Genomic DNA, 60,948 nt, shown 5'->3' with positions numbered 1-60,948 from the left:
TAATGCTCATCATCATCCAAAATAATACATATTCTGATTATTTTGTCTACCCCCATGTAGGCCCCTTGCCTGCTTTGTCCACCACCATCTTTCCAGGGCACAGAGTAGGTGGTCAATACTTGCTCAATGGATGAATAATGCCTGAGACCTTCCTGTTCCAAGGTTGGTCTTGTACTCCAAGATGCACAGAGCAAGGGGCAGGGTGGGCAGGTGGAGGTGTGGGAATGCAGGGATGGCTAGAAATGAGGTGCCCATTGCCCTCCGGGATTGGGGCCAGAGGGCTACCTTGCAACGGGGCGCAGATAGACCTGCAAAATTCACCACGCCATCCCTCCTAGAAACGCATTTGCCAGACAGGCCTTCACTTTTCCTTAAGTTTCCTTCTTCTCATTTTAGCAGTGTAATGTTTGCTTCCTGGTCCCACCTTGTCAAACTGTGCCATAGAGAGAGGTTTACAGAGCAATTGAAGAATATGAAAAAAAAAAAAAAAAGAAGAATATGTCATTCGTGACTGCCTCCTATAAAACAGTTCCTTTTCCTATTCGGAAAGCCGAGCATACAAAACTGGGTCGGCACAGTTTTTTTTTTTTTAAAGATTTATTTATTTATTTTATTTATGAATGATAGACATAGAGAGAGAGAGAGGCAGAGACACAGGAGGAGGGAGAAGCAGGCTCCATGCAGGGAGCCCGACGTGGGACTCGATCCCGGGGCTCCAGGATCACACCTTGTGCCAAAGGCAGGCGCTAAACCGCTGAGCCACCCAGGGATCCGCCTGGCAGTTTGTAACGACGCAAAAGCAAACGGGAGAACTGAGGCAAAAGCATGCTCGTAAGCTCAGTAAGAGTGGTGAAAAAACGTCCGGCAAGTCCTTTGCGGAGTGGTGGCTGCGGTGCCTGCCTTGGCTAGGTTGGGAGATGCAGCCGCGGCCTTGGTCCCTCCCCCCCGGGGCGCGCTCCTGCGGGGCGTGTCTTTCTCTGGTCCCGCCCCCGAGGCCAAGGCCCCGCCCCGAGCCCAGGCCCCGCCCCCGAGGCCAAGGCCCCCGCCCCCGGGCCTAGGGCTCTGACCCCGAGGCCAAGGCCCCGCCCCGAGCCCAGGCCCCGCCCCCGAGGCCAAGGCCCCGCCCCCGAGCCTAGGTCTCCGTCCCCGAGGCCAAGGCCCCGCCCCCGAGCCTAGGTCTCCGTCCCCGAGGCCAAGGCCCCGCCCCCGAGCCCAGGCCCCGCCCCCGAGCCCAAGGCCCCGCCCCCGAGCCTAGGGCTCAGACCCGGAGGCCAAGGCCCCGCTTCGAGCCCAGGCCCCGCCCCCCGCCCCCCGGCCCCGCCCCCGCGGCCGGCGAATGAGCAGGCGCGCGGCGCGGGCTCCGGGGGCGGCGACGCGAGGCCCGGCGGCGGCGGGTGGCGGTGCCAGCAGCTCGCGGCGTTGGCGGCCGACCCCGGTCGCGCGGCGGCGGGAGGAGCCCCGGGCCGAGGCCGCCCCGGGAGTGCTGTCAGGCGGCACCAACATGGCTGCGGGCCTGCGAGCTGCGGGCGCCTGGCTCCGCGAGCGGCGTAAGTGAGGCGGTGGCGGCCGCGGCCGCGCCCGCGGGGATCCCTGGACGAGGTGGCGCAGCGGGCAGCCCGTGCCCCCGCCGCCCCCGCGGTCCCCCCCGCCGCCCCCCCGGCCCCCCGGCCCCCCGGCCCCCCGCCCCGCCGCGGCCTGGGGCTTCCGGGAGCGCCTCCGCGCGGCGGGGCAGGGGCGGGAGAGGGGCCGCGCGGGTCCCCGGGGCGCTCGGGGCGGCGGGGCCGCGGGGCGGCGGGGCCTGGGCCGTGCCCGAGTTCCTCAGCGCTGAGTCTTCCCCGCAGAGCCCGCGGGGTCGTCGGCGCCGCCGGGAGCGTGGCGGGAGGGCAGGGGGGTCAGCAGGGGTGTCAGCACCCCCCGCCGAGGTCCGCAGCCCGGGCGCCCGGGCCCCGCCCACCTCGGCCCTCGGCCCTCGGCCCTCGGCCCTCGGCTGCCGCTGCCCGGCGGTCTGCGCGGCGTCTTAGGGATTTTCGGAGAAGAAGGAAGATTCAGTGGCCACCCGCGGGCTGGTTTGTCTCATTGATTGATGCACTGGATACCCAACAGGCCTGCTTGCTTGCTTTATTTAAAAGATCTTATTTATTTATTCATATAGACACAGAGAGAGGCAGAGACACGGGCAGAGGGAGACGCAGGCTCCACGCAGGGAGCCCGACGCGGGACTCGATCCCGGGTCCCCAGCATCACACCCTGGACTGAAGGCGGCGCCAAACCGCTGAGCCACCGGGCTGCCCTCTTTTATTTATTTGAGACAGAGAGAGAGAGAGAGAGAGAGAGAGAGAGAGAAAGGGAGAAGCCGCCTCCCTGCTGGGCAAGGGAGCCCCCCGCCCTCCGCCCTCCCCCACCCAGCGCGATCCCGCCCTGAGATCAGGACCTGAGTCACCCACGTGCCCCACCCAACCCGTGTCTGGTGCACATTTTGAGTGTAGGGTGTGCCCAGGATGAGCCCAGGAGAGTTTGGGGGAGAAATAACCTAGTTGAGGGCGGCCTGGGTGGCTCAGTTAGTTGAGCGTCTGCCCTGGCTGGGGTCGTTATCCCAGGGCTCTGGGGTCGAGCCCCCCATTGGGGGGAATCTGCTTCTCCCTCTCCCTCTCCCTCTGCCTGCCGCTCTCCCTGCTTATGCTCTCTCTCTGTCAAATAAATAATTGAAATCTTAAAAAAAAAAAAAAAAAAAAAGAAATACCTGGTTGGGACACTAACTCTGCAGCATTTTTAACTGTGATCCCTTGAACAAGGCACTCACCTGCTTTGAGCTTTGGTAAAGGTAAAAGGAGAAAGGTTAATACTTCACAGGCTTGCCATGAAGGTTAGCTGGATACAGGTAAAGCACAGTGCCTGTCATCGAGGAGAAATATTGAGACCCTCAAAGTGTTTATTTTTATTATGTAGAAAGCTGGGGCATACCTAGATGCTTAATTAATGCATCTGAATGGTGATGGGACACAGATTTGGCTTTTTTTTTTTTTTTTTAAGATTTTATATATTCATGAGAGACCCAGAGAGAGGGGCAGAGACACAGGCAGAGGGAGAAGCAGGCTCCATGCAGGGAGCCTGATGTAGGACTCGATCCCAGGACCCTGGGATCACAGCATAACCCGAAGGCAGACGCTCTACCACTGAGCCACCCAGGCATCCCTAAGTGGGCAACTTCTTATTTTTCTAAGAAGTTCTTATTTTTCTGCCTAATTCATTATTTTGGCACCTACTGAGAGAATCTGCTTTGAATTTCCATGTCTTATTGCAGGTGCCTATGGTTTTATTTTATTTATTATTATTTTATTTATTACAAAGGTGCCTTTGTGAGGAAAATAATAAGGACCCAGTTTATTTTTTTATTTTTTATTTTTTTTAAAGATTTATTTTTATTTTTTATTTTTTTAAAGTTTATTTATTTATTTATTTATTTATTCATTCATTCATTCATTCATTCATTCATTCATTCACAAGAGACAGAGAGGCAGAGACACAGGCAGAGGGAGAAGCAGGCTCCATGCAGGAAGCCTGATGTGGGACTCGATCCCAGGTCTCCGGTTTCACACCCTGAGCTGATGGCAGACGCTCAACCACTGAGCCACCAGGCATCCCAGGACCCAGTTTATACCGCGGGTCAGATTACTAAGGGTTTTGGAAGCTAGAGGCATTATCTTCTAAGAAGACAAAGTGCCGTGCCAATAATGGGGCTGAAAGATGAATTGAATTAGTGTTTTCTTTCTTTGGCCTTTTCTTTCTGTGGCAAAGTCTGACAGGTTCTATATTTGAGGTCATAGAACAATTTGAGAAACTTTAAAAGATTTGTTGTCCAGGTTATAAATAAGTAAGCGGAAGGATTCAGAAACCATAGCAAAAGTGGCTTTGAAGTCCAGTTGAATTATGGACTCTGATTTTAAGATGTGGTTATAATACTCTAATCATCTTGTTGGGAAGAAGGAATTAACATCTGGGTTAAGAAAAATTGAGTAGTAGTTTTGGAAATGAATTCTGAGAGTAAAAGTGCAAAGTTTTACACTATATTTTTAGCATATTACAGAATCAATAAGAAGCTCCTTGGGGTGGGCCCCATACTATGTATGCTACATATTTTTTTAAATTAGAAAATTGGTAGATCAATGAATTGTTTTTTCTTTTTGCCTTTTCTTTCCAAATCTTCTACACTAAGCATATATCTCTTTCATAATTAGAAAAAAATTTCTGGAATAATAAAGAAGAGTATCCGTGTTTTAAATTAAGGACAATAGAACATCTTCGTGCCATGCCAGGAAATAATTATTTTTTTCAAGCCTCCTCTCTACAAGCGTTTACTAATAGTCACACTGTAGGATTTTATTTCTGTTAATTTAGAAAATGGTACGTATTTTTATAAGTACCTTTTGAAATAAGCCTCAGCTCTTATGTGATAGAAAAGGGCTCTGTTATGTATTTAAGTACTAGTGTGCCTTGCCTTATACCCTCCCTGCCTCACTTCTAAGCATCCAAAATATTAAATGATTTGATTTTAGAGAAACAGTTGTTACCCATGCACTTAAGTTACAGATATACTTTTGAATGCTTTACCTTTTGAGTTTGTCCAGGAGTTACAAAGTTTTGCTTTCTTTACATTCTCTTCTGCATTCTCCTCATTTTACCGCCTTTGTGGTTTGTAGGCCTTCCAAAGGTAGGCTAGAAGTTCATTTCATAGTTAGGACTAGAGTACCTGGTCTTGGGTCATAGGTGGGCAAGTCCCTGCTATTGAGTGTTCTTATGTCTTGTTTAACCACATGCAGTGTGCCAGGCATTGTTCTTGGGGCTGGACATAGATTTAAACATTTTTCCTAATCTTTACGACAGCCCTTAGGGTTGGCCTTGTCACCATTTTACAGATGAGAAAAGTGAGGCTTGGAGTAGTTCTTTGAGTTGCCCATGTATAGCCTGTTTGGTTGTATCCAGGATCTCCACTCGATCTCTCTGGCTCTGGAACATGTACACTCTATGCCACACAGTGCTGTGTGTGCCTTTGGATTTCTTCTCTCTCTCTCTTTTTTTTTAAAGGTTTTATTTATTTATTCATAAGAGACACAGAGAGAGAGACACAGGCAGAGGGAGAAGCAGGCTCCCTGCGGGGAGCCCAATGTGGGACCCCATCCTGGGACTTCGGGATCACGCCCTGAGCTGAAGGCAGATACCCAACCGCTGAGCCACCCAGGTGTCCCTCTTTTTTTTTTTCTTCTTTAAATATTTTATTTATTTATTTGAGAGAGAGACAGAGAGCATGAGCTGGGGGAGAGGCAGAGGGAGAAGCAGACTCCAGCTGAGTGAGAAGCCCAGGATCCTGACATCAACACCTGAGCCAAAGTCAGATGCTTAATCAACTGAGCCACCCAAAGGCCCCTACCTTTGGATTTCTCTTAAGCTGTGAGCAGAGTATATTCAAGAGCCTCAGTTGGCCCTCTGAATAAGTACTTTAAACTCCTTTAGCTACATGTGTACTAATCGTTTGGTCAGAAACTACTCTTTGTTTCTCTGGGAACTTCAGATCATTAGGGGAGAGGAGTGGTATAGAGAAGTTCTTGAGAGGTGGGTGTGTGAGCCCTAAGTCCTGAGCACAGAGGACCCATTATTAGCAGCGTTGCCCTGAGAATTTGTCCAACCACAGAGGATTTTGTAAGTGTAGGGCATGGCAATAGTTCAGCAACTTGAAAAGTTACCAGCTCCCAGATTGGACTAGGGAATACTAACGTACTAGTTGACGACTCTAGTCAACTCACCCCGATTCCCTTTTACCACTCCCTTTTTGAGAATCACAGGAGGAAATCTTATTACCAGCAGTCAAATCATGTAATGCCCGAATTCTATTCTGATGCCCCATGGAGTCCAGTATAATCTCATTCATATAAGGCATTGCAGACATTTGGGCATGACTGAGAACCTGGTTAAATCCCATGCAGTTCAGAATTGAACTTGTCTAAAATAAGGGGATATGAGTTGGTTTGATACTTCATTTGAGTGGAATTGAACTTCCTTATGTCAATCTTTGCACTTCCACTTTGAGCTAATAAGGACTATTCAGCACAAGTTCACGTAATTGGCTCTGTTGGGAATGTGCACAATATGGATAGTTAGAAATCTAAGGGGCCTGGAGATACCATTCTCCTATATCATGTAGACAGAGTAGGTGAAAAAGAATCGGACCAGGTGTAGTCCCTGTGCTCTAGACACTTACAAATGAAACCACTGCCAGCACTAATCTTATGTGGCAGGTGCTGTGCAGAGTGCATCACTGGTCTTATCTGTTGTGATCATCACATGGATCCTGATAGTGAGGTGTCATCATTTTACTGGGAAACTAAAGCTCAGAGTATAGCCTGGCCCCAGTCACGTTACTAGAGAGTGGCAGAGCTGGATCCAGTCGGATCTGCTGATCCACAGCCCTGGTTCGTTCCCAGGACTCCTCTGAGTCATATGTGGAAGGGGTCTGACCTCGAGCTGGTTTCAAAGCAGCTGGTTTAAGAACGGGGACGGGAGGGCATGTGTACCTTGTGGGGCCCAGCAGGCACCACTGTCCCTCATTGCCATCTTGAGTACCTGCATAAGTTCAGTTTAATTTCACTGAATGTGGTTTAAGGATGACTATTCTTCATGCTGCAGCTAAGGATGGCCACGGACTCCCCAGTTCAGGAGGGTTCTCCAGGCCCACACCTAACTCGGAGGGGCCAGGACAAGATGCACATGGAGAGCCACGTACCATATGTGGGGATAGCAAGCTGACGACCTGTGAGATGTGTTTTATTCTCCACTACTAGCAACTAGACCTTCCTCACCACCTGGCAGGGTGCACTTCAGGGTTCTTACGGAAACGTCACGGCCTGGGGAGGGTTGCCCCTGGCCTGTAGGCTTCCCTGCTTCTCTTTCCACTGCCGGCTCCACCCTGTGTAGTGAAGGGTCTTGCATGTACACCAGAGTGGATGCTCCAGTCTGTGTGTTTAGGCTCTGTTCTTGCCCCTGCAAACAGCTTCTCCTCTGGTCAAGAATTGCTAGTGCTGATGGCACAGTCAGACCTCAGGAGGCTAGATCTAGGAGGGAGGCCTGTGCAGACCCTGGCAGTGGGTATGGGGCTCTGGGGACAGGCAGTTCTGGTGTTCTGGGTCCTGGGAGACCGGTCAGGAATGTGGGTCGTGGACTCCGGGGTCTGTGAATCCTTGGCTGTGCAGACTGCATACTCCATGGGGGGAGCTGCAGCAGGAGGAGGGCCAGATGGGCCCTCTAAAGTAGAGCTCTCACCCTTCGTCAGGGTCCAAGGGCATTGCTGGGGTTCTCAGGACAGGTGCTTTTTGGGAGAAGGCTTATACACAGATGAGGTGTATGCAACTGCCAGTCCCAAGTCAGTGGCTCTCAGCCTGTCCTGCAGGCTTGTCGCCTTTCATATGAGCAGCATGCTGCTGCCAGTAACTTCCAGAAAGGTGCAGTGATTCCCATGAGGGATCTTGTTGAAATCTGCCAAGGCCAAGTGAGGTGTGTTTCTAAAAAGGCTGGTGCGGGTCCTGAGAAATCACCCTAGGGGGCGCCCCCCCCCCCCCAGTCTTAAGTGCTTTTACCCACATGCAGAGAAATGCTGGGAAAAATCACCTGTGCTACAGCATCTCTTTAAATTTGAAATCCAGGACCGATACCCCGAGGACCTCTTCCAAAGAAATTACTTCCCAGCTAGATTTTCATGCTGCTACTTTAATTTTGTCACAGTGATGCATGGCGGCTCAAGGGCCCACCAGCCATGGAGGTGCCAGTCGATCGGAGCCACGGCGGCGGCTGCCACAGAAACAGCCCAACGTGCCAGAAGCCTGAAACCTCAAGTTCAACCGGGGAAGAGGTATGAATCTAATTTTAGGTACTAATAAGAACTTCATTGTTGATGCAAACACAATGAGAGAGTGGATACAAGCTGCCTTAGGAGGAAAGCTGCCCGGGAATGCCAGTAGATAAGGAGTGGGGTGTTATATTCTTGGCTTTCTTTCAATAGCTAGAAGACTACAGATTTCACACACACACACACACACACACACACACACACTCATATACACTCCTAAAATTTTAAAATTTTTTTTGGAAGTTTATACAGATTTAAAAATTTTTTTTAAAAAAACTTTTTTTTTTTTTTTTTCTGGCTTTATTGAGGTGTGATTGACAAATGAAAATCCCACAAGGCTTTTGTTAAAGGACGCATAGCTCAGAACAGTCTGCAGATCATGTAGCAATTTAGTTCTGGAATATGTCATGGAACACAAATTGTACGTTTGCTGGAAATGTACTTAAGAACCTAACATAATTACACCTGTGAAATGTATGTCCTGTATAACTAATCTACCAAGAATTTATGTAGTAAACTCCACCCATTGTTTTTCACTGTTAACACAGTGAACGTAATTAGAAATGACGTAATATGATTTGTGATTTGTTAAAGAAATGAAAACCTGCTTCATTCATACTTTGCCCCTGCTGTTTACTGGTGGATGTCAGCAGGCATGGTGTTGTTGTTGGGTGTCCCCTTCCATAACAGGAGCCCCGGCGCTCCTTAAGTCTTCCTTGGTTCAGAAGCAACACAAGATTCTAAAAGGCGGTCATTTAGATGAGTACACAGCAGTAGCACTCTTTAGCACTAGCAGAGCAGAAGAAGAAAGGTAGCTGTGAACTCTTAACTCCTTGGCCTTTCTTCTAGACCAGAAGTTCCATGGAAGCGATACAGCTATGAAAATAAATAGTCTTATTTCGTGTTTATTATTTTTTTATTGTGTGATCCTGGGTACGTTGATTGAATACTGGGTAAACCGAGGTTTTGGAAGGGATAGAGCCTTAGGGGTGGGGCCACAGATCATCTCTTTTCAACTCTCTGGCCTCCTAAATGATCGAATCTGGTGAGGAAAACAGAAAGCACAGTTGCTGTCTCTGTCCTGCTGACATGGACACACCATTTCCCCCATACCTCCTTGGTCCCTTTTGTCTCACTTCAGCCATGATACAAAATACAAAGTACTTTAAGTACTTAGGGTTTAGCGTGAATATTTGGTATAACCTGAAGAACTGGATGCAGTGTGGCATCCTGGAAGAAACATTATTTCATTACTGTTTTATGCCAGTAGCAGCAGCCTTATAAATAGCCTTAATATTAAAATCATTAAAATTAAATAAAAATCTAAAAAATACATAAATTCCATTAAGTAACTTCACATCACATTTACCCAAAAGAAATGAGTTCATTTTAGGAACTATAGACAGGCAAAAAAAAAATAATAATAAAAAAAAAATCACTGATTGAGAATCTTACCACCTAGTATTTTTGTCTCTATAACTATTGATATTTATTCAGTGTATGTTTACCAAAATGTGACAATCCTGCACATACTGTTTTTATAATTTCTTTTTAAATTTAATAAATATCCACCATGTAAATATAGATGTTCACCATTATTTTAATAGCTTGAGTATTTTATTTAATTTCTTACTTTTTGTTTTTTAAAGATTATATTTATTTGAGACAGATTGCAGAAAGGGTTGGGGAGAAACGGAGAAGCAGACTCCCCACTGAGCAGGGAGCCCGACATGGGGCTCGATCCCAGGACCCTGAGATCATGACCTGAGCCGAAGGCAGATGCTTAACCAACTGGGCCACCCAGGCGCCTCTTAAGAGTATTAAGAGTATTTTATTGGATCATAATTTATCCATTCCCACGTTACACGGCACTTATTTCTGGTGTTGAAATAATAGAAATGATGAATGTTTCTGTGTATCATTCTGGTGCCAGACGTTATGAAGGCCTGTGCTGCTTAGTGCTCAGATGAGAGTGGACGAGACAGTGCACTAACCCTCCACTAGACCAGGGGTCAGCAGGCTTGTCTGCAAAGGGCTCCATAGTGGGCCATTCAGTCTCTTTGCTGCCATTTAACTCTGCTGTTATAATGTGAGAGTGGCCCATAGAGAATCTGTGAAATAATGGGTGGAGCTGCCAATAAAACTTTATTTACCAAAACAGGGTGATTTGACTCACCGGCTGTAGTTTGCCAAACCCTGTCTAGAAGCAGCACAGATCCTCAGGCTGATTACATCTTGGAGGTTTCACGAAGAGGTAGATTTTTTTTCTTTATCTTTATGTATCTTTATGCTGACTCTATACAGTGTAACAGAATGAAGCTGTTTGCTTATTAATTGATGATCTTAAGTTTATGAATAATTAGTAGTTAAAAGGAAAAGCCTCATATTTGGAGAGTCCCAGAATATAAAAATGGCAAAATGTTGAAACCATTTCAAGTGAGAAATTTTAAATATGTTATGCTATTTACACTTCTACATTCAAACAAAGGGAACTTGACATTCAGAGCTTGGTCTCAGGTGGGCTCTATCTGGAGAGGAGGAGAGACAGAGACTGGCTAAAGCTTTACACTTCACATTCTCGAATAGAGGGTGTCAGACTCGGACAGCTAATGCGCCATTCATCATGCACAACACAGTTTTGAATTAAGTGCATGTGTATTTAGGTATTTTCAAATTGTGTGCATCTCTTTCATGTGTAAGATCAGCATGGTTTACAAAACATGGGTTTGCAGGGCAGAGTAACATCCAATTTAAAGCCACTCTTGTTTGGAGCTCAGGTGTCATAGATGAAAAACAGTTCTAAATCTCGTTTGCACATTGATACCCTCTGTGGCTTAGGTAAGTCTCTTAGCTTGGGGTTTCTTAACCAGTAATCTATTAACTGGCAGCAGTCCATGGAAAAATGCGCTTAATTTATTGTGAGTCACAGATTTTGAGGGTGAGAGACAGGATCCCAGAACACTGGTGGTCTAAGTAGAAAGATTAAGGGAGTATTACAATTTTGCAATATAATGAATCTGGAATTTTCAGGTATCAAGAAAAGAAAACTGAATACCAGCTTTTAAATTCATTGCTAGGGCTTTTAGTCAGAGGAAGTGGAAAAGTTGTAGGACAAGGACATATAGTTGCTTGGTTTAGTAAAAGGGAGATTAAACCCCCATCCGTGGTTCTCAGTAGAGGGAGGGGGTATCTTCCCCTCAGACTCCCCAGATGTATTTGGCAATGTCCAGAGACATTTTTGGTTGTCACAACTCAGGGTGAGTTGTGTGCTGTTGCCATCTAGCAAGTAGAGGCCAGGATGCTACTGCAACCCTGCAGTGCACCACACAGCCCTCCACAGCAAAGGATCAGCCAGCCCAAAATTTCAGTAGTGCCGAGGGAGAGAAATGCCGGTCTAAGACAATGATGTGAAAAGGGAACTTGGTTCATCCTTATAATGGGGTCTGCGTTGGAAGCCCTCACTTCACTGGGATGCAACATTCCCTTTACCCCAGGAATTGGTTTTTATTTTGAGAGTTAGGCTGAGAATTCAGATTTCTTCCTCATTCACCTGTACTGTATTTGCTCAAGGAAACAGTTTTTAAGCCTGTATAAATTTGACACACTCTGCTGCCTCACATTATACCAAATGTTGTTAGCGTTTGTTTAAAAATTGCAATTAAAATGTCATTGTGATCGCATTGGCTTTAGATTAGGAACGGTCTTCCAAACAAGAGCCATCTGGGCAGGATCGGCTCAGTCACTGCAGCAGTTGGAGGTGGTCTTGATGTAAGACGGTTAGAAAGTGGGGCCTCTCGGTATTTGTAATGATGGTGTTTTATTTTTTTGTATTTGAGAATCTACTTGAGAGAGAGAGAGCATAAGTTGAGGGGGAAGGGCAGAGGGAGAGGGAGAAGCAGGCTTCCCAGCTGAGCAGGGAGCCCCAATGTGGGACTCGATCCCAAGACCCTGGGATCATGACCTGAACCGAAGGCAGACACTTAACTGGCTGAGCCACCCAGGCGCCCCAATAATGGTGTTTTAAATTGACCTCAGGCTGATTATTTTTCAGCTGCTTCATCAAGAATGAATAAAGAGTACATCCATCCATACATACAGTGGAATATTATTCAGCCATAAAAGGAAAGTAGTACTGATTCATGCTATCACATGGATGAACCTTGGAAATTTTATGCTAAGTGAAAGAAGCCAGACACAAAGGGTCACGTTTGTGATTCTATTTCTACGAATAGCAGATCCATAGACCCAGAAAGCAGATTAGTGGTTGCCAGGAGTGAGCAGAAGGGAGAAAGGGGAATGACTCTAGTGTGTGGGAATGTTCTTTCAGGGCAATGAAGATGCTTAGGAACTAGATAGTTGTCATGGACACATAATTTTGTGCATATGTTAGGAACCACTGAATTGTTTAAAGTAGCAGATTTTATGGCATGTAAATTATATCTAAATTCTTACAAATACAAAAAAAAAAAAAAAAAAAGCATGAATGGAAGAAACACTCCTTGTCCTTTAGTGTGTGCCCCCCCCCCACCTGCCCCGCCACAGACATTTTCACTGCCGTCACAGGGCTGCTGTTCATGGGAGCACACAGGCCTCCAGTTTTCCAGGGTCTCATCTCTGGCTGTGACCTCATCGTTCCAGGCCTCCAGTCTTGAGCTTCTGGTAGGCAAGGAAGCATGAGGGAGGCTCTTGGCCCCACTCTGGCTCTACCTTGCACCCGGAAGGTGTTGAGGAATGGAAGACTCATCTTGGCCTGGCTCTCCTTAGCCTGCAGGCTCCAGAGTCACTCTGGATGTTAGAGGTTTATGGTTTGCGCAGTCCTTTTGTTTATTTAACTTCCCCCAAACTGCTTGTTTTTTTTGTTTTTGTTTTTGTTTTGTTTTGTTTTGTTTTTTTGCTTCTTCTTGCTGGTTCAGTGCTTGATTCTTCAGCCTGGGACCTATCTGAATAAGTTAGAGCAATTTCTTGCAGGAGACCCCTAAGCAGTGGCTCTAGATGGAGGATGGAGAGGTGAGTGCCAAGTGAGAAGTGTACTTTATTATACCAGGAGACACTGAAGAAGGAGTAAAGGCAGGCTCTGGAGAAGGAAGCAGAGTAGTAAGAAATAATTTGTCAGTAAAAATTTAGTTTAATAATTAACTAAAGAGAAGGGAGCAAATGAAAGAATTAGACGCGGGCTAGTATTATACTCTGGAAGTTTAAACTTTGGGAAACCCACGGCTTCTTGGTGTGTGATAGAAAGTATATGTTCTGGATCATGCTAAATAACTAAGCACACTATTTAATTCTCAGAACAACCTTTTGAGATAGTTGGTGGACTCAGTTTTATAGATGAGGAAACCAAAGTTTGGAAACACCGAGTAATTTGTGTATTCATAAGGCATTGACATGAACAGTTGCTCCAGCCTCTGGACAATTATAGATTCACACCTTGGCTCTCAGTCCCTAAAGAAGGAGATCTTTGTTCAGGCCTGACGATTTAATGGAGCCCAGAGAAGACCAGCATCATGGATGGTGCCAGGGGACTGAGGTCAGAGTCAGAGCTGGGACTGTACAGAATCAGAAGCCTGATGCTTTCCCAGATAGGTAGCCCTGTGATGCCAGCAAGCAGCTGTGTAGGTTTGTACCTTTGCTTTGAACAGATTGGATGTGAGTTTGCTAGCTGAACCAAGACTGTAACCTGGAGGAGAAAGAAAGTTACAAATCAACCATTGCTTTTTATTTTCTGTAGGAAGCCGAAAACGGGAATATTAATGCTAAACATGGGAGGTCCTGAAACCGTGGGAGATGTTCACGACTTCCTTCTGAGGCTCTTCTTGGACCGAGACCTCATGACACTTCCTATTCAGGAGTAAGACACGTATAAACACCTGCGCTTATTCCTAACTTGTGCCTCGCATCTTGCCTGAACCTCAGTCCTTTGGTTTCAATAACTAAATGGTTTTAGTGCATATCTGATAGTGGTTAGAGCAGCATTATTATTTTTCATTAGGTATAAGAAGGATGTGATAATGAAAGAATTGTGGGGGAGAGAGAAAGCAAGTTGGGGGGTTTCTTTTTTTGCGGGGGGGGGGGGGTTCTCTTTGAGCCCTTTCCTTCCCAGAGCTCTGGGAAGGCAAATTGCAGTTGCCTTGACACAGCTGAAGTCCCTTTAAAGATTGTTACACATATATTTGTACTTGGCACTCAGCAGCTGATTAATACTCAGGGAAACATTGGTTACGATTCATTTGTACTGTAAATATGGACTGTGGCTCTTTCCTTTTATCCTTCCCTCCCTCCTTCCTTCTCTTCTAAAATAGGTTCTTATAATGAAAAATTTATACATGCTTATGATAAAAAGTGCAGATATCAGAAAAAATGTTCTGTAAAAATCAAGTGTCCCACTTTTTGGGCTCCAGTACTCACCTGGGAGGTTACAGATGTAACCAGAAACAGAGAAATCTGTAATTGTACACATGTATTTCTGGTTGCATTCAGAAATAGTTTCATGCATGTGCAAGCATATATGTATCTTTATCTATAGAGGTGGTATATATGCACATATGTATATACTTCCCTCTCCTTTTCAACACAAATGTGAATATGTACATTATTTAACACTTTGTTGTTGTTTTCTTTTTAAACTTAACAATGTGTCTTGGAGATTATTCCATAGCAGATAAGATAGATCTGGTTTATTATTTTTTTCCCTGACTATATAGAATTGCATTGTCTGGTCAAACCTTAATTTATTTAACCAGTGGCTCACTGGTAGACATATAGATTGTTTACATGTTATAATGAACACTCATGTGGTTTGTGTACATCTCTGCTCACATATGCAAATATATCTGTGATTAATAAGCATTTTCTTAAAGTAAGAGGGATATATGCTTGCTAATTTCTTCTATATCCTAGTTCCTATAGGTGTAGGATCAGGAAGTGTTACAATAGTGACTACTACACCTCTAGGATCTGTGCATGGGTGTTTAGTGTCCTGAATCTTCAGGGTGTGTTGCTAGAATAACATGGGGGGCAGCAGTGGCTTTAGTTTTCTCTCTCTAATCGAGGCCAAAACAGTTAGCTGTTGTCACTCAAAGCTACTGTTTTTAAAGGCTTGATCTTGGTAGGCTTTTCTTACAGTTTTGCTCATCTTTTCTATTGAGTAGTTTCTGAGGTTGCTAAAGTGGAATAAAATCCACTTAACCTACCTGTTAAATGATTTAGCAAGCTGGCACCAATCATCGCCAAACGCCGAACCCCCAAAATTCAGGAGCAGTACCGCAGGATTGGAGGCGGGTCTCCCATCAAGATGTGGACCTCCAAGCAAGGAGAAGGCATGGTGAAGCTGCTGGATGAGTTGTCCCCACACACAGGTACAGTGCTTCTTAATCAGCATCTCTCTTGGCTTGTTCTTTCCTATCTTCCTCTTTCAAGGGAGATAGGAAGTCCCAACACAGATGCAGTTCTGAGTACCCCCCGCCCTTGATCTGTGGGGGTTCCTATATGATGCATGGTCTCTTAACTCTGTTCTTGATGCATTATCCTTTGTCCTTGGCCATGTGGTCTGTTACTTTCTTATGTTACAGATGAAAGAGCTAGAGATTTGGAACATTAGTTTCAAGAGGAAGCTTGAGGTGTGTGTTAAACTGAGCTAAATTATAAAGAAGAGGCCACATACCATGAATAAAAGATGCAGATCACATTGTCCCAGAAAGAAATCTTTGGGAAATGGATTGGGGGTGCTGTTAGTGCCTTTTCTTTCTGTGTGGAAAGCTAATTAGAGAACACAGCAGAATTAGCTAGCTGTCCCGGCAGCCATTGGGTGGTGAACAACTTTCAGCAACTGTTCTCTGCGGTCAGCAATACTGGCTAGTGTGCAGCCATAAAGAGGATCGTGTGCAGCTGGTAACTGTCCTCTGAGAACCTCTAATGCAGAATAATAATGTGGATTATATGCAGAATAATGTGCAGAATTGAGCACTAACTACACGAATGAATTGTAAGTGCTGTATTTAACTGTGTTCAAGACACGTTCAAGATTGCAGGACACACCCTTATTCTTACATGTGCTAAGATAAGAAACTCTGCCAGGTAATTTTAAGACGGTAGACGTGGACCAATATAAGAAATGTTAAACCCAGAAATGTGCATGTGAGGCACATGAAATACATTCATTGCAAATGCATTTTGGGGCTTCAGAGTCAGGAGAGGAGTGTGACACGGCAGGCACCCAGGGCAGTAGCCCCTGCAGGCAGGACCAAAAGCATTTCACTCCTTTCTGAGAAAATACCATTGAGTGTCACCTCAAGCTGTTCTCAGAAGCCACTGTTTCCTGTCTCATACAGGCACAAAGGCTCTGGCTCAGCTCATCTCACTTGGAAAATTGTTCAGTCATGCTTCTGAATATTGGGTTAGCTTCCTGCCTTTGCCTGTGGCTCAAGGACATTTCTTACACAGTTCAGGCACTCGTACCACAATATATCTTGAAAATGTTAGGGGGGGAAACTTGGCCGTGCCCTACTCACACCTGCTTGAGAGAGGACAAACCGTCTAGTCATTCACAGTTTATCATGATAAAAGGTTTAGTGTGAATCAGATCTCCAGTTGCTGTCTTCAGTGAAAAAGGGAGGTGGCAAGATGCCATTTTTTTTCTGTTGACATTGGTATTACAATACCCATCACCATCAATGATCCCAGCAGAGGGCCACCTGGGTGGCTCATTTGGTGAAAAGTCTGCCTTGGGCTCAGGTCATGATCCCAGGGTCCTGGGATCGGGCTCCCTGCCCAGCGGGGAGTCTGCTTCTCCCCCCTGCTCGTGCTCTCTCTTGCTCTCTCTCTCTCAAAAAAATAAATAAAATCTTAAAAAAAAAAAAAAAAGAAAAGAAAAGAAAAAGGATCTCAGCAGAGGTTAGACTTTGAAAAAGGAATACAGATGGAGGGCATCCTTCCCACCTCCCCTCTCTCCATGGTGAGGATGCTGGGTTGTCTGCATCAGACAGGCCAGCTATGGCCTCAGCCTCCTGGGTTGGCCTGGAGAGTCCCATGGAATGAACTAGATTTAAATCCCTTACTATCAACCATTTGATTATTTTAATCTGTGGCCATCTAATACAAAGGAAGTTACATCATCTAGATTCCCTGCTTTGAGGGACCAAAGAATAGTAATATCCATTAAATGTTTTCATAGTCCAAATTAGAAGTGATTTTTTTTTGTTTTTTTTTGGAAGTGATTTTTAAAAAATCAGTTAATAAGCATTCTATCTTATAGAGACTTATGAAAAAACGAAGTCTATTATTCTTCAGTATAACTTTGGGGATAAGTTTAGGGTATCCCCAAAGCACCATCAGCTCAGTGGTTTGCCTGTCTAGTCACTAAATCATTACTATTGATTATTGAGAAGTAGTCTCAATTTAAACAAAATATCAACTTTCCTCCTTTCTCACTCCATTCACTGGCCCATTTGATCCCTCACATACCTATTCTTTCATGCATTAATTCCCACTTCCATCCAGCCAACCACCAGGTATTTATAAGCACTGACCACAGGTCAGGTACAGTATAGTGACGAGGGCTAAGTAGTGAATAAGTCACACCCTTACCTTCATGGATTGGAGTTTCCTGAAGGCAGGCAGTAAATAGTCTTAGGGGCTACATTTAGTTTCTCTGCATCTGGGAAGCTTGTCCTGGGCCTGGTCTTGGGAGGGCTTTGGTACTGATGACCTATCACTGTCCTCTGTGGCCACATTTGGGACTCTCTGAGCAGGCAAATTGAATCATTGCTACCCTGCTTGGTAGATGGCCACCTCTCGGTTTTGGCAGACCTGCTCTGGTGGGTATGGCATGGGTGCTTGATAAAGGCCAAGACTGTCCACTCATTCATTCCTCAGTGGTGCATTGAGTGGCCTGCACTGTTCGATACTGCTTTTCAAAGTCAAAAGACATGGTTTCTACTTACGAGAAGCTTCCAGTCCAGTGGGACCTGCTTTTGCAGCCTAGTCTGCTTATGGGGCAGAAAGGAAATCTTTTAAGACTTACTGGAGAGATGCTATACAAAATGAGTATGAGGACCAGTGATCACACAGAATGCCGATGGAGGAAAAATAAAATAGCCTCAAGGTTTGGAAAGTGTTTTGGGGGAGCTTTGTGCTGCAAACCAAGATTTTCAGGTGTGGCTCTGTGGCTCTGCCAGGGGCTCGTCCCATTACCTAGAAAAAGGTTCCTTGTCCTCCTGCTAGTTAACGCTTCACAGAATGGGCCTGAAGCCCAGCCTTGAAGATCCAGGTGCCACACCCTCTTCGTGTGGCTTTTTCTTCCTGCTTTCTCAGTCCCTCCCTCCATTCTTTTCTTTATCCTTCTTCCCTTCTCATACTTTCACCCCAAACCATAAAGTGTACTTTTAGACTATTTGTCTATTTCTTTTGGGAAAAAGTTCCCTTTAGGCAGAAGAGTATGATGATTACAAACAGAAATGTTCCAAACTCTCATTTTGTAGGGACGTAGTTGTTGCTTAGTAGCTCATATAGAAATTTCAGCTTGCACTGGCTTTGTGTAGAATCGACTATTAACTTGTCTGGTCAGTTTTACGAGGGAATATACCTTGGAATTGGTTTCATATGGCCACACCCCATTACAGGAATTGAGGGAATACAGAAGGAAATGGATGAGTCATTTCATGAAAGTCTCAATCTAAAATGCATTTAAAAAATGATTGTTTAATTATGTTGACCAACAGCTTTTCAGGAAGCTGTAAGTGCGTGCCACTCCATCGAGTAACTCAGTTGTTCTTTATAGGAGGCAGAGTGGGGAGGACCTGGGCTCTGTTCAGATGGAGCTGGTCTCCCCAGTCCTGGTTGTAGGACTTCAGGCAGATGAGTTACTACACTAAGCCTCATCTTGAAAATGGGGGTGATAACAGAACCCCACTTCTAGGATCATTGTGAATAATACAGAAGATAATCACAAAAAGCATCAGCCTGGTGCATGGTACATGATAAAAATTCAGTAAATGTTAGAGTTTATTATTACTCACCGTTGGCCTAGGGCTCACGATGTGATGCACCTCAAAAAGCATATGCTATATACTTCACACCTTTCCCTCAGAGTCATGTACAAATCAGACATTTGAGCTGTCATACAAGCTAAATGAATGAGCTAGCAACTCATGAAGTTTCTCTGCGCAAAAATCCAACTCTGAGTTCTTTTTTTCTTCTTTTCCTGGTTGCCACTGAAGACTCTTGGCTGGGCTGCGGGGGCTGCAAGGGTAGACTAGGCGAGGCTGCGACTTGTGTGTTTTGCTGTCCTCCCGGCAGAGGTGCTGCCTGCCGGCTGTGGTATGGGTTAACATCAGCACGCTCCTGCCGGTGACAGCCACCTGCGGTGTGACACCCCAACCCTACAGGACGGGGACGGTGAGCGGCCTCCAGGGAAACGTTTGCGAGGCCGGATCGGAGACCGGAGACCGAGCACTTCGCCATTCTCCTGCAGTCTGTTTATGCGGGCCACCTTTAATCAAACAGTTTACCAAGTCTTATCTGTTCCTTCCAGAGTGTTTTACCCTCCCTCACTTCAAAGTGAGGTCACCACCCAGCCTTTATCTGCAGGGGCAGCCACTCTACCTCTCTTGTCTGCAGTGTTTGAGGAACTCCCAGGCCCCAGGCATTTAGGCTGCAACTTTTCAAAGGTGAAAAGAAAATGCCAGAAGCTGGTTGGCTTGCAGCTTTGGAGGACCTTCCCATAGCCATCTAGTGGAAGAATTGTCTCAGAATAGATTAGAAGAGAAATTCCTCTTCAGCCTGGGTCCCCTGGAGCTCCTGAGGCAGGGACTTGGTAGTATGACAATTGACAGTTTTCAGATGACCCTCGAAATCTTCAGTCGGTCAATCGTTTGGAATTTGCTTACTGCATCATGCCCTTTGGTCCACTTTAACTGCAGTTCATCATTTTACGCAGAAGAATGTAAAATTGATGGTCGAGGAGGAACAGAGTGCTGAAAATGACTTCCCACGTGCCTCTTCCTTACTCTTTTCGGGGTCCCCAACTAGAGAGTATCAGAGCAGCCCATCCTTCCCACACACACGCTCCTCTGTCCTTGCCCTGGTCCGCACCCGTCCTTGGGAATATGTGCGCTGACTGCCCATCCCCTATGTCCCGTCCCTGAAGAACGTTCCATACAGATGTACAACCGGTAAACACGTCACCTTTTCCTTCCCTTCCACCGAAATGTTTCTCATGGCTGTCTTGTGTCTGTACTTAGTGGCAGCCCCTGCTAAGGCCCCAGCAGCTGCATCATCTTGGTTCTGCTCTGACTTATTGATGTAGCGGGTTCTCAACGTCATTCATCCCTGAGTGGGAGTCAGGCTTCTCCTACGAAATGACAGGAAACTTTCAGTTTTATGATTTTAGAAATGCTTAAGAAGTTGTGTTGTGGTGCATGCTTTTAAGATCCAGGACAAACAGGTGAAGGACAAAGGAGGGATAGGAGAAGAGGTGTGTAGGGAACACACGGGGAGAGAAGACAAGGGCATACGCCGACTTGGGTTGTTACTTCCGATCTGAAGTGGTGCTTCCAATTCAATTCAAGCGTGCTTGCTTGCTTTCTCTCTTTCCTTTTTATAAACATTTTATTTCGATCCTGGAGACCCGGGATCGAATCCCACGTCAGGCTCCTGGTGCATGGAGCCTGCTTCTTCCTCTGCCTGTGTCTCTGCCTCTCTCTCTCTCTCTGTGACTATAATAAATAAATTAAAAAAAAATTAAAAAAAAAAAAGATCGTGGGATCCCTGGGTGGCGCAGTGGTTTGGCGCCTGCCTTTGGCCCAGGGCGCGATCCTGGAGACCCGGGATCGAATCCCACGTCAGGCTCCCGGTGCATGGAGCCTGCTTCTCCCTCTGCCTGTGTCTCTGCCTCTCTCTCTCTCTCTGTGACTATAATAAATAAATAAAAAAAAATTAAAAATAATAAACATTTTATTTATTTATTCATGAGAGATTCACAGAGAGAGGCAGAGACACAGGAAGAGGGAGAAGCAGGGAGCCTGATGTGGGACTCGATCCCAGCACCCTGGATCACGCCCTGAGCCAAAGGCAGATGCACAACCACTGAGCCACCCAGGTGTCCTTCAAGCTTATTGGGTTTCTTTCATCTATTAAATGAGGAGAATCATTTCAGTCGATGGTTATCGATGGATAACCATCGATGGTTGTTGAGTATCCCAGAGCTTATGCTGGTGACTTGGGGTCTGAGGGAACAGGAGGGAACCCCGGTAGTTGGGGGGCCAGGAGGGGGCATGGGCTGAGGAGTGGTGAGACCCACGTGACATTTCAGCTCAACTGTCTGCTAGGTGTGACTTTGGGCAGGTTCATTAGCCTTTGAGGGTTTCAGTTTCTTTACTTGAAAAATGGGATTTATTTTTTTTTAAGATTTTATTTATTTCTTTGAAAGAGAGAGAACAAGCAGGGAGGAGGGGCAGAAGGAGAGAGAGAGAGAGTGAGAAGACTCCCTGATGGGCAGCCCCAGTGGCTCAGCAGTTTAGCGCCGCCTTCAGCTTAGGGCATGATCCTGGGGACCCAAAATCAAGTCCCACGTCGGGCTCCCTGTATGGAGCCTGCTTCTCCCTCTGCCTCTCTCTCTCTCTCTGTGTGTCTCATGAATCAATAAATAAAATCTTAAAAAAAAAAAAAAAGACTCCCTGATGAGCGGGGAGCTGAATGTGGGACTCGATCCCAGAACCCTGGGATCATGACCTGAGCAAACCACCCAGGTGCTCCAAAATGGGAACGAAAGAAGAAATACAAGCAAAGTGTCCACTGTGGTATCTGGTACGTTAGAGGAGGTTGCACTTCAAGAATAATTGCTAGTTCTTTCCTTCCTTCCTTTGAGTCTCTCTTATCTCAGCCAAGGGCAGAGAATACGGAACAGAAGTTTAAGTTTTAAAAACCACTGTGCTTAGCAAATGTGTGTGTGTGGGTGGGGGGAGGATTGTGGGGGGAGGTCGATCTCGGAAAATAGTGGTTAAATGTCCATGCACTGACTGGATAAGATCCGAGGAATATTCTAAACTTAACCCACATTATCAGCCTCACAGGAAATTGGGTTAACTGTTCTTTGTTCTCAGCTTTGCCTTATGTTTGGTGACTCTGAGAGATCTATATAAAGATTAATACTTTCTCCTTTCCACACATGCTTCCTAATAGCCCCTCACAAATACTATATCGGATTCCGGTACGTCCATCCTTTAACAGAAGAAGCGATTGAAGACATGGAGAGAGATGGGATCGAAAGGGCCATCGCTTTCACGCAGTATCCGCAGTACAGCTGCTCCACCACAGGTGAGGCTTCACCTTGACAGTGGGGGTGAGGGTGGGAGGAATGCCTGGCCCCGGCCGCAGTCACCAGGGAACCTGAGTGTGGAAGGACAGGATAAATCATCTTCAATTTGAATGGCAAATCCAGCCTCGCTGCTTTAAACATGAGGGTTCAGGTCAGTCTATTTGTAATCTCATGGTTCATCTGTCCCTTGAGTTATGGGCCAGTCGGCCACAAATTACAAATGGTGGGTGGAAGGTGGTTGTCGCTAGTGCTCGGTACCTTAATGTAGTTGTGTGATGGATCCGTGATGAACCTGAAGCCTCGTCCTATGTTTGCGTAATAAACCTTATTTTTATGGCAACCGTAACATTCTTAGTAATGTAGCAAAGGTGATAGCTGTTTCCGCTTGGAAAGCAGAGGTGCCCAGGTAGCATGAGAAGTATTGGTATGTTTTTTTGTGATGCTTCATTTATGGGCTGGCTTACTGGTTAAACCAAAAGTCAGCTGGAGGTTCCCTTTGTAAACTTCTCTCAGTGTTCTAGATTTTGGAAGATTATTACTGTGTTGTTCCTATAGATTTAACTGGAGCAGGAGAATAATCATGTTTGCCCTCTCTATGTCATTGGTAATAGGTAAAGCTTCTACTGTTGCCCACAAACATTTCATTGTGTTCTATTTCAGGGATTGGAGTCAGCACATTTTGACTTCCAAATTGCTTTTGGATGTTAGGGCATATTATTTCTATAATTATCAAGAGAAATAAAAGGCTGTTGGAGGAAATGTTCAAACCCTGTTGTGTGCCTTAAATGCTTGTTCAGAGCTCCTATGAAAATGCCTGAGTTCTCAGACATCTCAAGAGTTTGAGTTGTGACTTCCTTTGGAAATGGGTCTCTGTAACTCAAGATGTCTGCTAATGTTATTGGGAAAGAAATCGGATTTTATAAGTTTTTAAGCATACTTTTGCTTGCTTTAAAAAATACTTCTCAAATGTCGGGGTACATCAGGATGGCTCAGTTGGCTGAGTGTCTGACTCTTGATTTCAGCTCAGGTCATGGTCTCAGGGTCATGGGATTGAGCCCTGTGTCTCTGTGCTCAGCATGGAGTCTGCTTGTCCCTCTCCTGCTGCTGCTGCCCCCTCCTACCCCCGTACTCTCTTTCTCTCTCAAATAAATAAATAAAATCTTAAAGATACCTCAAATGTAGATGTCCATTGTCAACATTAGACAAGTTAAGAAGATGATTATTGGTATGACAGAAGATTGACTAGATTTCATTTCACAACTGACTCTACCAGTGGGTTTCAGGTGTCCTTGTCTGTGTGGCTTTTCCCTGGTACATCTCACGTGAAAGGGCGGGTACATCTTCACTCAAGGATGCAAAAGCCTTTGGAAAGCACATTCTTTCTTTGAGGCCACGAGAGTGTTGTTTCCCTGCTGTACCATTTGGGCATACTTTGTTGTGGTAGAGCCGGTATATCCTGTGTATCAATAACACGCAATTTTTTTTTTAACACGTAATTTTTTAGTTCTATTTTCCCCTTAATTACTGTTTCTGGTAGTTTATCAGATGTTTCTAAGTGACCCAGAAGAACTAACGTGGCTTCCAGAAGTCCTTCTGTGGCTTCAGAAGTCCTGAAGATGGTAATTGCCTGTACAGTGTGGCTTGCAGTATGAATATGCGTGTGACTGTGTGATTTCTGGAGAGATTGTTGTCAAACCCACAGTGGACTCCATTTGGACTTACCTGACTCATCGTATTCCAGAATGGAACTTATTTATCCTTTTGAAAATTAAGTTTTAGGCTAAGTATACATTTGATTTAACTATGGGCTGTATCTGGGCTCGTATTTTAATCCGGGGACATATCAGATAAGCAGTCCTCATCGATACAGAAACCAGTGGATTGGTGTTGGGAAGCAGGGAAATATTTTGGAACATTTGCCCTATGTTAAGATTGAGGAAGAGGCTCTGAGTTAGGCTTAGTTGCATAGGATTAGCCTTGGCCCAGATGCCAGCTCCCCTAGGCAGGAAGAAGTTGCATTTGGTTGGCATCATCTGCCTACCTTCAATCTGAATTTTCGTGATTTTGACCTCCTGGTTAAAAATAAAAGTTTTGTTAGATTACTTATAAGAATTTGTTACCCATTTAACTTATTCTGGGGAACGATGATAACCTTGTAGAAGCAGATAAAAATAGAGAATGCTCATGCAGACCTAAATAAACTAGTCTTCTTATCAACAAGTCATTTAAAAACATGGTTATAAAGCTTTTATTGTAAGGGAGAAAATATGCACCTCATACTATTAAATAAAAATATCCCAAGGACTTAGGATACAAAATTGCACCCATGCTAAAATTACAACTTTGTGAAACAAAGCAGCCATACAGGAAAATAATAGGAAAGAGCTATGCTAGAGTTGAATGGTGGCTGTAATAGCATCCTGGATCATGGCCAGTTTCTTTTTTCCTTTCTTCCCCACCCTCTACATTTTCTGCTGGGGTTGATTACCTTCATAATGGGGGAAAAAATTAACCTGCTTTCAGATGTTAGACGAGGTTCCTGCAAATCACTGCAGCTTATATTTCATAAATCCTCTGCCATCGTGTTTCTCACTAGAAATGGCCTCACTAGTCTTTGAAAGGCCATTGCAATTGATTGCTTTTTAGTGATCTTCATTTGCAGGGTAGTTAAATCCATCTGCATTTTAGAGCGTTGAAATGATTGTAATTAGACCGATTGAGTACGGAAGCAGTTACCTATTTCGCACTTACTGCCTTTACTAGTCTGTTTTTCATTTTCATTATAATCAACACACATCTACTAAGTGATCCCCTGTATATTTCAGGGAGCAGCTTGAATGCCATTTACAGATACTATAGCAAGGTGGGAAAGAAGCCTGCGATGAAGTGGAGCACCATTGACAGGTGGCCCACACACCCCCTCCTCATTCAGGTAAGCTAGCGGCTGCTGGCAGGCTCTGTTGGCCCAACGTCTGGAGTGGGTCAGCTTCTAGTCCCTGCCTAGTTGGTGCTGGCCTTCCGTGCCTGACCCTCCTCTTCGCTTAAACTGTGTGCTGAGATTTGAAAAAAGGAAAGGTATTAGAGACTCAACTTGTTATGGCAAGAGAAAATACATTTAAAGGTGAAAGTGAGAGTCTTTCCTTTCTTTGGATTAACACTGCTAGTTACAAAGTATAGCAGAATTATATCTTGAGTTTTGTGTTTCCCGATATCCAGGATGGGAAAGGTTACACAGCGTGTTTCCATTACTTTACATTTATGTAATGAATGACTGACGAATCCTGTATTTTCTGAATCCTTCAGGATGGACAAAAGGTTTAAAAAATGTTACAGGTTCTGAATCTACGTGTTCTGACATGAAAATAGATTTAACGTTTCAGTTGAGAAAGCCACATTAGAAGAAATTTCAGATTTTCCCCATATTATACTTATAATATTTCCATTAAGAGATGCTTGATTTTTGGAGAATCCGTTAAAACTACAATTCAAAAGCCAATAGCTTTGGATGGGTGTCACATAAGACTCTTTTGCCATTTCTACATGAGAGTAGGATTGGTAATTGCCCTAAAATATACACATATAGTGTTGTTCTGCCAGAGGGGGCTCCTAGTTGAGGTAGGGGACATAGGACGTGATTTAGGACTCATCCAGTTTATGTTTCATTCTGTGGACATTCTCTGGCAAAATACCAATTGGAACATTTTTTTTTTTTTTTTTAAGCCTGGAGTCACTTAGAGCCTCTGACCACTAGGTGGGGCTAGACATCGTTAAACGCAGACTCTCCCCCTCACCCCTCCCCGGGGCAGGCGGTGCTCCTTAGGCACAGGGGTGATGGGGCGGGGGTGGGGGGGTGGATTAACACTTGGGTGGAAACACAGGCTTCAGTGAAAATGACAAGGAGGTGCCTTCCCTTAGGGCTCTGCCCTCTGGGCCCCGCTCCCCTTAGCTGTGCTGCCGTTAACCCTGCAGGAGCCCCAGCGTGCCCCCACTGCTCTGCTCAGGGCGGCCTGGGCCCGGGAGCCTGGGGCTTCAGGTCAGCACTGACATGTGGTAGCAGGGAACCGAGGGATCTGCACAGCATCTGCCTGCCCTGATCCAGTGAGTAATTAGATTTGCATTAAAATTCAGCCCTTTGAAAAGGGGGGAAGCAGAAAGATGGAAAGGTCTCTTAACTGAGGAAGTCTCCGTTCACAAAATGAAAGGGCATTTTAGAGGCATTTATCTGCCCTTCTAGATGGCGTGATTGAAGGCTCTGAGAGCCGCCTGCCCCTTTCATTCCGCACAGAGATTGCACACAGAAAATACCGCAGACCGATTGTGGATGATCTAAGTAGCACTTCTACTCGCCTGTGACTCCTCAGTTTTGACGGCGGCTTAGCGTCTGCCGTAAGCCGTAGCAAATTGTGTTTCTGCTCGCACTTTTGTTGAGATGAGAAAAGGAAAAATGCTAAAATTCTCTGGAAACAAACGTTTACGGATAGGCTTTACTCTTCACATCATGTAGCTGACGTGAGGAGGTTTGCTATCTAGCAGAAATTTAAAGAGAGACAAGTCAAACCCTAAACAGAAACTAAAAACACAGTTGAAAACGAACACCAAAAATATCATTTTACTGCGCCTTTTCTCCTGGTTACAGGTGGTAGTTGCTCGAAACCGTTATTTTACTACCGTCCACCCAAGTACTGCTACTTCTTGAGCTGCCGGGGTAATTGGAGTAAACGTAGGCTCCAGGCTCCTCTGTGAACTTGATAGCAGGCCTCCTTAGCCACTCTCCTGTCCGACCAAATGCAGCCCTCCCTGAGCATCCTTAGTTTCCAAGCACTGCACAGACCGCCAGAAAATACTGGTTTTGTTTATGTCTAATCTTACCACATTTACTCTGAAGATGAATTAGAAATTTTGGAAAGGAAACTCTCTAGGCACGGTCTTGTACCTTAGTGCATTTATTCACCAAATTTTGAGGGTTTGGAAACAATAATATCTCAGTGCTGATTAGGGAATTATTTGCTCTTCTTATAGTATCAACCACTGATGTATCAAAATCCCAAGAAGCGCAGATGTATGTGGTTCTGGTAAATCATCCTTTATGATTCGTTAAAAAGCCTTCTTATTTGGGAATAAGTTTAAACATGCAGAAAAGTTGCAAGACTGAGAATTGTATAGGAACTCGACTGCCTAGATTCACATATTATTTGCATTTATTCCACTCGGGGTGTGTGTAGATGTCTGTGTGTATACATTTTTTTTTTTGCTGAACCTTTTGAGAATAACTTCTACCTACAAAATCACCCTTAACACCTAAATAGCAGGGATCTTCTCTGCCTTGACCATGGTACAATATTCAACTTCAGTAAATTTAACATGGATACTTAAATTCATCTAATCTACATTCATATTCCAATTGTGTCAATTGACCCATTAATGTCCTTTGTAGCATTTGCTTTCTGAGTTAAGTGACGAAGAATGATTAAAGTGTAAGATGAAAGAAAGCCTCTTCAGATCGGGTATTTCAGCACCTATTGATGTAAATCGGAAAGAGCCAACTAGACGGAGGGAATTAACTGGTCTGGTGGACAGAGCTTTGGAGGTGGAGGCAGGGCCTGCCTGGCAGCCCAGGTCCCGCAGATGTGACTGAATGGGCCCCCACGTCGGCCGCTCATCCCCCCTCTGTGAATTTAATGAGAGTGGTACAACCTCTCATCTGTTGTGATGAAGGTTGTTATGAAGACTCAGGGAGGATACTGGGCTCAGAAGGAAAAGGTCGTAAAAATAGAATAGTATTTTCTTATTCCTCTACTATTTGTGTCTAATGTGTTTTAACGTGATAGGCCTGAAAGCCAAACTGAGGAAGATTTAGAAAGAGCCTGTAAGCTGTTTTCCTGCTAACCGAGCAAATGAGAGGTCTTAAAACAACTTCTCCTTCCCATCTGTGTCTTCTTTCCATCTGGAAGTGTGCCCTGTTCCTCCCGAGGGGAAGCAGATCCAGAGCGTTCATTTTCAGCGAGCCATTAGCGAGCTTTAGAAGTTTCCCATCAAATTCCCTAGGCCCCTGAAACCGTTATGAGCCATTTTGATGATGAACCAAAGCAAGAAGAGACTGTACTGTTTGCAGGTTTTTTTTGTTGTTGTTGTTGTTTTGTTTTTTAAAGAGAGTTCCAAGTTTTTGAGGGTTGCCAGGAGATTTTTTTCACAGCTCTCATTTTAAAAATATTTTCATTTCCTTCTATTTCTTTCTTCCCACCTCCTTCTAATCCTCCTTTCTTGCCATTCCCGCAGTGCTTTGCAGACCACATAGTGAAAGAGCTGGACCACTTTCCACTTGAGAAGAGAAGTGAGGTGGTCATTCTGTTTTCTGCTCACTCGCTGCCGATGTCTGTAAGTAAGAGCATTTTGTCGGATGACCTAGTGGTAGAGGATTTCTGAATGTGCCAATGGGAACCAGCTTCTAGAGTGCCCTGAGCCCAGTGCAAGGACGAGGTCTAACATCTCCGACTTATGTACGTGCTAATTTAACTAGACTCATTTCTTGAAACCTAATAAGAGTTCAAATAATAATACTGTGAATAAATATTGTCTTAATAAACCCCTTTAAAATAACTTGAAGGTGTGTTCACATACAGGAGTTTTCAGGAAGTGGGACAGGGAAAGGAAGGCTGCCTTTGGCTGCCCCGTTGAAGGAGCTCACCTGCTGTTTCGGTCCACGCCTGGCACTGAAGGGCCTCCTATCGCACCAGGTCACCTCCTGTCCCTCTCCTTGTCAAGACCAAACAGGGGCTGTTTGAATTCCAGGAAATGATTACAGTGTTTAATTTCCTAGGCCTTGAGCCCACATTTTAATTTAGCAAGGGGCTGTGGAGTGTGACCTGGGTGCTCCTGCGTTCTTCCCGTGACACTGGGTGTTCACTAAAATACCACCTCCGAGCCGTAGCTTGCTGCACATTTGCCAACGAGAATGATCGGGCTGTGCGGTACATGAGGTGCTTGGAGTCAGCGGCCAGGTTCAGCAGCTCAGAACTATCCCTGGGCCTAAAAACCTTGCTTTCAAAGCCAGAGAGGTGGAGAATTACGCCTTCGGAGGTGTCAGGAAGGGTTTGACTCCAGAATTAATGGAGTTAACCTGCATGGCTGGGGCCACTCTTCTCCTCCTCCTCCACCTCCTCCTGGGTCTTTACTGCCACCTGCTGGTCACCGGGGTCGAGCCCTTACAGCTTCTCTGCTCAGCCACCGCCACCCAGCAGGTGCTGCGTCAGCCATCAGCCTTAGGCGGTAGGCAGCCCCGGAGACGGGTCCCTCTCTGCTGGAAGCCTGCCGAGTTTATTTTAACAAGTTCGTATTCTCGTATCGTGTTCGTATCGTGCACATCCTCTTCACATGTCCATCCTGCTGCTCCGCCCGCATCCTTTTCATAGCTGTCCTAGGTGTGATGAGGCCGTGTCTGAAGTGCCAGAAGGGAAGCTCTTGAACTGGGAGATGAGGAAACACATTTTTGCACATGAACGATTCCAGGTGCTGCCTTCCCTTCCCTCCCCACCCGCCGCACTTCCTTTCTTCCCCGCAGGGACCCAGCATGCCACTGCCAGGTTTCTTTGCCATGCAGGGGCCATGCGGGGCCGAGAAGGGCCGGGAAGACAACTGTTCTTTTTTTCTTTTTTTAATAATAAATTTATTTTTTATTGGTGTTCAATTTGGCAACATACAGAATAACACCCAGTGCTCATCCCATAAAGTGCCCCCCTCAGTGCCCGTAACCCATTCACTGCCCCCCTACCCTCCTCCCCTTCCACCACCCCTAGTTCATTTCTCAGAGTTAGGAGTCTTCATGTTCTGTCTCCCTTTCTGATATTTCCTACCCATTTCTTCTCCCTTCCCTTCTATTCCCTTTCACTATTATTTATATTCCCCAAATGAATGAGAACATATAATGTTTGTCCTTCTCTGGTGGAACTGGATGGTATTATGCTGAGTGAAATAAGTCAATTGGAGAAGGGAAGACAACTGTTCTAACAGGCTTTTCTTTCCCCTGCACTTGCTTCTAGTGACTTTTTCCTCCTTCGTAACTTTTTTTTTTTAAGATTTTATTTATTCATGAGAGACACACAGAGAGAGGCACAGACACAGGCAGAGGGAGAAGCAGGCTTCCTGCAGGGAGCTGGATGTGGGACTTGATCCCGGGACCCCAGGATCACGCCCCAAGCTGCAGACGCTCAACCACTGAGCCACCCAGGTGCCCCTTAGTGACTTTTTAAAGATTTATTATTTGGAAGTAATTTTAGACTTTAGGCAAAGTTGTAAAAATAGTACAGAGAGTTTATATATATATAATATATACCCTTCCCTTAGCTTCTCCACGCTGACCTCTCTGTAACTGTAGTACAGTGACCCAGAGCAGGAGGCTAACAGCGTGCAGTGCTGTGAGCCTAAGGCCAGGCTTTATTAGATTTCACCACTTCTTCCACAATTTTCCTTTTTTGTCTGGGATCCAGTCCAGTGTCCCACGTATCTTCTCAGTCTCCCTCAATCTGTGATGGTTCTCATGCTTTCCTTGTTGTCAGTGACCTTGAGGTTTTTGAAGAGTGATTTAGTGGACTGTCTGCTATTTTGTAGCAGGCTCCTCCATGGAAATTTGTTGATTAGGTTAGGTTTGCCACGATTAGGTTGAGGTTTTGTAGTACTTTGGAGGCACAACCCAGGGTGATCCGTCCGTCTCAGTACATGATTTTGGGGTGCATGATGACAACATGTTCTCTGCTGGGGACGTGATCCTTGGTCATTTGTCTAAGGTGGTATCTGCTGGATTTGTATATTGTAAAGTTACCATTTTTCTCTTCGTAATTTAAAATATCTTAGGTGATGGACGCCTGGGTGGCTCAGTGGTTGAGTGCCTACCTTTGGTTCAGGTCATGATCCCTGGGGTCTTGGGATTGAGTCCCATGTTGGGCTCCCCATGGGGAGCCTGCTTCTCTCTCTACCTGTGTCTCTACCTTTGTCTCTGTGTCTCTCATGAATAAATAAATAAAATCCTTAAAAAAAATAAAATATCTTAGGTGAGATACTTTGAGACTATGCAAATGTCTTGTTCCTAGACTTGTGCCCACTAATTTTAGTATATACGCCTTCAGTATATCTCACCGGTAGAAATTATTTCTGTGTGGTTCTAATGGCGACTTTATATTTCCCTCATTCATTCTATATTTAGGTTTCTAATGGTTTTTTAAACTAACTTTTAGTAATATCATAAAATAGTTTATCAATATTTCACTTCAGCAATAATTATTGAGCACTGTTGTATCTACTATATTCTAAGCACTGTTCCCTCCTCTGTCATATGGGAATGAACAACATAGACAGAAGTCTTTGCCCCAAAGAGTGGGGGTGGGAAACAGATAATGAACACACTACAGGAGAAGATAGTATGGTGTGTTAGGAGGCCACAAGTGGTATGAGAAGCAATAAAGCAGTGTGAGAAGTTGGGGAGTCAGTACACAGCTAAATGTTAAAGCAGTGAAAATAAAATTCCTGTTGAACATTTTTACGAGTATCAACAAGCTGTTGGATCAGGAGCAGTCATCAGACATTCACTGTGCACAGAGCACTCACCTTGTAGTCCGTTGCTGTGGGGCCCGTGGGGGGAGGACAGGGATCAGGAGTCACAGGTGGTATTCTTGAGGAGCCTCAAGTCTGAACCCACATGCTGCTTCTCCCCTCCATCTTACTCCACCAGCATTTGCCCCTGTGTTGAGCTGGCTCCATGGACTCGGCAGGTCCGTGCGCCATCCATACAATATTCCCAATTCCTGCCTTCCCTATTTCAGGTGGGGGAACCGAGAGACCCCTCCTCCCTCATTAGATATTGTCAATCTCCCATGAATAACATAGACGTAGAATTTGACATATTCATAGGTACTTAGAGGTGAGTGAGTGCGTTGTTCTCCTTTGGCCTGTGAGGAAACAGATCCAAGCAAGTTAGGTGATTGAGCTCAGATTGTATCATCATTAGTGTAGAATACAGAAGGGGGGACTCCGGTCCCCGGCTCATGCCACCTCACTGCGCAGTCTGAGGCTCTTGGAACCCTTTGCAGTGTTGGTGACTGAACACCTGTGTGTCTCTGCTGCAGGTGGTCAACAGAGGGGACCCCTATCCTCAGGAGGTGGGTGCCACTGTGCAGAGAGTCATGGATAAGCTGGGTTACTCCAACCCTTACCGGCTGGTTTGGCAGTCTAAGGTAGGTGGCTTCTGCTCGTTTGCCAGCAGTCAGAAATTCTGAGCACATTTATTTTAGGACTTTGTTATAAGATGATAGATTTGGCTCTTTCATATACGCAGAATGTTCTATAACCTGGTGGCTCACCATGAGCAGAAAGAACTCTGCAAGCAGGTAAAATGGGGGGGGAAGTCAAGTGACTAGTTGAATGTCATTGACTCAATGTATTATTTTTAGTTGTAATGACAGAAATGATCTTTTCTTTATATTATGCCAACTTCTAGAAGGATTCAAGCTTAATATAGAAATACCAAGGCCCAGTAGAGCAGATGTAAAGCGTGGTCCTCCCTCCCACCGGGAGGCGTGTGTGTGTCCAGGGCAGTGGGCTGTGGTGTGCCGGAGGCTCAGGGGGAGAAGTGGGTCCCCGTGTGCATTCCATCCTGCTTTCCCACAGGTTGGTCCGATGCCCTGGCTGGGGCCTCAGACAGACGAGACTATCAAAGGGCTTTGTGAGAGGGGGAGGAAGAACATCCTTTTGGTTCCAATAGCATTTACCAGCGATCACATTGAAACCCTGTATGAACTGGACATCGAGTACTCTCAAGTTCTAGCTAACGAGGTGAGTGTGATTATTAGTCCCGCTAATAAACTGTGATTTGTTTTGAGAGGAAACTTGCTCTGCAAGGATGTAATCATATCATTCAAAAACACTGTTCAGTGGTTAGCAGCGGGGGATGCTGTGGGGATGAGTGAAGCAGGTAGAGGGGATTAAGGGTACGACCTGTCTTGATGAGCCCTGAATAATAGGCAGAATTGTGGGGTCACTATATTGTACATCTGAAACTGATATAACACAGTATGTTAACAATACTGGAATTAAATATTTTGAAAGGATTAAAAACAATATATCGTTCGATATATATGTTTGCATGTAACATGGCCTCATTGTTCTGAATAATGCTTAACCTGAGTTAATCCGAGCACATCAGGTTAATTCCATGTCAGCAGGAAGCACTTTTGTGCCTTTGTGAAACCAGATGCCCAGGCATCACCTCAAGCAACATCATTTTGTCTAGTTTGAGTTCCTGTACTACATGGAAGTGATAAAAACAACAACAACAACAACAAAACCCTGTGCTTTCTTAAGAAAAAATAATTGTACTTTCCACCAATTTGGAGGAAAAGAACTGTATTGTGCTATCATTCCTTTTCTTGGCCCAATAGTGCCCTTTATTTGGGGCTTTTACACAGTTTCTTGCTGGCTTTTGAGGCGTAGAAGAGTCATTGTCATGAAAGAGAAGACCGTAGAATCAACACTGAAGCAGTGTGTGTTGTAATTCCCTTGACCTGCTTCATACACTCACTCAATTAGCTGCGGTGTTGTGATCAATCTGATTATCGAAATAGCAAATACCATCCTTAGTGTCTTGTAATGTAAGATGGATGTGAATTATCATTCACAGTGGAGAAAAACTTACTGTTCACCCTTCTTATGGCTTCGGAGGGCCGGCCTGAAACTCGAATCCAGTGTATAGCATTGTTACCCTGGGAATCTTGGGACCCAAGAGCCCATCTGCCCCCATCCTCTGCCAGAACTCCCGATCCTGGTCACCCCCATGCGTGATTGATGGAGGCCTGGCCTCAAAAGATGCTTCACCCTCTCCGGGACTGGGTGGCAGGTGCAGGGCAGGGTGAGAGTGGGTCGGGGAGAGCTTTAGCCAGCACCCAAGCCCACAGGTTTTTGTTTATGCAAGCTGGTCATCAATCAAACGGTGAGGAAGTTAGAGGGTGCCTAAATTACTTGTCAGTAATTCTGATACAGAATTTATGGCACAGTTGTGATCGGCTAAAGTGAGGTTCCAGGGTTGTCCGTGGATTTCATGTAATGGTGCCTTCCAAAGCCTACCCTGACTCTGGCTGCGCATGAGCTTCCTAAAAAGACTTCACATGCAGATATAGTTCATACCAGTGCGTTTGGAAAATAAGGTTTTGTTTGTATTGAACAATAATTCACACTCATTAATATCACTAAACTGAGTTTATTCCTTAGTAATCAAATGGGTTAATGGTGACTAATAAATTAGTCCACAGAGAGAATAAAGAAGACTACACAGTTACAGTTTACTTCATTGTTTCGATGGGAGAATATGTTTAAAGTAGTTTGAATTTTTTCCCAAGATGAAGTTACTGCTTTTCGAAAATAAAAATACTAAAGAGCTCAGACAATTCAGAGAAGGATCACATAGAGAGTAGAGCTCACTTGGAATCTTACCCCTGAGACGGGCCGGGGTGGCTCAGTCGGTTGCATGGCTGACTCTCGATTTCGGCTCAGGTCCTGATGTCAGGGTCATGAGATCGAGCCCGGTGTCCGGCTGTGTGCTGGGCATGGAGCCTGCTTAGGATTCTCTCTTCTTTGCCCTCTCCTCCTCCCCTGCCTCCCACTCTCTCTGTCTTTCAAAAAAAAAGAATCTTACCCCTGAGAGATAGTTAAGATTTTGATAAAAATAAGTCCCCCTTTTTCTCTAAATGTATGTGTGTACCTTAATAAAAATGGTATTCTTCTACATGTTTAACAAAAATGGCATTTTATTCATATTATTTTATAACCTGTTCTCCCTTAAAAATATTTTATGGCTCTAAATCAATAAATGTAATTAGATGTACATAATTATTTTTAACGAATCCTTGATCAGTATATGTTTAAGCTGTCTCCAACTTTTTACTTTCCTGAACTGCTTTGTAATAAGCATCATCTTCTTTTCCTTTTTCCAGTTGTTTTCTTAGGGAAAATTCCTAGAAATGGAATTTAAATATTGGTAGAGATTTTACTGGATTGCCCTACAGAGTTGTATCCTTTAACTCTCCCGCCTGCCGTGTTCAGGAACATTGCCAGCATTGCTTGTCCTGCTGTCACTGACTTCTGCCTGGAGTTTTAGAATACAGTTTTTTTTTTTCTTTTGTTTTAAAGATTTGTTTATTTATTTATTTGAGAGTCAGTGTGCAGGGGGGTGGGGGCGGAGGCAGAAGGAGAGAGAATTAAATTTTTTTTTAAATTTAAATTCAATTTGCCAACATACAGTATAACACCCAGTGTTCATCCCGTCAAGAAGGAGAGAGAATCTTAAGCAGATTCCACAGTCAGCGTGGAGCCTCACACGGGGCTCGGTCTCACAACCCTGAGATCATGACCTGAGCTGAAATTGGGAGTTGGTCGCGTAACCAAGTGAGCCACCCAGGCACCCCGCATACAGTTTCTTTTCAGGTTGAGAACTCTGTGTTTGCTGAATCTCCCCATTTTCCCCATGCCAATTAAAGCTAACTTAAAAGATGAATCTAAAAGCCACAGCATTTCAGAAAGGGAAAGAGAAGATCTTAACTATCTGAGTGAACAATAATTAGGTGCTCCTTAATTATTTGGGGAATAATCAACTGCGTATTAGCAAAGGTGATAGTAAAACAGTCCTCAGGCTTTATTTTGGATTTTTCTACGTACGAATATATTTAAAAACCCCACTCTGCATTGGATCCCATCTAGGTTCAATATACATGAAATGAATCTACCTCTTTTTGGCAGTTGGAATCAAAACAGGCATAAAGATTTATTTAATTAAGGCAACATTGTGCTTAGGTAGAGTCTGTAAAAGTGTGCATTAGAAGGGTGGACTTAAAAAAAAGAATCATAAGCAGATTTGAATTACTTGAGAGTTCTGTCAAATACAGCCTCAAAAACGACTTGGAAACTGAAAACCTATGGGAAGATAACAGGGTGGGGGGAAGGAAGAGAAATTGAGAGCAATTTTATGATAACGGAGGTGAAAATCTACATCCGTGTCTGAGCCCAGGACGGTTTTCATTTCTGAGTCATCTGGGAACACTTTGGAAATCAGACTTTAAGCTGGGTATGTATCTAAGTTCATTTATTTATTTTGTCATAGCGGTTTCTTTAAAAAAAAAAAAAAAAGGAAACTAAAACATGGATGTGTTTTTCCTTCTTTTTTCTCATCTGATTCAGTGTGGAGTTGAAAACATCAGAAGAGCAGAGTCTCTTAATGGAAATCCATTGTTCTCCAAGGTATCTATAGTGTTACAACCACTTTAGTAGAACATATCGGAGAGAAATCCTCTGAGAAACTCTTACAGAATATTGGTTTTCTCACATATTAGAACATTTTGAGTTCCAATTAATTACAAAAATAAAATCGAATTCCTTATACTCTTGCTCCTTTTTCCTTTAGATAGCCCCAATTTTCTGATTCCTCCCACCTCTGACTATGTCTAATTTAAGGCCTGCCTTTCCGGGGCAAGCCTTAGCAGGTGGGGTAAGAAGATGTTCTTCTCTAAAATCTCTATTTTAACTTTCCTCTAAGCTGGGGATCCTGAGCAAATGAAGATATTAGAGACTCCAGTTCAAAGCAATCATAATTCAGATGAAAAGCTGCCCTCCGCCACCATGGTTATTGGGGCCAGTGGGAGGGGGAAACGCATGGGGAGACCGCAGACTTTTTGCTTCTGAGGAATCTCCGCTTCTTGTCGCCCGTCTTCCAGGCCCTGGCTGATCTGGTGCTCTCACACATCCAGTCAAACGAGCTGTGCTCCAAGCAGTTGACTCTGAGCTGTCCGCTCTGTGTAAATCCTGTCTGCAGGGAGACTAAATCCTTCTTCACCAGCCAGCAGCTGTGACCCCCGGCCGAGGACCCCGCGGGATTAGGCAAATGCCCAACCCCCAGATGCCCCTGTTGTAGAGGAGCTGTATTTAGGGGCCAAGGAAGACAGTTACATCGGGATCTGCACAGCCTTTGGGCACAAATTGTGTGATTTCTTGAGGAAAAGACTCTGAAATCCTTACTAGGGTTTTCTGTTTTTCTATACCAATGCAGTAAGCATTTGTATGCCCCCTCTGCATGTAAAGGTACCAGTTGGGAATGTCCACTGTGTTATTTAAAAAAGGAGCTTTAAAAATTTCTCTTAATAGATGCACCCATATTTTAAATAGAGATTTTGGTTTTATTGCCCAAAAAACCTGCCAGGGTATAGAGAGTCCCCTCTCTGGGCTGTCAGTGTGAATGCGATCTGTTTACAATCTTGTGCATAGAGCTGTCCTTGTTTTTGAAGGGAACATAGTTAAGTAAAGGAAATATAATTTGAAAGGGAACTGTTACCCGACCTTTCCCTCGGCCCACGGGTTCCAGAATGCCAATGAGGTGGTGTGGTTGCCTGTAGTGGCTGCTTTTGCCAGTGATGTCACCGTTAGGTGGCCATTTGGGTACTCACATGTGAGCCTCACTTTCTTCACCCTAAAACCAATCAGGTGCAGACTCCAAAAGTGGACTGAGAGTCTCCAGGCACACAAGGCTGATAAACATGTAGAAACCCAGCATTTGCCATCCATGCCTTGGTGAGGATCTTGGGTCTCACTGCTTCCTGTCTGCAAGGCCAGTGATCCCAGGATGTGCTGACATTAGGCTTCATCTTTAAAGCTCACCCCAGGACCTGAGTGAACCTTGCCATGGAGCATCTTCTTTATTTTGGTTGAATGTCTTCTTTCTGCCTATTTGTGTGAAGCCTTATTTTTATAAAGTCAGCTACGTTTTGTAATCTTGAATTCTTTCTTATAGTTTTTATCAGAAAATTATATAGCCCTCCTATTGGAAGTTTGAAAAATAGAGAAAAGAGAAATAACCACTCTAATGCAACAGCTACTAATCATATTATTATATCTCATGGCAGTCTTTTCCTGTGGATATTTTTAATGCCATTGTAACCTTGAATTTGTGAGTGAAGGGTTGCTCTAAAAATGTAGAAATAATGTGAGATCAGAATCTGATCTCCTATACTTGGATTTAAATGGATTAAAAAAATCTCTGATGGATCCGTAATGAATTTGTAATGATTACCTTCTCTTTCCTCTAGGCTCTAAAACTTTGTTCTTCAAAAGAGCGTGTCTTTGATGTTTGTAAAGCCAGTTCATAAAGTGGAAGTATTAGAGGAGCCATAGATCTCCTATATTTGGGATTTACTATATTAATAAATATTATCACATCGTTAAGATTTTAACCATTTGATTCATGCTCTCTGTGAAGTGAATACTAATGCAAGTCAATTAATAATCAAAATTATTAAATAGGGGGAATTTACTTTGGAGTGCAAGAAAAGAAACAGGCCATCTGTTTTAGTTAATAATTTTCCCACGCTGATAACAGCTCTGAAATTTGAGTAAGGTGTGCATTTTTTTCCAAATTGGTCTTCCTATTCGTAGATTGTATTTCCGGAGAGAGGTACAAGGCATAGGTAGTGGGCTGTTTCCATCAGCTTCGGGGGGATTAGATTTAAGCAGTAGATTGAGTGACTGTCCCACAGTGAAGTGAATGCTCTGGGTTAGTGGGATGGCCCCGGAGGGCAGCATGTGCTTGCAGCCGTTCTCCATGTGTCCTCATGTCTGCTGCCACTGCTTCACGGTACAACACATGTTATGATGCAGATGTTACAGAAAACTCCAATTCAAGAGCTCTTGCTAGGATATCTGAAACCCCTCGTTTGCTAAGGAAGCTTCTGACTCAACAGTGAGTGGGCTGCCTGGAAGAAATCCGTGATTCTGAGCAGGACCAGACCTGCCCTTGTAGTGAGAGGCAAAGGGGGTGGTACTGGGATCCCCGCTCATGGCATGTGTTGTTCTGGGGAGGGTCACCTGTGACTTATTAACCAAAGATGGGTAAGGGTCACACTCGAGGGCTCGAGGGGGGCAGGTGGTATGAGACCGGTGATGCTACTTGTCCACTTTGAAATCCAAGCGTTTGCCCTGGTGATTAGCCAGTGTGCTGCTGGCAGTGCCTTCGAGCTGCACCTACCGACACCCTGGCTTTAACTGAGGAATCAGCTATAGAGGAGACTGGCCGGCGTGTGACAAGGAGGCAGTGCAGCCTGCCAGGGGTCCTTAGAGGGCCCAGCACCCTGCAGGTATAGCCCAGGAGGAAGGAATGCTCCTCAAGAATCTGCATTCTTGAACGACTTAGCTTTTCTTTTTTTTTTTTTTTTTTAAGATTTTATTTATTTATTCACGAGAGGCACAGAGAGAGAGGCAGAGACACAGGCAGAAGGAGAAGCAGGCTCCATGTAGGGAGCCCGACGCGGGACTCGATCCCAGGACCTTGGGATCACGACCTGAGCAGAAGGCAGACGCTCAACCACTGAGCCGCCCAGGCGTCCCACCCCACGACTTACCTTTTTTAAAGCTAACAGAAGTGTTTGCACTCAAGACTTTTTCTGCTTCAGGAGACATGGAACTCCTTGTTAAAAGCCCTTCACGTGCCCATCAGTCACTTTTTGGTGCTGACCCACGGTGAGCCCTCCTGACATCCGCTGGTACCCCAGAGTACACATCCTTGCTCAGGAAGCCCATGAAGAGAATGTTACATTTCTCTAGGATTCCGTTAAGTTTTTCTTTATGACTGAAATCCTATAGACAATGATGACTATGTAGATAGGAAAAGAAAGTGGATTTCCTGCTCCAAGTTGCCCAAATTAAGCCTGTCAGAAGGTGCATTCTCTCCACCACCCTAGAGTTGTATTAGGTAATTTACAGATTCAAGCTGATCTTGAAAATAGATGGTTTTCCTCTTAATTTCTCTTTGAGAAAAATACACTGATTTGGTAGGATGAGTTTCTTAGAATAGAGTTGTTGCATTTTTCCCCCCTTGGCTCATCTGTTCTCATCAATTGGGTATTTAATCCAAGAAACTCTAAGGTGTGTAAGAGAGGCCATATGCTCCATCAGATGCCACCGTGTTTATCCAAAATACGTTATTAAACCATGAGGGTGAGCCACACCACCGAGTAGGGGCAGTGGTAAGACCTGCACCTGTCCCAGAATATAGGGAACCGCATGGGTCTACAGTCCTAGAACTCCGCTGTGCTCATTCCTCCGTTCTGGGGGTGGGAGGGCCTGGGGGGAAGGGGCCAGCTTGCATGGCTGTAGCTGGCGGGCAGCAATGAAAGCTGGCGGCCGTAGCAAGAACGCACGTCGGTGTGCGCAGGCGTGGGTGCAGGTGCATTACGCCGGGGGCCTCGGGACATGTGTTGAGTACCTTGTCTTTAGGCTCTAGCCTAGCCTGAGAAACCCCTTCAAGGTCAAGATCCTGAAGATGGCAAAGGAACAAGCTTCCCACCACTAGGTGGAAATGGGAAATTGGTTGAGCTGTCACAAGCTGGAAAAGAAAATTCTGAACGGCTGCTAAAACTAGGGCCCCAAATTATAAAACCATTCAGATTCTCAGTCTCAGTAGCAATATGGGGACTCCTCAGAGGAAAACAAGAGCTGACCATTCCTTTGCTTATTTCTAAAAATTATAAAATTAAAAACATGTTGTCAGGGTCATGCCCCAGAAAGGCTTTGTAAATATTCTCAGAAGTTTTGTCCTAATTGCCTAATAATTGAGATTCTTTTGTAACAAGTCCCTTCCGCAGCGTCCCAGTCCAGGTGGCTTTTTGCACCACGCTTCATTTTATAGAAACTAGTGTCATAAGGTTTCAGAGCGCATACATCAAATGGGTTGAATCTGAATCAAGAAACCTGCATTATGCTTGAATCGCTGCCAATTAAAATATTTAATCATGTTGTACTATATTTAACCAAAATGGGTAAGGGTCACACTCGAGGGGAGCACGTTAAAATATTTAATCATGATGAGTTCCTGGTTAATTCGAATAGTGGCACCTGAAAACTTTTGATTGTTTTGTTTTGTTGCTAGATTTTTTCTGGCCGGACAGCTGTGTGGTATGACCGTCGTCCGATCTTTGCCTTAAAAGTTCTGCCTCTTTTCAGAATCCCCCTTACTTTGGAAAGGATAAAGCGTGCCGACCTATAGGCACCCACCTGAGTCGTGGGGACAGGTGGGTGCTCGAAAAAAAATAAGGTGATATCGTATTTGCTGCGTGGCCCTAATATGACCAGCAGTAGTGGGCCGTGCGGTGCTCCCTGCGTAACAAGAGTCTTCAGAGAGGCCTGGGGTGGGGGGTAGGTGCCCTCTGGGGAACACAGTCGTAACCTAGGGTCCCCAGGGAGGAAGAAAGCCTTTTGCTTTTGCTGTGGGAATCTTATTAAGCCTCTCTACCCGGGGAAGGATGTGGAAAACAAATGTAGCCAGTGATAATCCATTTCTTACGACACACTTTGATGGTACTGGCTTAGTTGTTTTTAGCTGAAATCATTAGCTTCCATTTTTAGTATAACAAACTACCGGCTAAATTAGTCTACAGTAAGCCATTAAGATGGATGTCGGAATTAAAAACATTTTTGGAAAAAAGCCTGGTTGGAGCCTTTGTTCTAAGCCCTTGGGCAGGAATCAGGTCCTGTTTCTGGTTGCCGGACAGCTGTCACTCCGACGTGCCTGGTGCACACTCCGCCTGCCGCTCCCGGTGTGGGAACACACGGGTCAGCCTTTCTCCTTGCAGTACCCCTGTGGGTCAAAGCTTGCCTGGCAGGTTAAGAAGCAATAGATTTTGGGGCACCTGGATGAGTCGGTGGTTGAGCATCTGCCTTCGGCTCAGGGCGTGATCCCAGGGTCCTGGAATCAAATCCTGCATCGGGCTTCCTGCATGGAGCCTGCTTCTCCCTCTGCCTGGGTCTCTGCCTCTCTCTCTGAGTCTCTCATGAATAAGTAAATAAAATCTTAAAAAAAAAAAAAAGCAATAGATTTTACCCTGAGAATTTGTGAAGTCTGTATTTTTACCTTTCTATGGTAGATAGTGTAGATAGTGTATATACAGTATATAGTGTACAAAGTATAAAGTGTATATACACACACACACACAGAATTGACTGCACAACCATATAAACAGGGGTGTGCAGGCCGATTGTTAAAATGTCAGGTTGTTAAACAGCAGTTGTTAAAAATTCTAGATCTTATATTATTTTTTTTCTTAAATCATATTAAAAACAAAAGTACCAAATATTCAAAATTAATCACTTCTCAATTCTTTTGCTACATTTTATTATTTGTGGTCACGATCGTTTACGTTTATCGTGCCCATATCGTGGAAATGCTGTATAGGATGAGTTACCGCACCTCTCTTTCCAAGCTGGTTCACTGACGTCATGGTAGGCTTACAATTGGCTGTGATGGGGCTGTTTCCACTGTGGAAGTCAGCAAACACTATAAATTAGGACTTGACTGTGAAATCAGCAAATACTATAAATTAGGTCTTGACTGTTTTGCTGATTATTTTCTAGACCTGAGAAAGTGATGAAAAAATATCAGTGATGCGGATGAAAAGTCACACTGTGAATAGCCCCAAAACTTGAAATACCCTTCCACTGTTTAAAAACTGTTACCCGATTTACCTAAGTGAGGTTTCGACATACACAGAAGTTGTTTGACGTGTGTTACACATTAACAAAAAAGTCGACATTCATGCCAGAACTCTACCTGTGGACCCATTGCAACCAGGGGCTGGCTGCAGAGGCAGGAGCTTGGTAAGAATCAACAAAACGCTTTCTTGAGGAGCAACTGGTGCGATGGACCCTACAGTGAAGAGTGGCTGGTGGTCCATCACTACTGGGACGAAGCGTGTCTGACATCGGCGCACTGCTAACGTTGACAGTGAACGTACGCTCACACGCAGACGCGTAGGTGATTGTTCCACAGGCCTGCTTGGCGACCGTTTACCAAAACACTAGTGCCCGGAAAGGAACTTTTTGGGGGCGATGGGAATGACCCCCGTGGACTGCATACTTGTCCTCTGACACACGGCCCTTAGACGGTCCCCTCCGTCGCTGTCTGTTTGGAGTGGAGGCCGCCCATGGTGAGTAGGAATTTTAAGCTTTGTCGTAGGCTTTCTAGTGGTGTCCAACACAATTCCCCGAGCCCACCAGCATCCCTGGAGAGTGGACGCGTGGCTCTCCCAGGCAGTTGCAGTCGGGGGCGGGAGGGGTCTCAAGAGGAGGGCTTGGATCCGCGGCTGCCCTCCCCGGCCCCCAGGAGCTGTCACCAGTGAGGGCCACGCACAGCACTTGGGACTTGTTCAGGGAACGTGAACTGCTCTGTCTTAAGATCGGCAGTGGCGCTGGGGCGCCCGGGTGGCTCAGTGGTTGAGTGTCTGCCTTGGGGTCCCGGGATCGAGTCCCACATTGGACTCCCTAGGGGGAGCCTGCTTCTCCCTCTGCTTCTCTGTCTGTGTCTCTCATGAATAAATGAATAAAATCTAAAAAACGAAACAAAACAGCGTTCACGTCCTGCTTGGTGTCTGCCCGTGCAGTCGTGTTGGGAGCAGGGGTGGGGAGGCGGACCTTCGCTGCTACAGATGGATTCCAATTTCTGAGACCCTCCAGCGGTCTCAGTGGGCCGGAGGTGTTGCCCTCCCAGCTCCCTGGGGAGGAGGAAGACGCCCTGACTTCCGGCGTGCTCAGCTTCAGGCTGTACAGACTCCCACCGCGGCCCGTCCCAAGCCACCTTTGCGATGTCACCGATGGCAGACTTGGCAAGAGATGCCAGTAACTGGCTTTCCTAAGGGGGTAGGAGGCAGCTCGTCCTGGCCAGAGAGTCTGCTTCCCAGGTGTTCTGGAATGTTCCTTGGCCCCTGAGCTGAGCAGAATGCTGGAGGACCCGAGCCCCGGCAGGGGAGGGGTCGGGGAAGCCAAAGGAGGCACGAGGCAGGTTGCGTGGAGAGCCCCAGACGCAGCAGGCGGAGCGGCACTGCCCGCGGTGGACAGGCCTGGAGCGGCCGAGGCCCTGCTCTGCCCGAGCGCGTGCTGCCTGCCTGCGGGCGAGGGGACGTGCCCGCTGCTTCTTACCGTTGTCTTTCACGTGTGTGTGTGTGTGTGTGTGTGTGTGTGTGTGTGTGTGTGTTTGAAAATCTCTGGAGTTCCAGAACTTCTCGGCCCACCTGGAAGTGTTGCTGTGAGCGTCAGCCGAGACCGTGCGGCCAAACCACATTGCAGGCTGGAGGGGGCTTTGCAGGGTGGGCGACGACTAAACTATTGAGGCTCTACGACGTTGGATGTAGTACCTCGGTCGTGATTTTTAAAAATATTTCTCCTGTTAGAAATCCTAAAAAATGAGAAAGCAAGAGAAATACAACAAAGAAAAAAATCACCCATAATCTTAGGCCACTTTGATGAATTTTATCATGCACTTTACGCACGTACATTTTACACACTGTGATTTCTTAGAAATATTCCCACTGTTCCTCCTCTTTGACCGTTTACCGAATTCTATCTCCTAGACGTATTTTATGGGTCAGTACGCATTCTCTCGCAACGCGGTGTCAAGTGGCCACACGGAATTATATTGTATGGGCTATAACATAGTTCTTTTACCACGTCTCCATTACTGCAACTCTATCTTATTTTCATTTTTGCTTATTTTTGATCAACATCCTTATAGATAAAATCTTTGGGTGTCTCCTCAGTGACTTCCACGGGAAGAATTCCTAGATGCGAGCATTCTGAGTCTGGGGATATTTTCTGCAGATTTTTTAAGAAAGGGTTCAATGAGATCACATGCACAGTGTATTTAGTAGAGCGCAATGCTCAGCGTGTGTGCGTGTGTGTGCGTGTGTGCGTGTGTGTGTGAAAGGCCCCCTAAACGCCAGCTACCATTGTGTCATTTATTTGATTAGCAGACTGTCGCTGTACTGCTCTCAGTGGCGACTTTATTCTAGGAGGTGCAAGTTTACCGTGCTGTTGTTCAGGGGCATCATGAAGAGAGCGTGATGTTATTCCAGAAGTTCAGAGCGCTCCCAGAGCCTCCAGGAATCAGGGATCAATTCTCCAGTCTTCCCTTTGATGTTCTTTGTTGCATTTGCTTTTGGTCACTTGCCCTGAGAAGGTCACGAGGAGAGGGAGAAGAGACAGGCTGGAAAGCTGTCAATCCTTACTCATCGATAACTTTTTTTTTATCCTTTTTTTAAGATTTTATTTATTTATTTATTTATTTATTTATTTATTTATTTATTTATTTATTTATATTTGAGACACAGAGAGAGAGAGAGAGAGAGAGAGAGAGAGAGAGAGGCAGAGACACAGGCAGAGGGAGAAACAGGCTCCGTGCAGGGAGCCCGATTCAGGACTCGATCCCGGGACCCCAGGATCAGGCCCTGGGCTGAAGGCAGGCGCCAAACCACTGAGCCACCGGGGCTGCCCACTCATCAATAACTTTGCCAAGAGTTTGAATGTTGAGAGAAAAGTCTAGTCTCGGGCTAAAACAACCTGGGGGCTTGTGGGGTGGGCTTCACTTACCCTCTCCGGGTCCGCAGGTGCCCGAGCATTGCCTGCGTGTGACCCGCACGGCCCAGGCCCCGCATGGCTCTGAGCTGAGCTCCCGGGGGGGGGGGGGGGGGCAGAACTGGCCATCAAAGCTGGGCAGGCCTCCAGCTCAGGTATGGGCCACACGGACACAATTGTCCCTTTAGGAGAGGTCGGCGGGTGGGGGGTGTTCCTTCCTGCTTCTACGGTCCTGGAGATTTTCACGTCCATCCCGGCCCACTGCGGGTCTGGGCCAAGGCCAAGTTGCCCATCAATATTTTAAAGTAGCGGTGTTATGAAATTTATGGAAGACGCACAAAGGACAATTCCCTGAAGTGACAAGCCCGCTGAGAGGGGATGTTGGCTAAAAGGAGATTTTGCTTTGAAACAGCGTGCGATCAGGTGCCACACTGGGGAAACCCTTTATACGAACGGGCTCCGAGCGTGGGGGCGAGGCAAAGCTGACCTGGTTTCAAATCCCACCTACAACTGTTAATTTATTTGGTTATCTATTAACAGTCTCCTGGCAGCTTACTTTTATGTTTAAAATTAAGTGCTTGATTGATTATTTTCTAGAACAGTGATGGGATGTTGTTCTATACTTAAGCCAATCCATTAGTGGGCTCTCTCATTACTGATCTCTTTTTCTTTCCTTTCTTGGTTCATTGTGTGTGTGTGGATGTGGGTGTGGGTGCGCACGCGTGCGTGTGCGAGTGCCTGTGTGTGCACCGAAGGCTGGGAGGGTCGGGGTGGGAAGGAAGGGGGTCTCCGTTCTGAAAGTGGAAGGAAGTGGGGCTTTTCTATGTTCCCCAAACTACATGTCCACAAGGATTTTGCAGCATCCAAGGCGAGGTGGTTCACTCTGGGCGTGAGTCACAGGTAGGAGTAGAGTCCCAGAGGAATTTTTTATCATGGGAATCTCATTTTTTTTTCTTTTGCGTGGGGTGGGGGATATCTCATTTTATCAAAACCCTTGACGTAAGCTTCTATTTGAAAAAAACCTCTACTCTCATTTTGTCTGCTTGGGAGGCATCTTTAAATATTTCCGTATTTCTTAAGATTTGCTTCCAAGGACTGGAAGTCTATCACTTTTTTAAAAAATAGGTTTATTAAATATATACATGCAAAAAAAATAAGCTTTGCAAGGCAGATCCTCAGGGCTCGTGTGTTTGGGCAGGTTTCTCAGGGTCCAGTTGCTTACTGCTCCCCTCTCCCCCCCCATTGGGGTGGCCAGGTATGGCCTCAGGTGGCCTGACACCCAGGCCGGTCGCGTCTGGCTGCCCAGAACAGCACCAGCAAAGCAGGATCTGGCCTGCGTTCTATCCGAAACAGGTTGGGAATCACCTGAAAGAAAGTCTGAAGGGGCGACAATCAAATGAGCCTCATATCCAAGGGCACAGTGGCAGGGGTCAACTGTGCCATCTCTTCTCACCCACCCTCGTTTGGGGTAGGTGGTGCTCCCAGTATCCAGGTGAGCAGCCCAGGTGCAGGGAGGGCTGCTTCCGTCCAGCAGCGGGGACCAGAGCTGTGTCACCGGAAGTGCGGGCCTCTGCCCTTGGCCCCATGACCTGAGTGTTCAGCAGGAACAGGCGGGCCATCAGCACTGCAGACCACGTTTCATGTAAGAGGCGTGATCCTAAAATTTGCACGGGTAGGGGAGTTTTGTAAATCTAGTGACACTTCTCAGGTGTTTGGGAGGGATTGGAATCTGAAGGAACCCTTGCGGGGAGTAAGGAACCTTTCTCCAACACCCGCCCCCCCTTTGGCTCCCTTGGAATCTAGGGTCTTGACTCAGGCCAGGAGGCGTCTGGGGGCAGTTGCCAAGTCTTACCCAGAGAAAGAAACTGGGTGCCGTCAAGCAAAAAGTGCATGGAGTGAGAGTCCAAAAAGCCATTCCGAATATAAAGGAAGGGAAAAGAAATGTTGGGAAATATCAGGAAGGGAGACAGAACATAAAGACTCCTAACTCGGGGAAATGAACTAGGGGTGGTGGAAGGGGAGGAGGGCGGGTGTTGGAGGGGAATGGGTGACGGGCACTGAGGTGAACACTTGACGGGATGAGCACTGGGTGTTTTTCTGTATGTTGGTAAATTGAACACCAATAAAAATTAATTAAAAAAAAAAAAACACAAAAAGCCATTCCTGGCAGTTTACAATGTAAAGGGCCTGAGGACAGTGCATTGGGCCTGGGCTGGGGTTGGCGCTGATTTACCAAAGGGCCTTCTAGCTCTCACGCTCCCTGGAAGGACGATTTCCTGCGGACAGAACTTTCTGCTGTGGCCTCTGACGTGGCAGCCCTGCCGACAGGAACGCCGTCTTCCTTCCTTGGGGCTGAGTTCCCCGTAACAAAGTACTACTGACTGAGTGGCTTTAAAAAAATTCCAGAAGGGAGCCCTTTCCAGTTCCAAAGGCCAGAAATGCAAAGTCCGGGCGTGGGCAGGGCTGCGCTCTCTCCGAAGGCTCTGGGTGACCCCTGCCTGGCCTCTCCCAGCTTCCCACGGGTCCAGGTGCCCCTGGCTTGTGCCTGCATCACTTCAGCCGCTGCCTCGCCTTCACGTGGCCTTCTCCGGTGTCTTCTGTCTTTTACAAGGAAGCTTGTGGTTGGATTTAGGGCTCACCCAGATGATCCAGGATGCTCTCATCTTGAGATCCTGAGTTGAATCTGCAAAGACTCTTTCCTCCAAATCGGTCACATCGCAGGTTCCGGGGGTTAGGACACAGACATGTCTTTCCGGGGGACACCATTCAACGCCCCCCATGCCCCCTTCTTGCCAGTCCCAGAAAGCACTCCCCCACACTCCTTAGGATCTGCTGGGTTCACATCTCCCCCTTATGAGGCAGCGTTGCATGGTCAGAGCAAGGAAAGGGGGTCTCAGGGCTGAGGTGGGTGGTGACAAGCACAGGCCTGGAATCCAACAGAACCTGGAACCCAATCCTGGTGCCCCGGGTACCAGGTGTAAGACCTGGGCAAGCAGCCAAAGCTCTCAGGACTCTGGTTCCTCATGTCTGAGACCAGGAGAGTGACGTCCTCGTAGAGGCGAGCCGATGTGGCATGTGACAAGCACATGCTCTGGACCAGAGTGACCACTTGCTAACATGGCATCACTATGGACTGGGAATAGAGAGACCTGACTTCCAGACTGTTCCCAGCTAGCCACGTGGCCTCCTGTGGGCTCCCATGGGACGGGTAAGGTGCCCGAGCGTCTATAGACTGTATGGAAAGGCGGTGATCCAACGAAGTCACCCCCGGCCTTTGCAGCCACAGCAGCCTGGGGCCCTCAGTCGGGCAGACCCTGTCCAGAAGTCTGAGGTTTGGGCAACTCAGCGTGCACCAGCTCTCATCCAACTGTGTCCGACACTCCTTGGGCCGGACTTCCAGAATAGCCTGGAGGCCTTTGCAGCACACTTAACGATAGTACTGACTGCTGAGCTATCACTTGGAAAACGGTTTCAGTGGGTTGTAGTTCTCTTCTCCTGAAGAGGAAATAATTCATGGAAGCCCTGAGGGAAAGGATAGGGTTACAGTCTGCTCTCTTGTGCCCAGCTAAGAATGTCCAGAACCAGAGAAATGGTGACAGAAATCGCGCTGTCCCAGCACATGGGCAGGGCCCGTGCTGAGCAGGCCGCTGGAAAGAGCATGATCTGAACTCACGGAGGAAGAAATGGAAGCTCAGGGAGAGCGAGTGGCCTGGGTGAGGTCTTCCAACTGTAAGACCAGGCCTCTTCCTTTCTAGACTTCTTTCTGGGATTCTTATTTTGTCTGGTGTTGCTTTTGGGTTCCAGTGTTTGGGACACATCTGTGCTACCGTTGAGATATAATCAAAAATATATTCCCTCCTCCCAGGGAAATTCCAATCTGATGCAAAGGTAGAAGCGAAGGAGGAGCCTGGAGGAGACAGTGGAGAGAACTCCTTCCAAGTGGAAGACCTGTGATGGGAATCTGGGTGCTTCTGTCTACGTCTTCAGTTTTGCTGTGGAAGAGGACACGCATTTTATTTGCAAACCAAGTCTTTGTTTAAATATTTTATTTATTTATCTGACACACAGAGAGAGAGAGAACACAACCAGGGGAGCAGCAGAGGCAGAGGGAGAAGCAGACTCCCCGCTGAGCAGGGAGCCCGACGTGGGGCTCGATCCCAGGACCCTGAGATCATGACTTGAGCCGAAGGCAGACGCTTAACCGACTGAGCCCCCCAGGCGCCCCTCAAATCTTTAAAGGGTAAGGCACATCTATTTCCTTTTGCCCCGAGGTCTGGTCTCTAAGCACAACCTTCACTCATACAGACTCACTTGGCAAAGTCCTACAGATCCGTTTCCCAGTGTCTGCATCTTACCCGCCAAGCTAGATACGGCACATGTAGGGACTTATTTTTTAGAGAAGTAAGACTTCAAGAGTCGTGAAAAACAGGAGGCCCTCCTGCTCAACAGCCTAACTATATGGATAGAATTTCTCGTCAATTAAAAAAGGGTCTGACCTTTGCCCGGGGGCATGTGTGCCAGGGATTAGGCACCACCGAAGGACACTGTGTGTAGGACGGGAGGTGACAGCTGTTCTACAGAACGTGACAAGTCCTCATCTTTCCTAACGGCTGCCTGCTTTGCTGACTTTGAGACTGCTTCTGAGGATGGTTCTGGTGGCCAAGGAGAAGGCTCTTAGCCTTTGGTGGCTCGCACTCATTTTTCCAGCTTAGCAGCGGGCAAACCTTCAGAAAAGAAAATGCTTGATTTTCAAAAAGTGGCGTGGTATTGACCAGTGTGCACGTGCGTGCCTGTGTGTGTGCGCGTGTGTGCGCGTATGGAGGCAGTGAGGGGGGGAGGACAGGAAAACAATTTATAAATCACATCTTGCAAATCCATCCACTCTGAACCGGTTGTAAACTCATTTCTTTGCTATTCTCAAGCTTTGATTTATGCGTTGGGATCACGGGGTTTGTGTCCCTTCTTCCAACTATCAGTTTGAATTTAGCAGGGTGCTCCATAAAAATGTTGGGTGATTTGCATGCTCTGGGCTGATTGAGTTGCATTCTTTATATGACCATTTTTAGATGGATTGTCTCTCTGGGCCTCTGTGCTTTTGTTTTCTGGGGTTCAGAGGTTACATCAAAAACCTCCCTGCCTGCTGCCTGATATGACCTTTGAACTCCAAAGGGCACAGGATCATGAGGCCATAAAATCAAGCGCAAACACTAAAGGTGTCATTCTGATTGTCCTCCGAGGACAGGAGTTTAGGGCTTGATCACATGACTTGGGGTAGAGGAAATACTGAGAGAGCAAAAAGCAGGGAACACGGACATCTGAACGTCAATCCATAGCCCAGAAGGATGTGAAAAAGCCTTCGGGGGGGGGGGGATAGACATTGTGCAAATTGCTAAAAGTGTCCACTGCGTGTTTCTCCAGGCCACTTCTGGTAGGACAGCTCCGAGAACGTCGAGCATGCCACATCTGCAGACTGTTGGGGTAAGATGTCATTTTCCAACTGTGTCACCATAATCTGGGTCGCTTTTCGGTCTGCTGTCCGCCCTGGCCAGCAACGAGGGCAGCAGGGAGTCACCGGGAGGGGGTCTGTGCGCCTTCAGACTCTCAGGAAGGACAGGCTGAAATCTGAGAGCCGCGGCCCGAGTGGCTTGGAAGGAAGAGCTCTAGATTAGCTGTTGGTTTTTTTTAAAAGGGGAAGAAGCACTGGCTCAGTGTCAAACCTCCAAAGAGTATGTCATTAGAAAGGGGAAAAATCTATTTGGAATAATGATAAAGGTCTCCTTGTGGCTGGCTAGCATTTCAGGGCAAACCAAAACAAACATGCAAGGGAAATGCAGCGGAGCCCTGCAGGGCGCGGGGTGAAGAGTGGAGGCTCGGGCTCGGGTTCCTTGACACCAAATAAATTATCCAGAATATTCTAAAACCATAAATGAACTTCTACTGATTTATGCAGAGGTTTCCGAGGTCTTTCAAAAATGCATGTGAGGAGCATTTTCGCTCCCCAGTGGCATGGGAAATGTTCTGCAGCAGCAGAAAGGAGCAGAGCTGAGCGCGGCTGAAAGCCTAGAGCTGCAAATAAGCTGCCATCGTGGAAAAAAGCCCATAAACAGGATCAGGAGCAGGGGGAGGGGTCGTCCTTGGAGAGAGGTCAGGGTCCGCCCTGGGTTGCACGGAGTGGGAAACCGAGCCCCGTGACAAAGGTGGTCCAGAGACATCTGTCCCCAGATGTTATTCTCATGCCCAAACTGAGCAGAGGGGAGGAGGTTTTTTTAAGGGTGTGTAGAAATCTGAGCTCCCCCCCACCAAGGGCAAGGAAAGGGGACACCCCCCAATCTGAAACTCAGACGGAGGCTGTGGAGTCCTTAGAAACCCGGGCACATATTTGAGAGTTTGGGGCTAAATTATTGAGAATGGGCTGCTGCCAGGGGGGGAGGGGTCCAGGCAGGGGTGAGGCGAGGGAGGACGGAGGGCAGGGGTGCAGCGGGAGGGAAATGAGAGCCCGGGAGGGAAGATGGCTCTCACCAGGGCAGCTGGTTCTCAGGCTGCAGAGGCCTCTGCAAAGTGCATGTGGGATGGAGTCATTTTGTTTGGCAACGCCTCGGTGTTCTACTCACTCCAGGCCCCAGCACTTGGGATTAGTTCCTGGGAAGAGCCGAGCCACTGGAATAAAAGGTCTGTCTGTTTCTGTGTCTCCCAGGAGCTAATCTGAAGGTGGGGACTCCGAGTGTCAAGTGTTTGATGCACCTGTGGTTTTGAAAGGTGGCATCTGTCCAGGGGTGAGCCCTCACTCGGTCTCCTCTCTCCTGGGGTCACCTGCCCCGTCCCGCTACACCTGCTCTCCCAGAGGTTGGGGGGCCGCACTTGGGTCCTTGGGCTTTCTTGGATCTGGGCTGGTGGCAGTTTAAATGCTGGAGGTTTTCTGGTCGGTTTGATGGGAAAGGGGAAATTCTGAGGTTGCAAGAGCTTAATGATCACCGGACAATCCGTTTGAGCCAGTTGGGGAGAAGCCAAAGAGCACTTTCTGGCAGGTCCTGCTTTCTTTCTTTCTTCCTTTTCTTTTCTTTCTTTCTTCCTTTTCTTTTCTTTTCTTTTCTTTCTTTCTTTCTTTCTTTCTTTCTTTCTTTTTTTTTTTTTTTGGATTTTATTTATTTATTCATGAGAGACACACAGAGAGAGAGGCAGAGAACTCAAAAGCCCAGGTTAAATGCCCCCTCCTCGGGGAAGTTTTCCTGGACCAGCCGGGTCAGGGCGATCTTCCTTTGCTGATTGTGCGGAGTGTGCTCAGTGTGTATGATGCTCTGAGTCCTGCTCACACCCAGCAGGCTGTGCACGCCCTGCGTGTGCATCGACTCGGTCCCAGCCTCTCGGCAGCTCAGTTGGCGACTCCTCCAGAGCAGGGGCTTCATCTCTCCTCCCGTTCATCCCCTTCTCTAAAGACTTTTCTCGGTTAATTGCCGTATTGACTTCTTGGGTGCACCACGCACCTTCCTCCGATGGACGTTCGTTTTATTAGATGCCGTAGTGGGAGAACAGTGATGGCACAGCCGCCCGGCTTCCCGACGGCAGTGTCCCGTGAGTCCTCAGATATCCACGCAAATGTCCGCGCAGTCCTTTGTCACCCCTACCCCGAGGTGCTCTCGGAGGGCCGAGGGTGCAGCGAGTTCAGTTTTGAGGAGTGTGTGCGAGAGTCAGCCTGGGAACAGGGGCCCCGACCCTTGGGCTCACCTGCACGGATTCTGATGAGCCTGATGGGGGACTCGATCCCAGGACCCCAGGATCATGACCTGAGCCAAAGGCAGATGCTCAACTGCTGAGCCACCCAGGGAGCCCTGTCAATTCCAAATTAGTGGGAGAGGACCCCGGATTGGCTAAACGTGGGACCAGTTCTCTAGTTTGGTCCAATTAGCCAATGGCCAGTGGGTGCAGGGAGAGGGTGAAGTCATGAATTACAAACCTGGCTATTGCTACTCCTTTAGGTTTGGGGTGTGTTTCCTAAGAGTGGGAGGTTGTGAGATGGGCAGACAGACCTCCCCGAAGGTGACCGGGACATCTCCTTGTGCCATTATGGTATCAAACTTTACTACAACTGTTCGTTTTGAGGTCTGTGAGCTCTTGAAGGGCGGGGACCGTCATTTTTGGAGACCCCAGGGTTTTAATCATATTTTTAATTTCCTACATTTTATGATGCTCTGACGTCTTGAGTCCTTGCAGACCCGGGAAGGGACTACCCCTCCCAGGGTTAGCTAATTCCCAGAGATAACAAATACTTTATCTGCAGGCACGTCTTTGATATGCAAACCAACCAATCCTAGGTCCACGTACTCCAACCACCTCCTTCCACTAGGACACTATCCTCCTGCCCAGATCATCCGCCCCAGGGCCAGCGACAGGACCACCAGGAGCCACCCGAGCCAAGAGCCTTCTGAAATTCTTGAAACCTTCCAACCTCAAGCTCGCTCAGCTGCTTACCCCGCCTCGCCCATTCCTTCCCACGAAAACCACAATGAAGGCTTTTGCCCATGACTTCCCAGTTGCTCCTTCTGTCTCCTGACCGGTGCCCGTGCTTCTCTGCGTGGCCCTGCGTGATGTGGCCTGCTGTGCCCCCTCCTCTTAGCAGCTATAAATAACGAACTCTCTTTTCTTCCCCCCTATGTTTGTATCCCCCCATGTAAAAGGCAGGCAGACACCTTATATAATGTATTTGGGATGCCCGAGAGGTCCCTTGTACCCCTTCTAAGTCAGTACCCACCCACCCAAGGGTAACCACTCTTCTGGAACTTCTGTGAGTTTATTTATTTATTTATTTATTTATTTATTTATTTATTTATTCATTTATTTATTTATTTGACTTCTGTGAGTTTTAGACATTCTTGAACTTTGCACAAAGCTAACTCCTTTGCATCTGGCTTCTTACACTCGTCATTGTTCTCTGAGACTCATCCCTGCTTCTGCAAGTGTTCATAGCTTGTTTTTTGTTGCTGTCATTGTTGCTGTGTGGTGCCCACCCCCCCACACCATCAGGCTGGGACCTATTGGGCTCTCGGGTGGAATCTAGCAAGCTCTCTCTTCGGTGGTGCTCGTTGCCTGGTCTGTTGGTCTCTGCAAGCCGGGGTAAAACCAAGATCCTCGGTTCATTTTAGAACACCTTGGCACCTGGCACAGGGCCTGTCACGTAGAAGGCCAATGATAAATATTTGCTGAATGGCGTAAGTGGGGTGGGTGCATGAACAGAGCCTTGAGGATTCAGTGGGGACCGGGCTGTGACATCATGTGCGGGATCCAGCCCGAGGGGATGGACGCCTGGCTTACGTCTCCCATGCTCTTGCCTCTGTCCTAGGAACCATAGGCAATTACTGCGAGATTGCAGAATGGAGGGGCCAGGTGACTCTCTGAAAAGGAGCAATCAGACTGAAGACCCAGGGCCGGAGAAGTAGGTGTGAGCCGCACCTCCCCGACCACGCGGGAGCCCGTCACGGTGTTTGCAAGAGGCAATGATGGATGAGCATGCTGTGTGTTTACGTCCCCGTGCCAGGCCTTTCTCTCCTCTCCCCCTCACAGTCTCTCCCCAGGATGAAGGATGCTTGGCATCAAAGAACCGTTGTCCCTTCTGCTCCGAACTGGGGGAAACTGACAAACTCCATGCTAGTTCATTAGACCCCTCGATGAATTATGGGAAATGGACGGAAATCATGACTGGAGCACCCTTAATGAACCCAGGAACTCCGGTGATGGATGGATAGATGGAAATGAACATTAATCTACTCTCAGCCACTCCGATGATGTCATTTTTAACCAACCGTGAACATCACCCAGAAGCCAACCTGGAGACAGAGCAGGGATAGTGGCGGGGGTGGGGGGTGCATCCAAGGGAGGAATGTTAACCAGGTTTCAGAATCCTGACAGTGGATCCGGCTACGGGTTCATTTAAATGCTCCGCTTAGCTCTTGAATTAAAACAAGACAGGGCTAAAACTTTAATCAATCCGGTTCAGCCGCCACACTCAGGCACGAGCAGAGAATAAAATGAAGGTCACAGGAGAAGTCCGGGAGAGAGAATTTGACAGTCCGCGCAGATGAATGGGCCTATGCCAAGTGGCCTTTGAGATGAAAAGGAGGCCCAGGCGGGCAGTTCATTTAGAGCAGGAGTGGCAATCTGTCGATTGCGGGGGCCAGATCCCCAGCCCTGTTTCTCTAGAGGATGCAGGTGTGCGTGTGCGCGAGCACCCACCTGCCCTAGTGGAAAAATAGGTAACAAACTGCTAAAACACACACACACACACACACCAAACGAACCCAAAAAACCCAAGCCAAATGCTCTCCTTCCATGTCCATTTTGGTGTACGTGGTGTTTCTTCACAGAGCTTGCTGTGGCCCGAATGCCTAAGGAGTTCCGGGATGGGGTGGGGATCTCGGAACCCGGTGCTTACACCTGGCCGGCCAGGCCTGCGGCAGCGTGGCCAGGAGGGCGCTCGGCATCCCGCCAGGGGCCGTGCGCAGGGCTCGGTGGCGGTGGGGGCAGCTGCCTTCCACGTGCTGGCGGAGGTCTCGCGGTGGGGGGAGCCCAGGGGGCGCGGGCCCGGCAGGGAGGAGCCAGGAGGGTACCGAGGGGGCCTTGGGGACGTCGCTCACAGCCGGTGTGACTGCAGCCAAGACATGCCCTCTTGTGACTCCCCACCCTCATCTCCTCGGCTCTTCATAGCCAGAAACTTAGACACCTCTACTCCGGGAGAGGAGGAGAGAGGCCGTCTGTTGAGTAAGGCTGCCTCCGTCCTGTCTATGCAGAGGGGCTGATTGCACCCCGCTTCCTGCTAGTTCTCTCTCCCACCATCCGCCCCCCTCTCCCTCCCTCTCTCTCTTTCTCTCTCTCCCCCACAGTGGTCTCCTTGCAGAACTGTCTAGGCCAAGACACGCTCCTGCCTCAGGGCCTTTGCGTTTGCCATTCTCACTTTCCACTTTCTAGAATGCTCGGTGTCCAAACACGCTCCCGTTTCCCTTTCCACCCCACTGTTTAAACATTTTCAGAGGGGCCTTCCCTGACACTCGATGTAAAATCACACCACCATCTATCACTGTCTGTCCTGTTTTGTCTTCAGAGCACTTATCACCACCGACGTGACAGATGTGTGAACGCATGTGGGTACGGGGCTTATAGTTTTGTTTCTTGTCCTTCCCTCATTAGGGTGCCGGCTCCGGGAGGTTGGGGCCTTGGCCTCTCAGGACTCCCCGTGCTCGGAGCAGTGTGTGTGCCCCAACACTCGCTGAATGAAGGATCTTGGCTGTGACCTGCCCTCCTGCTGCAGCCCACACCTCTGCTTTGGGACCTGCCGTTGAAGCCCCCCCCATCCCCTCTACCTCTCTGCTGCCTCAGCCCAGAGAAACTTTATCCAGCCTGGGGCAGAGCTGTCTGGCTGTCACAGATCACATATTGTTCCAAATCTATTATTTATGCCTCAACCGTATGCCCAGAGTCCTTCGGGCCCAAGGCTTCTTACACTCAAAAGCCACACTTTGAAACACATAAAGCTCCCCCCGCCCCTTAAAACTCCAGTCTCTGCTGTGAGTTTCCAAAAGCCTATTTTGTAATGTAGACGTGAAAGCTGGATTCCTTACTGCGTTTTGCAGTGTCATCACTTCCCTAAGGCAGGGCCCGTGAAGGTCCCTGTGGTGGCCGGTGCCAGAGGGCAGGCCAAGGGGTGAGGAACCGGGTGGCTTTGGTACAGCAAAACACTATCTGCCTCGTACGGTGTAGAGAGGAGCTCCCATGAGTGTTGCGAGTGTAAATGACCCCAGTAAAAGCTCTCGAAAAGCACTTTCAAATAGAGGCTAAGGAATTAACAAACACAGATAAAAATAATAAAACCCAGTGCAACTGAGGATGTGGGGAAACAACGGGTTGCCGACGTGGCACTCATATGCTCCAGGATTTCTAGAGAGCACCACGGGAGCTGCGAGATGGTTGATCCTGGCAGTGCATTGCTATTGCCCCCTGGTAATCCTTTCTGGGTAATACACTCCATGAGTATAAGCCAGAAGGAGCAAACGAGAAACCAAAATGTGTTCAAAGATAATAACGTGGCATTATTTAGCAACAGTGAAAACACCCAAGACAGGACAGTGGTTAAGCAGCTAGATCTGTTAAGATAATAGCTAAGGACAGGAGCCAAGTCTGGGGTCAGGACAGAGCAACTGTTTCAACAAACACCATCAGACCTGGGTGGCTTATCACAGCAAATGTTTCTTTATTGCCCACGTCACAGTCCACCTTGGTCAGTCAAGTCTACTCCACGCAGTCACTCAGGGACCCGGTTCCTGCCACTTACTGGGGCCATCATTTTCTCCCTGTATCTGGCAGGTGCATGGGAGAAGAAAGGGACAACAGAGAACCCCAAGGGAGAGTTCACGAACCAGATTTGGAGTTCTGAGGGCAGCTTTAGGACTATCCACACTCTAGTGGCCGGAGTGTAGTCATCTGGCCACACCTGCCTGCAAGGGAGGCTGGGAAATGTGGTGTCCCTACACGCCCAGAGAGTAATGGTGATAGGGTTTGGTGAACACACCACAATGACTGCACACTGACTCTGCTGACATATGGGAACTGAAATATTAATTAATATTACACAGAAAAGGCAGGGCACAGAAGCACTAATGAGGACTAGTTACTAATAACTATGTAATTACATCTATGTGTGCTCACCAACTTGGAATGATTTTAGAGTATGGTGGGCTTTGCAGTTGTGTAGGGTCTTTTCTCCTCCATGAAATGAGAAAGCGTGAGGAGCAGACGGAACAGTGGACGTGGAATCATGCTACCGGAGGTTGCGCTCCATTGTGCCATTTACATTTTTGACACTTTCATGAAAAACACTAAAGCTTATCTCAATTATTTTTTTTTTCTGGCTCTACGGTAAGTGCCTTCCTTGCCACTGAAATTATTCCACAATATTAATGTCTTTACAATACGCTGTTCTGTAGACATGTCATAACTTAAACCACTCTCCTCTTGGGGGACATCGTTTCCGTATTTTCTTTTTGTAAATTACTCTCTAAAAACGTCTTTTACAGACATTTCAGCCCACATTTCTGATGACTTTTTAGGATTGAGTCCTTAAAGAGGAGTTACCAGGGCAGGGAGTTTGATTATGTTCAAGGTTCTGGATACGCGTTGCCCAACCACCTTCCAGAAAGGTCATATAATTTATAATCCCTTTCTCACTTCACCCCTGCAGCATCTGGTGCTATCAATCTTTCTCTTGTTTTTGCCAATTTGATAAGCAAGAAGCTGTATCTGGTGGCTGTTTTTAATTTCTTTGATTACTTTTTTATGGCTGAATAGCTTTTCTTATGTGGATTTGGCAGACATTTGTATTTTCTCTTTTGTAAATTGTCTATTCATAACCTTTACCCATTTTTAAATTTTGGTTTCTTATTGATTTGTTCAGATGTCTTATGTAGTAAAAATATTAACCTTTTCCCTGCGATGTGTAGGGCTTATATTTTTTCAGTTTATTGTTTGCTTTTATCTTTTATATCTGGACACTTAAAATCTTTGTGTGACACAATTTGTTAGTCTTTCTCCTTGTGACTCCCTGCATTGTTTTGTGCTTGGAAAATGCTTTCAATGCAGAGATCAGATAAATATTTACCTACATTTTCTTAGAGTTTTTAAAGTAATTTTGGGGTATTGTAATTTTGGCATGGCTGGAATTTATTTTATTTTGTCATGTGAAATGAGGACTTAGATGTTTCCTGCCACTGGAGAGCCAATTCTCCTAAAATCACATTTGAACAATATATCCCTTTTTCACTGACTTGTGATACCTCCTTTATTCGCTATGAGACTCTTATTAAAATGCAGATTTGAGAAGCGCAAGGTGGAAATAATAACCTGTTACTGAGCACCGAGCGTTGTCGTGAAAATCGAATGAGACAAATCTATGTGAAGGGGTTTCGCAAATTCTGAAACATTCTACAAATGCTTTGGTGGCTCACAAAAGTAAAGAAAGACAAAGCAAATGTATAGATGCCAAAGTGCCCACTGTTTCTGTACAGAAAACACACAGGAGGATGGTCATGCAGCTATTGATTACTGAGGGTTTGAACCACTGTGAGGATTATAAGGCCTTTTGTATTTTCCCGTTTCATAGTTGTGTCTCTCTTGGCTCATATTCACATCTTGCCAAAGCCAGGAGAAGAAAAGGTGGGCTGTTTTTTACTCAAGTGTTTAAAAAAGATTTTTTTAAAATTTATTTATTTGACATAGAGAGTGAGAGAGCACAAGCAGGGGTAAGGGCAGAGGGAGAGGGAGAAGGAGACTCCCCGCTGAGCAGGGGCCCCGATGTGGGGCTTGATCCCAGGACCCTGAGATCATGACCTGAGCCAAAGGCAGACGCTTCACCAACTGAGCCACCCAGGCACCCAAGTCTTGTAAAGATGGGGAGAGACTGTTTTGGGGAGAGAAAGGGTTGGAGGTTACAGTACAAGAAAAAATGAACGGTGGAAATTAAATTCAGGCATTGTCTAGAGATTTCATTGTCCACGTGCCCCGGGTCTCCAGATGACAGCTGGCTGGATTCAACGGATGGTCAACGACGCCAGGATGGACCGAGGAGCTGCCGCCAGCACTGCTCTAGGGCTTGGTGAGAGACACCTGCTCAAGGAAGGCGGGCTAGCTCCTGGAAAAGCCAAGGGGACTAAGGGGATACACGGCCCAGGTCCAGGTGGGGTCACAGAAGAGCCGGTGGGAATTTTAAGTGCTCCTGGTGATGGGAAGTAGGAACAAACAACCAAGAAACCCCTCAAATAACCAACAAAAGAGAAGGGCATGAAGAAATGGCAGCAGATGGAATGACTGGGCTTCTTCTGAACAAGAACAGGCCTACCTGGGGGAGGTGGGGTGGGGGTGGGGTTGGGGGTGGGGGAGGCAGCCACACGCCGGGGACCCAGGCTCGCGTGGACACACTGAGCCACGGGCAGATTCTCCAGTCTCCAAAAAGAAGCTGTTCCCCAGGAGCAGAAACTTAGGGACGGGAGTGGGTTTGTGGGGAGAAGTTTGGGCAGAAAAGAAGGAGTAATGGACAAATGGCTGGACATTTTTGTGTCACTTCAGCTTGTCATACAAACTCTCAGTTGAGAGGGGTTTTCCAAACATCCTGTGTTCCAGGTGCTTAATCAGCTCTGGGCTGGAGCACTCCTGATGGACCTGATCTGTGGGTTTTCTGGACTGTGTGTCTCTCTTGGGTTTGACAGTGCTCCAGGAATGGAAAATCTCCGACACCCTCACTTGCTTGTGGATTTGATCACGTCCATCCCCACAGCGCAGGTTTCAGGCT

The 60,948-nt window shown here is 46.7% G+C and overlaps 1 protein-coding gene and 1 long non-coding RNA gene across 2 annotated transcripts; both read left to right on the top strand.

Annotated features, from left to right (window-relative positions):
• The first annotated feature begins 1,353 nt into the window (after positions 1 to 1,353).
• On the top strand, positions 1,354 to 38,283 carry FECH (ferrochelatase). The gene is made up of 11 exons (XM_041739711.1): positions 1,354 to 1,547; positions 7,771 to 7,897; positions 13,623 to 13,742; positions 15,101 to 15,249; positions 22,070 to 22,204; positions 25,031 to 25,137; positions 28,482 to 28,580; positions 32,321 to 32,428; positions 32,862 to 33,026; positions 36,420 to 36,479; positions 36,953 to 38,283. Exons 1-11 carry the CDS (start codon positions 1,502 to 1,504, stop codon positions 37,085 to 37,087), a joined length of 1,251 nt encoding a protein of 416 aa, XP_041595645.1. The 5' UTR covers positions 1,354 to 1,501; the 3' UTR covers positions 37,088 to 38,283.
• An 11,520-nt stretch (positions 38,284 to 49,803) lies between these two features.
• LOC121481984 lies at positions 49,804 to 55,915 on the top strand. The gene is made up of 3 exons (XR_005985473.1): positions 49,804 to 49,863; positions 51,042 to 51,101; positions 54,958 to 55,915. It is a non-coding gene; the product is annotated as an uncharacterized LOC121481984 (long non-coding RNA).
• The last annotated feature ends 5,033 nt before the right edge of the window (positions 55,916 to 60,948 follow it).

This window comes from Vulpes lagopus, chromosome 24, assembly GCF_018345385.1.
Source record: "Vulpes lagopus strain Blue_001 chromosome 24, ASM1834538v1, whole genome shotgun sequence".
Lineage (NCBI taxonomy): Eukaryota > Metazoa > Chordata > Mammalia > Carnivora > Canidae > Vulpes > Vulpes lagopus.
This window is presented reverse-complemented; position numbering and strand designations above follow the sequence as displayed.

Excerpts from the sequence above, each read along its gene's own strand:
- FECH (XM_041739711.1), top strand. The coding sequence starts at position 1,502 with ATGGCTGCGGGCCTGCGAGCTGCGGGCGCCTGGCTCCGCGAGCGGC. Across the intron at positions 15,250-22,069 it reads TGAGTTGTCCCCACACACAG|CCCCTCACAAATACTATATC; the intron begins GTACAGTGCTTC and ends GCTTCCTAATAG. Across the intron at positions 22,205-25,030 it reads GTACAGCTGCTCCACCACAG|GGAGCAGCTTGAATGCCATT; the intron begins GTGAGGCTTCAC and ends TGTATATTTCAG.